This window comes from Vigna angularis, chromosome 8 (genome assembly GCF_016808095.1).
Source record: "Vigna angularis cultivar LongXiaoDou No.4 chromosome 8, ASM1680809v1, whole genome shotgun sequence".
Classification (NCBI taxonomy): Eukaryota; Viridiplantae; Streptophyta; class Magnoliopsida; order Fabales; family Fabaceae; genus Vigna; species Vigna angularis.
The window spans coordinates 31,618,853-31,679,800 of record NC_068977.1 but is presented as its reverse complement, the minus strand read 5'-3'; the positions used below and the strand labels follow the sequence as shown (position 1 = coordinate 31,679,800).

The window sequence follows — 60,948 nt, the reverse complement described above, 5'->3', positions numbered from 1 at the left end:
TGATTATGGTCCTCATTTGTAAGTAAATGTAATTATTTCTTATTGTTTTCTCTTCATTCCAATTATAAGAGAAAAATAAAAAAAAATCTAAGATGTTCTATAGTTTGAAGATAAAATTTGTTTGATCTACATTAATTCAAATGGCCAAATCAGGTAAGCAAGTAAACATGTAAGCTTCTGCATGTTTATAGGAGTACTGGGGATTGCTCATTAATTGAAGATTTAATTGTTTAATAATTATTGATATGTTTTTGGTGCATAATCTAACAATTGGTATAAGAGAATTGTTGGATTGAACTTTTATTACTAGAACAAAAACTATAGTTATTAGTTAGAACATAACTCTTTATATTTAAAAGTATAACAATCCACGATCAATTATAACTCTATTCACTTCGCTTTTATCTTTAAATAATTTTAACATTAATATTATAACATCTTATAAATTTTTTAGTAAATTTTTTAGTTTAATTTTAATAATTTATTATTGTAACTTTTTTTATCTAGACATGTATTTATTTTAATAAGTTGTTACAAAATCCGGATTTTTTTTGGTTAACATATATCAGAAATTTAACCTTAAATGAAAATGCATAATAAGATAGTAATATAATTTTGATGTCTTGAAAATGTTTATGTTAGAGTCTATAAAAAATTGCTAAAAGCTATGATATTTTGTTATTCAATTGCCTATGAGATTTTTCTGTTTTTCTATTAATTTATTTAATTATTTAAAAATATTATACTATCGGTGGCAATGGACCCTAATGTCTTATTTCTTCACCACTCAACACGATTTCCCTGACCCACCAAAAACTGTTCAAAAATCGTAACTCACACTTTTGTTTATTCCACGTGTCTCTATTTGGTTGGACCAGCCAAAGATGCGTAAAAGCGTGGCTTCGTTGAAAACTGAAACGCCATGTGCTGCTCCCACGTGTCCCACAACGCCCGTCGTTTCGCGCAACAACTCTTGTCGTTTAATTGTGGCGTTTCAATGGCAACACGTGCGAGCCATTGAAAAATTATACACGTGCGTGCACGTGGAAGAGCCAGCAGCATTGGACGGTGTTGGATGAGCTATGATTGGGGAGTTTGGGACCAACATACCGTGGCCAAACACAAAAATCTAATTATGTGATGCAATTTTGTTTCTTTTAGAAGTTATTGAAATTTAAAATTATATGTATTATCATTATTATTATTTCAAAATATCTAAATCAATAAATCATCAAAGTTCTTTTTTCTAGAGAAAATTGTATTCAAATTTGTTTTAAAACTATTATGTTTGATATAATTAATTTAGAAAATTAGTATGGAAAAAAACACTTCAAAAAGTCGTTAAAAGAAGTCAATAACATCAATAAAAACAAGCTATACTACATTGAAATTATTGGATTTGAGATATGTCCTAAATTATAAATCATACTAGTAATAATAAAGTTATAATTATTATTATTTGTTTTATCGTCATATTTATTGAATTTATGTAATAAGATCTTTGATTAATATTAAAGAGTTATTTTTATAATAGAGATTATAATAATGAGAAAAAGTTTTATATAATTTTAATTTCATTTTCTTTTATCATAAGATTATTGAAGAAAGGACATCATTAATTTAAATAAATCAATATGTATGTTTTAGTATTTATTAAACAAAGATTAAAATATTTCATTTTTAAAATTACACATTTAGTACATATAGATAATGTGATCATTTGAACTGATTTAAAGGAGAATTCTTAATAGCTAATAGTTAATATTATTTTTGTTAATGGAAAATTCTTTTGAAAAAGTATGTAATTTCTTTAGACTTTAGATTATCATAGAAATTATTTATTATACTTTGATATCACACATCTAACATTTTGTGATGTTAATTGAATGATTATTGGGTATGATTAAATTATTGTGAAATTAATGATTAATAAAAATAATTCATCAACTCTTAATAATGAGTTTCAGCTCTGTATAAATAAAGATTTTGGTCAGAATATAAATAAAAAAAGAAAAAAAAATCTTAAGTCATGCATCGTGTTTTAACTCATTAGAATTTGAAAGTTATAACATATTCTATAATTAACATAGAATTAAAAAGATGAAATGAAATATTATATTAATCTTCTATTAGTTCTGGAGTAAAAGATATTTCATATTATTCGTGATATTAAGGAGTGTTGTTAAACACTAATTTTTATCAATAAATTAATGAGTTAATTTTTATTGGTTTAATAGAGGATCACATATATCTTTGTTGGATGAAAAAACATAATTAATTAAATTAATTTTTTTTAATTAATTAATATATTTTTTCTCTAAGTGAAATATTGTTGTATTTTTTTCTAGAACCAAAAATACAATTAATAAAAGTTTAAGAATATATATAAATTGATTAAGTAAAACTTATCAATGATAAATCAAAATTTAAATATGATTTAATAAGATTTATTTTGTTACTGGAAATACAAAATTGGATTTGGTTTCTCTTATCATGTTATGAATGCGATTTTAACCTTTAGATACATTTTATCGAGACTTAATTATGATTTTGTTTGTTATGTTTTACAAATTTTGTAACCTTTTCTTAAAACAAACTGTGATTTTTGTTCTGTAGTGTTAATTAGTTTTAATTTTTGACTTTACTTTTATATAATTTGGATTTCTTAATCATTCATTATACGTGACTTTACTTATTTTTTTTTAATTTAAAAAATTATACTAAATCGTTATCTAATTATTCTTTTCATTCGCATGAAACAGTTATTGTGGTGGTGATATATTTTTTTTTCTCAATTTCACTGTGTCAAGTGTAAAATAATTCAAAAGATTTAAATCAAATTATAGAATCCATTTAATGGATATTTGTTGCTAGCACGTACTTACATGAGATCTGAAAGAGACATTGTGATATTCGAATATGACTATAATGGTGATAGATATGATCTTTCACGTGTTTTGTAAACTTCAAACACAAGACATTTTGACATTTTATTTATAAACCATCTTTTTGTGTCATACTACTTCATCCACTTGACAAACAAAATATCAATGATACATAAATTGATTATTGAAGAGAATAATTTATAATACGAGAGTGAATATAAACTTCATTTTAAAGTTAATTTTAAGGTTATGATTCAATTTTTAATATAATATTAAAGTTATTTAAATTACATTTATCATAACACTTGTTATCATCTTATTAAAAAATATATAATTTTATATTTAAAATATATATAAAAGATCTATCGAAGTTCATCGAGAAAAATACAAAAATCAATATAAATTAACAGGTCTTTCATTTTTATATAAAGTGTTCTATTTTGTCATTTTCATCTAATGTAAAACTTTAGATGAAAACTTGTACTTGAATCCTCAAAACAAAATATATATATATATATATATATATATATATATATATTAAAAACACAAATCTCAAGTTTTAATATTCTAATCCCAACAAATTCTTTCTGTTAGAAAAAAACACATTAAATGAGATACTAAAAATACTTCAAACCATATAAATACAATAAGCATACGTGTATATATATATATAATAATTATGTTATTACCGATAAAGGACATAAATATTTACCAACCTCCCAAACCCCAAGAAAAACACCAATGACCCCAATATTATATTTCAAAATGTCACATAAAACTCCCAAAAAAGTCTGTCACATGTCCTTCTTATCAACGTTTTCTCTTATATAATATTCCATCACATTAAGGAAAGAAACAATAATATTATATTGCTCTCCAAAATCATACCATGATTCTACACTCAACTCATAATGTAGATTTCCATGTGTCTCTTATAGCACCATAACTTCAACTTTGTAGTAGAAAAACTATTTTCTACACATACTAGTCACGGTTTTAGATCATAATTTGCACCTTTGAAAATAATGGTTAACACATAGTGTCCCACCACATGTAGTAGTTTTGCCAAACATATGAGACAGAATATCTTAATAAAATATAATTACATGTCACATTCTCTAAACAATAGAAGAGACAAAGTATAGACTCCCAAACAACCGATACTTTGATTAGATCTTGGATTTTCCATGTTTATTTCATCATTATTTTTTTTCTAATCCATACTCAAATCCAACAACAACCTTAAAAAAACCCCTCAATGAATTTAAGAAGCATTTTTCTTAAACTCAAGTCATGTTTCATTCCATTGTTAAAATATACATTAGTTAAACATTTAATGAAGTTCGTGTATATTCCACCCCCCACCTAGCACCTTGACCTAAACCTATATGGTGTGCATTTGTTATTTTACTTGATTTGGTCATGCACCAAACCAGTCCTTATAACTATACCCTTAATGTTCATTAAACAAATAGATTGGTCCATCTTCATGTTTGTCAAAGAGAAATACAAATCGGTGCATACACGTTGTGCAAATTTACTAATTACCAAAACAACATGGTACATGATTTTCGTAAAAATTATAGGTTTAATTTTATTTTTCTTTATCCTTTTCTTTTTCTAATCACACATTATATATCACTCTTTTTTTTTTTCTATTTAGGTCTAGCTTTGGATGTTAAAATCATAAATTATTTTCTTAGTGTAATCGCCATACATGGTGAAATTAAAACGAAAAGTTGTTCCCCAATGAAATGACACTTTGCAGGTTAGATTTCTTTGCTGAATCACCGTACTCTTTAGCTTTCTCCTTTTGGTAAACACGACGAGTATAGGTTACTTTGACTAAATAATGACAGCTTGACAAAATAATAAGTAAAACAAAACAAATAAAATAATATTTTGAAAAAACGAGCCGTAATAGTACAACTTAAATTAAATTTAATTTAACTCAGGTCTTATAGTGTGTTTTGATAAGAAATTTTAAGAGTAATAGTACAACTTAAATTAAATTTAATGAAACCACTAATGCATATTATGAAAGCAACGTGCACAATGCCTTATCACATGTTGTGTTTGACAAAAACAAAATGCTTGTGAGTTGTCTGTGTAACTTTTCATGGCTACACCTGGGGATGATAGTCGCATATATTTTTTCGAAACTTTATCTTTTGTGTTAATTATAATACAAATCATATAGGTGTATATACAATATACGTATCATTGTATACTTGAAATAAAAAGGGAATTTTTTTCGAGATAGAAAAGTTTTATTATAAATTCATTTTGAGCTTTTAAAACAAGACTTATCAAACATAATTTGTACACGCATTTTGAAAGTTAAACTCAAACAAGACTCAAAAGAACCAAAATTTAAGTCCGAGACCAACATTTAGTCAAACATGTTCTATTTGTTGCGAGGTAATTTTATTAGGGGTTAAAAGCTATTTACATGGTAAAAACAAATGGATTAGACAAGTTTAATTTAAGCATGAAATTTAAAATTCAAGTTCTACATTTGAATCAACTAGTATAAGTTAAGTAAAGTTGGCGTGAAATTATATATTTTTTAGTATATTTAATACTTTTACCTCACTTAAAAAATTAAAAATTAAGGTTAAGAGTAATTTAATACATATTTCTTAATTTTATAGACACTTCTAAATGATAAATTTGCTATAAGATTTCGAACTTCAAATAAAACAAATTTAAGATTGAAATATTAACGTCATTACTTAAAATATAATATATATTCTAAACACGAATTCTTATTCTTTTTAGACTTTGTTTTAAAAAATTGATGTGAAGGTAATCTAAATACATTTTTTTTAACAAGTTATGTCTTTTAAATATAAAATTTGACATAACTTCAAATACCAAAAATAGATAATACTTTAAAAGTATTTTGGATGAACTTAAAGTTGAAATATTAATATGATTTGTTGGGATGAAAGATAAATTCTAAAGATGAATAATTATTTTCTTTTAACTTTTATTTAAAAAGAGTTGAGACCAAAAATAATTTAAATATATCTTTTCTCTTCTAACATTACAATATATCTTTTAAATTTAAAAGTATGTTAGGACTCCAAACTTAAAAATAAATATTACTTTAAATATATTAAAACTAAACTTTGTATTAAAGTTGATGGTGAAGTATATATCAAGATATATGAATGAAATTAAAAAGAATCTAAATTTAATTTATGTTTAACATTAAAATTTAAAGCTACATTTATGTTAATTAAAAGTGTAAGCTTCACCCATTAGACTTTAAATTGGGTTAGTTATCAGTTGTTGTTAACTATCTCCCACACGTAAGTTTCTCTTTCTGTTAATTTTTTCCAAGTCTTATAATTCACATTGTTCTCTCTCTCTCTCTCTCTCTCTCTCTCTCTCTCTCTCTCTCTCTCTCTCTCTCTCTCTCTCTCTCTCTCTCTCTCTCTCTCTCTCTCTCTCTCTCTCTCTCTCTCTCTCTCTCTCTCTCTCTCTCTCTCTCTCTCTCTCTCTCTCTCTCTCTCTCTCTCTTTTACGTTTTATAATTAGTTCAATGTTGAGATGCAGCATCACATGTGGGAACATATCTATTTTTCATGGACAAAAATCGTATATTAATTATTATTTTTTGAGCAATAACTTGAATTTTAATTCATCCAATAAATTTTAATTTGCCTATATATTAATTTGTTGTTAATGAAAGATTTAAACCCATGACCTACTTCAATATTAATTTTGTTGTATCATTTATTATTATCCTAACCTTAAGGCTTCAACACGAGTAATTAACTCATATCAACAAAGGTTAAAAAATATAGAACTAGGATATGTAGGAACCTTAAAAATGGAGACAGCTAAAATAATCTTCTATCTTAATTAATGCTTTTTATTTTCAGTATTATATTAGTTCTAGTTAATGTTTAAAAAAAACATAAAAAAAATAAAAGACTCTACATATAGCAAAGTTTTTTTTGCAAAAGAATAGATAAAATAATATTTACAAGAACTGGAAAATTATATTTAAGCTGTAAAATAAGTATTTTGATATTTAAACATTTATTATGAAATAAACATATATTCTTAGTAATATCTTTAAAAAATCGACTAAAACTTCAGTGAAATACTCTCTTCTTATATTTTAAAAAGTAACCTCACATAATTTTATTTATTTCTCTTAATTTATTTCTATATATCAAGCATTTTATCAACATTTCAGCTCCATTATCGTTATTTTAGCTTAAACTTACGTACCACTTAAATTTATGCTGACGAAATATTGAATTAATGTAACAATTGAAGTAACGATTATACATTCACAATTCCAATAGACGGTAATGATTACTAAAACAATAAATATTTTTTTTAATTAAAATACAAATCTATTTGTTTAAAGTAATCAAAGGTTGATAGGAATGTTAAAAAAATTGTAAACAATAGCAGAAAAATGTCTTTATATGACTTGTGATTTTTAATGGTTATAATCAAATTAATGAACTTTATTCTATAAAATTGTGACTGATAATATTGTAAGAGTATTTACCCGTTAACGTGTATATTATTTATTCAATAATCAATAAGTCGAATTTTATAAAACTATATGAAAAATAATAATAAAGTGACGCAATTATAAAATTTGAATAGAAATATTTTCAGTGTCCATTTTTTTACAGTACTGGAATGAATAGATCGACATAATGTCATTTCATTTTCTAACTAGTTTGTGTGTCTCTGTCTGAGAGTATATGTTAGAAGCAATGCTTAACGTGTATGTACACGGAATGCAACACAACATAGTATGTGTGCGTATATATAAATATAAACATGGCAATAGTGTTTTCCAATATTAAATCAAAATACAATTTTCTACTTTTGTTTCCGCGGAAGGGTCTCTTTATCTGTCTCTGTTGCTCCCTTTGAAGCAAAAGCTTTGAGTCCCATTCTTTTGAATTTTGTTTCTGCGATCTTAAGTTTCATCTTCAGGGTGGTAGTGCTTCTGGGAACCTTTCAAAATCTCTGCTTTCTTTGGTTCTCAGTTGAATTGAGTGGCACTCTTGTGCTTTCAATTGAGTGCTTCGGCTTCCTGATTTGCCACCACTGTGCTGTTAATGGTAAAAAACTAATTAGCATGGAAATCTGGGCTTGGTTTTCTGTTTGTCCTTTTTCGTTGGAAGTGATAAGTTTAAGGTTGGGAAGCGTGAGGAAAAGAAAAAATGATTGCAACTTTGAAAATTGTTCTTAAAAAAATGTTTTTTTATTTGGGGGTATTTTTGATTATCCCAATTTGGAAAATCGGGTCAACCAAGCTCGACTTTGGTATTTGGGTGAATCTGGGAAAGGGTTTTTTTTTTATATCTTGTGTTTACGCATCAAATCAATGGAGCATTTCTCTAAATTGTTTCCGAAAGTTTTGAACTTTGAATTTTGAGATAGCTTATCCATTTTTGGAACATTACTAAATTACGGGGGCTTTTTGTTTTTTTTATTTATTTAAATTTAATTCTGAAACCATTAACAGACGCACTTTTTTTATGTTTTGGAACACGGAAGAGATGAAATGACGATGAATGAATGCCAATATTCCTCTGTATTTCACCAATTGTTGCTTGTTTAGTTGTTCGGTTTTCCCTGGAAACCCTTTACTCACAAGAGTTTCAGCTGTTTTCTTGTTGAAATGAGGAATCTAATAAAAGCTTTTAATTGATGCTACTTTACCTTTAAGAGTTGTCACCGTGTAAGCATGGTGCAACCTTTTGAAGCCTTTTCTCCTGTTGTCACAGTTAAACGTTGAATACGGACACCACTTGTCATATCTCACGCAGTTCTTGTGATGTTGTTACTTTTAGCTCTATTTCTTTCTCTAACTAAAGTCTCTACCTGTGAATTTTTTTCTGCAGAGAATACCGGAACTTTTGACTTGACTAGTCAACAGCCAGGGCAAAGGACAGGTTCGTTGGTTAGATTAATCTTTAGTGCTTATTTTTAGTTAAGGATGAAGATTATGAAGCTTTTGGCTTATTTAGGAAGTGGATAACGAAGAGGGAATCATTAATGCTTCTGTAAACAAACCAAAAAAGAGTATAAAAGTAAGGCTACTGACTAAAACATTGTCAATTTTAAAATGATGTGGACTGTCCCATTACATGTTAAATGTAATGGTGCTCGTGAGTAACCTACTACCACTTTTTTGATGGCTGACAACTTGCCATTTAATTAGTCAGGTTAATGTCTTTTTTAGTGTTAGTCTCTCAGCTTCCTTGTAAGTGTTTTCTAGAACTTTAATATAATGAACTGAATTTTTTGTCATTGGAATGTATCCCTTCCTCAGCACTTCTTTTTTAAGTTTCTGCTAATTGATGTCATGGACAAAAGAAACTCACTATAGTCACTTAAATAGAGATTTTTGGGGTGATTCACTTTATCTTATTTGTACCAGCATTGAGTAGATATAGTGAACCTTTGGAAATGGGCTGTGTGGTGTCAACTCCAAAGGACTCTGGTGGAAATAGAAGGAGGCCAGGGAGTATTGGTGAAGTTTCAGTATATGTTCCTGGTTTGAGGATTCCTAAACCTGTTGATTTTGCTCAATCACTCGGTGATTATTTGTCCAAGAATATAGTGGAACGCCTGTCTGCTCTTAGAACGCGTATAGTTGTAATGACTGGTCAAGAAGGTCCTACAATTACAAGAACAAAAAGAAAAACTCAGCATGGTCAGTACTTATTTTTAACAACAATAAAATTATTTTATGGTGAATAAGTTACTCTAAGAATTCATTGATGCATCGTCATGGTTTTGTTTCTTCCGCAGGAGGTTCAACACTGGCTGATCTTGTGCAGGCTCTTGAAGATTACTTGCCTGTTCTTCTAGGATTAGTTAAAGATGGTAAAGCTTGTGCTTGTTAGTCCATTTTTATATGATGTATGCTCTCTGAGAGACAAGTATTGATTATTGCTGCCTATGTTTGTGGTTCAGGAAGCCATTTACAGTACAAAGTACAATTTGTTTGGGTGAATCAAGAGGATGACAAAGAGGTATCCGTTTTTTATTTTTGAAGTCAATACTTGTTTCTGGATTTGATGTGGAACATACTTTTATATTGGACTTGCTCATGATTTATTGCATGATTGGCGATCTTTACAGGAGACGACCATGTCTAATGCTTGGTATGAGGTGTTGTCAGTTTTACATCTGATGGCAATGCTATCACTATCACAGGCTAACTTGTTACTGCTTCCAAGATCATCATCCAATGATGGTCATCAGCCCAAAGTATCAGAAGGTTGGTAGTAGAAATACTGTAAAAGATTTGGTCCCTGTCATTAAATTATTGCCTCTTCCTGAATCTCTTTTTGGTTAATATTTCAAACTGCAAAAGTGCATTGGAATAGATCAGATTAGACTTCTCACTGGAGACACTCCAAACATCAACAGTTCACTCTTCTGTTGGTAAATAGTTACTCACAAATGACATATTCTCGAAGTTTCCAAAAAATTCGTGTTTCTTCTTTGTGTGTGGTGGATGTGCTTTTGTATAAAAAGACATCAGTTATGTTGACCCTTCACTTGATATTTATTATTGGATTATATTTCTATTTGATTAATGGGCAAAAATTGGCTAAAAAAGTATTTAATTAAGAAAATAATTCCTAGCTTTGATCTCTTCCATAATTAGGACTTGACATGTATACAACACACGTGCTATGTTAGAAAGTTTATCTTAATACAAAGTATTCATAGTTGTTTCTTCATCTACTAGTATCATAACCAACTACCTAGCAAACGTAACCTTTTTATCTGATATATACTTAGCATATTTGTGTTTTCATTATTTCCCTTTTGGTATCTGCTAACAGAAAACAGACGAGCCTCTGTTGATATCTTCTTAAAGGCAGCTGGGTATCTGGATTGTGCAGTCAGACATGTTCTTCCACAGTTACCTGCAGAACTCAGGTTTTTACATATTTAATGCATAATGTGTGCGATGAATGGAATGTCTTACTTATTACTGTAATCTAAATGATTATCTTCTTTGTTTAATTGTTATTACTTTGGCTCTGATTTTAGGAGAAATTTACCCGTAGACCTAGCAGAAGGAGTTCTGCGAGCACTCTCCCTACAAGCATTAGGACAGGTATTAATGTTCCTTTCCTATGGACACACTATTTGAAGAGTCTATTCGTTACTTGTTAGTTAATGGCTAAACGTATTCTGTTTTATTAGCATTGTAAATTTATTGTGAACTTAATTTCTCACAAAGTTATGATATTCAATCAGTTGACTTAGCTTTGCCAGGGTATTTATGTATCCATTTTAATTGTATACTTGGTTTTGAAGTCCAGAGGATTGGATTACCTGGTAATATTGGTCATGATTTGGCACTAAAAATGTCTTCTATGGTGATAACAACTTTTGTTTTCACAACCCTGAAAAATGTTTTGGATAGACATCAACTTAACCTTCCAATCTCATATTTGTATTGATTTTAAGAAAATTCAGGGCTACTTTTATCTTTCTTGGTCAATCAGATTCTAGATGGGTTTCTGCTTTAAAAAAAAAAGAATTGTCTGAATAAGTAGTTTTAAAAATATCCCACTTTTTTCTTATAGGGTTGGATAGTAAGCAAACTTTTCATCGCATGCTGAATAACTGAATCTGATAACTTTGCATTTGACTTTCGAGTCTCTTATTACTTGTCTCTCTTCATAATAAAAGAAAGTAAAGAACTGATATGCATGGAATGTTAATGAGATGTTTTTTTTTCGTCCCATCATATGTGAATACCCATGGATTTTTGTTTCGAGTAATGTAGTAGTAGTAGTTATGATGTTTTGGGTCTCCTGTGTCACTTTTAGTAATTTGTATGAGGGTAAGTATATGTATGGTGAATGTTCCTGGGAGAAAAGTTGCTTGGGTAGTGATACTAATATTGAATGGAAGCTTGGAGAAGGAGAACGTTCAACATATAATACCTTTACTCTTCTTCAAATCCATTTTGTTAGATATTTGTTTATTTATTTCTTCCTCCTTTTCTTTTTTTCAGGGTGTAGATATACAACTTGGAATGGCCATTGATAGCACCAAAGCCACGCTTGCAGTAAAGCGCAGGCTTGCATGTGAGATGGTGAAATGTTGGCAACAGGTATGATAACTTGTGTTCTATGGGATCTAATCTTGATTGTTTGACTGTTTTTTCACTGGAAAATCACTCCTCTTTTTTGGGTTGTATCCTACATTTCTTACTGGATATCTTAACTTGTTTCTCTTGGATCTGTACTGTAATAAAGTTAACTTTTTTTGTCCCTATGACAAATCTGTTTCATACATGCTCTGTTTATGAGTGTTTGTGCTCTAATGTGTACATTAGTAAGTTAACACGGATGCATTTGATCAGTATTCATTGCTTTGATCACATTGTCTATTTCACAGGCTCAAGATAACATCATGAATCTTCCATTAACAAATGGTTGGGGTGAAAAACATTGTCTCTTTGTGAAATGGAAATATGTTGAAGCAAAGGTATGTCCTTCCCCATGCTATTTGCATATTATAATATTATAAAGGAGATCGATTTTCTGGTTTACTGATTACCGTATGAAAATAATGGAGGTGAAAGTAGGAAATAATGATTTTCCTCTACAACTTCAAGATGAAATGTGTAGTTTATGTTGAAATTTTAGAAGTTGAGGGGATTGAATCTTCATTTGTCTTAGACCAACTTTAGCTGGAACTGGCTAGAGGGACTTTTGTTTGATTGTTCTTATCAGATACGTGTTTTGGTAACAATGGGTGTATAGTATGGTGAAATATTTGCCAAGCTATTGCTAATCTTGTGATAGACGGTGATGATTAAATCTTTTACTAATGCTATCAACCCAAATACCTTTGATTTTCTTGAACCGCTATATTGTATCCTGCAGTACATCTTGCATTTCAGATAATCTGTTAAATATACTCAGTACCTAAGATTATTTCAATATATTTTTCAGCGCAAGTTTATGTATATGCATATGTATTGTTCACAAGTCTGCAGTATGGAAGACATACAAGTATTGATTTTCTTTGTCTACTATGAACTTTTTAGAATTCCCACCTTCAAAGTACATTTTTGGGGAACATAATGCATATTCAGATTTAAACATTAGTCTACGGAGGACTCATTTTGGAGTAAGAAAAATATAATTTTTTTGGAAAAAAAATGTGATTGCTTGGTTAATGTTTTAAGTCTGAATTAATGAAAAGTTACTAAAAGATTTAATGGTCTTTGTTTCTGGTTCTAGACTCTTGTGTAATCTTTCTTAGTACTGAAAAACAGTTTGATTTGGATATATAAGTTATCTGCATAGTAGCTGTGGTGTAGTTTGATGGCACAAGCACCATAGGTACTATGCCTTATATTGTTTCTTCTGCTTTTAGTATATTCATATATAATCTGGGAATGAGTATAGGGGGTGCGTTCTGAAAAAGCATGTGATATGAAGTTGTGATAATTTTGTTGTAATGATTACTAGGCTGCAGCATATTATTATCATGGTTTGATTCTTGATGAGGGAAATACAGAAAAATCTCATGGAATGGCTGTAGCTGCTTTACAAGCAGCAGATGAGTTTTTCAAAGAAAGTAAGAAGTTGTGTGAGGCATTCAACGCAGCGTCTCCATTGTCAAGGTTATCCCATGTCTTCCCTATTACACAATTTTATGTTATTTTCTTCTTTCAGAAAACAGGATTTTACCCTTCTTTCTTTATGACCTTGATGAACCAACAAGATGTAATGCACTTATTTTCTAAATAAAATATAATATCATTGTTAGTTGTTGTGGCTATCCCGTAGATGAACTGGAAGTGCTTACTTGGTATACATCTGCCAATTTCCATTAACCAAGCAGATGTGGCCATTTTGTCTTATTGCAAAAAATGTGCACTGGCAACAGTAAAAATACTAGAGTGCACGTAATGAGAATGTGGTCACGTATGTGTGGGTGATAAGCTTACAATATTTTAGCAATATCTTATGATAGGCTTATTTATTTTAGGTAAAAAAAGGCACTTTTAACCCCTTTAAAAATGACTAAATTTGGTTTAGTCCACCAACCTTTTTTTGATATTTTTGGTCCATAGAAATTTTAAAATTAAAAAAGTAGTTCCTATCACCACTTAGCAGTGATGTTATGTGTATATCTTGACATACTGCGTCACTTGCTATCTCAAAATGGTCACTGATATTGCATGTCTACGCACATGTCATGTTCCCATTTTAAGAAATTTTCAAATTTATGAGGAGAATAACATTTTATTTTTCAGAGAACAACCAAATTTGATCATATTTACATGAACTTAAAATATGTTGAAGTCACCAAAAGTTGTTGCTCTGAGTTGTATTGGACTTACTTTCCTTAATAAAAGTCTCAAATTCGATCTGGTGAATGAAAAATGGTTGAGATGGGAGAGGGGAGAGACCCTATTAAAAGTGGTCATCTAGACAAAGATTAGTCATTGACAAAATTGATGAATACTTCATAGTAATGACACGGTATAAAAAAATAAATGTGTTGACAGTCTTTATTTGAACAATCTTCAGAGAAATTTATTGTGGTTGTCGAAGTAGTAGCTCTTCATTTTCATGAAATTTAATGACATGCTTGATAGGAGAGTATTTTTAGCATATTCTTGCATGGTGTGGTGACATAATATGCCATTATGATCCTTCATTTCTTATTGTACTTCCACTTTCTTCCTTTTCTCCTTTTCCTTTGATTGATTGAGTGATTAGTTGAGTTTTTATTTTAAAATACTTTCAACTCTAAGCACAACCTTTATTATTTTTTTAAGAGCATTTACCAGCAATGTCTTATGTGTTCATCTCAGTTCATTGAGGTTATCATGACCATGGCTTTGGCATGCTTATCATTGTCCTTTTCTATTTCTCTTGGAGATTTATAACATCACTATTTGTTTTGCTGTGTATTTTATATGGTCAGTCTAACTGGGAGTCTTGGTTGCAGAAATCCACCCCCTTGGGGGACCATGAAGTATCTCTCTGAAAAAATTCCAAAGGATACTTCAAGCAAGGTTCGAATAAACCGAGATCTGTACTCTCATGAGAGGTAAACTTTCCAAAGTGGACGTGTAAACATGTTACTTAACTGTAATTGATTAATTATTTTTGGCTAATGAAAGTAAGTATCATGGCTAATAAACCATATTTTGTGCTATAGGATCATGGAGACAGCACCAACGTTGCCTGATTTTTCCTTGGCCTTGAAACCAGATGAATATCAACTTCCTCAAGTGGACTCCTCATGGAGAACAGAGAACATTAAAGTGGGACAAACTGATCCTAACCACCTTAAGGGTGACAAGTGACAAGATACAATGAATTTGCATACCTCAGAAATGTTGGTCTACTTGAAAAATGTCATCAGCCAAAGGGTGTTTTTCCAATTCTTGTTAATAGAAAAAACAGATTAGTTTATTTGAGTTTTTTTTTTAACTTCTGCATTCCCTTTTTCATTTTTTATATTAGTTTCCTCCTTTCGTTCTTAATATTTGAAAGATGCCCAACAACTGGAGGTGCAATGTAAATTGTCCTCCGAAGGAAAAGCAAGTGTCTCTTTGCCTATACATGAATAATAATAAAATTGCTATTTCATTTCATTGTAAAGGCAGTCAAATCACCCATTTTTATATTAAGTTTGTGTAAGGATTCGTGTGTAAAATTGACTTTTGCATTGGAGGGAGAATTATTTCATTAAAATATCTTCAAATTTTCTTTGCTATAGTATGTATTTTTAGTGCAAGAAAGTTGAATCATTTGCTGCCCTTAGGGACGTGTTAGGTTCATGTTTCCATTGCTTCTATCTTAAACAATGGAGTCACGTAAGATGTCATCGATGTGGTAAAATGCCATTAATGTCACCAAACGCCAAAATCAGAACAGTGACCACTTACCTCGATTTTACGTAACTTCTACAGTTGCACATTTATTTTTGAAATCAAAATCACAAGCTTAAAGCAAGGTTTTAAAAGATACACCATTACACAAACTTTTATATTGAAAAAATGAAGGTCTACACTGATACACCCAAAATACAACAGAATCATCATTAACATATGAAGAAGCCATTCGATCTTTAAGAGGTCCTTTTAAGAAGTAAGACACCTACACAGACGTTAATCACATCATTAGATAGAGTATAACCAAATAACAATTCACACAGCACCCTTTGATTAGGATCTAATCTTGTTTCAAAGTTTGAAAAGTAATAGATCCAAAGAAAGAAAAAAACTAAAATAACCAACCACCTGCAAGAAAAACAAAAGTACAAGAAAAGATAAAAAAAATTCATGTAAAAAAGTTATAAATGACTGAATAATAAAATACAGCACAATAGCTTAGTATTCCTATTTAACACAAAATAATGAACTTCATGAACATTTTCAAATTATTCTTATCATGTTGCAATTAGTTATGTGGGGATTGGTTTTATTACACTTTCCTTACAAAACAATATTGTAATTACTCCATTATTTTATTACATTATAATATCACCATATTATTCATTCTTAAAATAACTCCAATAACCACATTCATAATGTTAACAATGAATGTCTTTGTCTCTGGTGTGTGAATATATATCAGTTACAAAGCCTTGAGCCAACAATACATCTGTCATCATATATATCCTGACCTTTACTAGTGAAAAAAAAGGTTAAACTTGACAGTTTTGGATGTATTTGAATAAGTTTCTCATAAATACTTTCTAAGAAAGACATAAAATCAATTGAGCTTCTATACTAAAGTTAGCTTAATGAACCATGAACATTATAAGAATACCAAAATACTATTTGTAACTCAAAACTTTAAGATAATGAATGTGTCAGATTTTTTCTTATATATTGCTCTTTAGACTCATTTTTATTCAAAATAGAACCAAAATCACTCTTGGAATTGTAACAATAAAGAAATTTTCTAAACATGCAAATTATTCAATAATGATGTATACATTGACTTGTATAAGCCTTGGGGTCTTATATAGAATTCTTTGAATGACCAAAGAACAGAACAAATAAGTTGATGCTTGTAATCCAACTTTTCCATAGGTAATACCTAGGTGCCGGAGTCTCAAAAAGTTTATTTGAATTACAGCACATATCACTCTGAAGCAGTTCTTACATTTTTTTCCCTGATTTCTTACCGCCTTTCATTCTTGTTTGTTTTTCCAACAACTCATCTCTCTTAAGTTTTAAACGTCTTTCCTTCCTCAATGATTTCTCTCTCTCATAGGTCATGCTCTTTTCTATTTGCAAAGTTACCACAACAAGTAATTATCATAAAATATGCTAAGAAGTTTTAGTTTCTACACACTCAATGTTATAGTAACACAGTATGTCAATATATATTCAAAACTAATGCCATATTTATGTCCATGGACTAGTCCTCTAATCTGTCAAATTTTTATTAAATAACCACAAATTACCCTCAGAAAGGCTGGCAGCAGTTGAGGCCATATTAGCTACAGCAACAACAAGAACCATGACAAAGACAAAAGCCTTCTCACACAAGGTGCATAACACTTTGCAGTCACCTTTCTAAATTTTTTTCTAAATTCTGACCATTCAACTTTGATTCTTGTTTGTTTTTCCATTGCCAAACTATGCTCTTGTTGCAAATAAGGCGATTTTTCCATCAACTCATCCCTCTGGGTTTTAAGTGTCTTGCCCTCCTCAAAGATATTTCTCTTTCTCTGATGGATCATGCCCTTTTCTATTTCAGAAGCAGCGATGTTAGCTTCAATGGCCTTGATTTCCTCTTCTAGACTTTCTTTTCTTTTCTCCATCCAGGATAACTTTTGGTGCAGCTCATTTTCTAAGGCCATGACTTCCACATACTGGTTCTTGTTACTTTCCAAACCTGCTTCTAATTCATCAGCTCTCTGCAGTTCGGATGCTGTGGTCTCTATTTTCATACTTGCTTCAGTGTAATCTCTCCTCCAATGAGTGAACTTCCCTAAAGCTTCTGATATCAGTGCTTCCATTGCTATTGACATTCCATCATCTGCAGACAAAGTGGAGAGGTATGCTAAGCTGTTTTTCACAATACTGAATCGTTCAGGATGCAACAAAACCAAAGCATCATCTGAGATGAAGTCTTCTACTATTTTCAAAGCTTCCCTGGTCATTTTGCTCAGAACATTGGTTGCTGTTTTATGACGGGAATGTGAAACATGACTCTTAGCACCTAGAGAAGCATAAAATGTGTCCATTTCTTCATGATCCTCTTGAGTTTGTTCAATTTGATTCCTTACGGAGGGCTCATTTTTTGTTGGAAACACAGTGGAACTAGTTCCCAAGTGTAGATTGCTCCTTGAGCTTTTAATTCTACAGTCGACTAGTTTTCTGAACACTTCATTTTCATGGCAAGTGCTGCAGTGGGAGTCATGTACAGTTTCGGAAGGATAAGGATTATGGAGGGGAACTTCCTCCATTTCACTTGAGATTTCCTCTATTTGACCTGAGTATAATATATCATTGACAGAAGCAAGTGAAGAAACAACACAATGTGGTAGAAGTAGGACTGAAACTCAAAAAACTAGCTCAGCTGAAGGATAGAAATCATCTTACCTATGACATCAGACAGGTCACTTGAGATTTCCTCTACTTGACCTGAGTATAATATATCATTGACAGAAGCAAGTGAAGAAACGACACAATGTGGTAGAAGTAGGACTGAAACAGAAAATCTAGCTCAGCTAAGGATAGAAATCATCTTACCTATGACATCAGACAAGTCACTTTCGCTCAAGTTGGGGCTCAAAACATTATCCAAAGGTTCTTTCCACTCTGGATACATGAAAGGGCGACGCCATTGTCGGGTGCTAAGGTAAGCCAATTTGTCTAACATTCTGGTGTGCATAGAGACGACAGGGTCAAATGAATCTTGTTGTATATCAAGCTGATTTCTTGTACCATGGTCGGTAGGAAATGTAGTATTGGGAGGATAAGGATTTGAGAATCTAACATTCTCCATTGTTGTTGTACATGTTCGGTTTACATAAACTCCACTCGATTTGATTGATCCTGAACTACCTGAATTGGGTGGTATCACAAATAAAACCTCCCCATAACTCCACTCATTCTCTGAAACTAGTCCTCCACAATCCAATTTCATTGGATACGTAAAATTATTGAACATAAACATATGGTCAGTATCTAAAATGTAGTTGAAATCAAAGAGGAAAGGTATTTCAATATCATTGATTGTAACAAAAAAATTAAACTTCACAAAGAAAGGTCCTTCTATGTTATCCAAAACTCCTAAAATGGCACACACGGTGATAGAGGGGAAATCCCTCCGAAACCAGAAACATAGAGAGTTTCCCTTGGTAGAGTGGTCAAACCATTCCGGGACCCTTTCTCCCGGCAAAACATAGAATTTTCTTGTACTAGAATCAATTGCCTGTCAAGCATGTCATGATAGTAAATGGATGGTGAGTTCGGAAAACGTTTTAGCTAATAAGTAATGAATAATACAAGAGAAATCTACCCGGCTCAGTAAACTGTTTAAAGTTGAGGAATGTGCTTCCAGCGACTTGCAGTTATACGCCAAGAAATCATCTATGTTTGGTGGAAGCCCTCTAATTTCTCGAAGTTGCTTGCAATAACATAAGTCTAGTAGTTCTAAGAAGTGACATTCTTGAATGCACTCAGGAAGGATTGACAAATTTGAGTTTCGTAATCTCAATGTCTTCAAAAAGGGAAAGAAGTTTGGCAACATTTGAATGATGTTTGATAGTGCATTATTTTCAAGCCTTTTGCATCTATTAAGATGTATGCTTTGAAGGCCTTTAAGATTGTTGAATGAAAGAGGCAGATTTTCTATTGCAGTTCCCTCCAAGTCAACAAATTTTAGTTTCTCCATTGGGGCCAATATTTCTGGAAAAACAGCAAGACTTCTGCAGTCTCGAAGGCAAAGATATTCCAGAGACGTCAACTTTATGCCATGTGGAACAATCCTCAGCTTGGTACATCCTTTAGCACTAAACCTCAGCAACTTATCAAGAAATCCCACAGAATCATCAATCTGAATCAAATTCATGCAATCATCAACACACAATTCTGTCAAATTTGGGGAACCAGACACATCAGGTATTTCCCTTATGTTCTTACAACCTGTGAAGATCAGCTGACTCAAAACCTTTGATTTCTGCAAAATAAAGTCTAAATTAATAGTTACAAGAGTTAAGTGTAATATATAGGTTTACCCAAAAAAATGTCTAAGTTATAACATTAATATTTATATATACCTGAAGTGGCTTGTCCCACCGAAAGAAACTGTAAGATAAATTGAGAATAACAAGATTCTTTGAAGCAACATTAGATGGTAAAGAAGTAACAGGATATCCCATCCATTCCAACACTCTCAAACTGTTTGGAAAATGTTTGGGGCTACTTTGAAAGGGACCGTTCTTCTTTATAAGCATCCTTAGATTTTTCAATTTTCCGAACACCTCTCCATTCCATTGAACTTCTTCATCCTTTGGCATATCCAACAACATTGCTAGAATTTCATCATTTTCCTTTTCAACCAAAACATAATGAAAAACATCATGTCAAGAAATTAAAACATGAATAGAGGGAAAGTAACAAATTATAAATCGTTTTCTTGGACGTTAATCTTATTAATAAGGTCTAAGAACCATGAAATATAGTCAAGAACAACTAATTATTTGAAGAAAAAAGCGGAAAAACTTACCATGTTTTTCTCCAAAACACAAGAGATGTCTTGATAAAACCACAACCTCCTGCGTTTTTCAGGTAAGGTTGATTGCTGTCTAACTATTTCTTTTCCCATACATTGAATCAAGTCATGCATTGTCACAATTTCACCATCATGTTCACCAGACATCAAAATGTTAACGAGTGATTTATTTCGCAGAACACTAATTCCATATTCTGCATGAAAGCCACAAGCATTTAGCATATCTGTAACTTTTTTCACAGTGCATCCTTTGAAGAAGCAAGCTATGTCTAGAAAAATATCCTTCTCATTTTCCTCCAAGCCATCATAGCTTACTTGAAGAATTTCTTGAATACCTCTACTTGGAAATTTTTCATATGCATCCAATGCAGATTTCCATTCATCTAATGTTTTACCTAACAAGTTTGAGCCTATTGTTTCCAAAGCCAATGGAAGACCACCAGTATAGTATATTGCACGCTTTATGATTTCTGTGCAACTTGGATCAACTACTTTGTTTCTTAACGCATTCCACCGAAACAATTTCATAGCTTCCGTAACATTGAAAATATCAACCTCATACTGTTTTTCAACACCATGAATATCTAACAAATGTTTATCTCTTGTTGTGATGATGACCATGCTGCCTATACCAAACCAATCAAGTCCACCTGCAGTTGCTTGTAATTGTTCCCTTTTGTCAATGTCATCAAGAATAAGAAGGACACTCTTTTGATGGAGTCTTTCTTTTAATATTGGAATTCCTTGATTCACATCCCCCAACTTGATATTTCTCTCCCCTGCTAATTCTGAAAGCATTGTTTCTTGGATCTGCACAAGGCCATGCCTAGTTAATGACTTTTCTCTAACATTAGCAAGAAAACATGAATGTTCAAATTGATGAGCTATCAAGTTATATATTGCGCGTGCAAGAGTTGATTTTCCTATTCCTCCAATACCATGAATCCCAAGCATCTTGACTTTGGTATCAAATTCAGCATTCATTAGTGATAATACATATCTCATCCTTGCTTCCAATCCAACGGGATAATCAGCTATTTGCAAGAGAGGTCGATTAATCTTACAGGAGATCTTTTCCAGGATTCTTTTAATGATCACATGCTCATATTCTCCCCTGCAGTTGATTAAAGTGAAACTTAATGCATCAAATTCATGACAACTTTCCTATTTATGCATTACAAATACCAACTAATTCACTTCTGTCTATTTGTTGGGTAAAACAAGTGACTAAGGGCCACATACACACAAATTTGTGTTATCAGCGCTCTGTATTGATTACTTTTTCATACTTGATATTTAATGAGAAAAAGTTCTAACAGGTATGCGACAGTAAGATGAACTGAAAGCAACAAGGAGAGGTGTGTCACCCATGTTTGAAATGCCAGCCAGAAAAATCAGCTGCTTGATGCAAAGCCAACCTCCACTTTTGAACCTTCTCTTGGTCATTCTTGAATCTTTCTTGTTCATATTTTTCAAATGCTTCTGCATAACTCCCTGTTTGATGACGCACTTCTGATGGATCTACATCATAAAAAACTGGCCAAATCCATGTATTTTCTTTGGAAGTATGACAGGCAAGGATTTGGACCAGTTCATTTAAGCAAAATGTAGAGGATGCATAGTTTTTAGAGAAAATAACTATGGCTATCCTACATTTTCTTATTGCATTGAGAAGGGAAGGCGTAATCTCTTCCCCTTTGCTCAAAGCATCATCATCCATGAAGGTCAGGATTCCCCTTTGACACAAAGCACTATAGAGATGACCAGTAAAACCAGTTCTTGTATCTACACCACGAAAACTAAGAAAGACATCATAACTGTGTGTGTAGTTACGAAGAGAAGAAGATAGTTCCATTTGTACCATGACAATTGACAAAACAACTATGGAATGTGGTTATGTGAAGAGGTTGATAAACTAGTTATTAAGAGAAGGGTATTTTGCTATAGCTTAACCAATTCATGCCAGTTTCACTATCCATTTTCTTTGTAGTCATCGACCAGAAACAACAAGGAAACTGGCAAACCCGTCATTATTATGGTAACACTGTCTTGACAATGCTTTGTGCTACAAAGTTTTACCTATAAAGGGATTTTTATGGGATAAAATTTAGATTAGTCATTGTGCTTTTGGTACAAAACAAATTTTCAATCGGCTTTCACTGTCAAGTTGCTATAAACTACTGACAGAAGTATTTAAAGTTAGATATTATTTTCATAGTTTTATATTACTTTGAATTATTAAAATTATAAAAATATTTATTTAGTCGAGTTTAAATACATTAAAAATACTTGTAATTTATGTGCAAAAGTTACATTAAAAATAATCATGTAAAAGTATAATTAAGGATAAGTGGCATGTGTAAGGGGGAAAAATTCATCACTTATGGAAGAAGTTGACAACATAAGAAAATGGTAGCGGTAACGTGAAATTGGTACTAGGGTTTTAAAAGGGGTCCACTCTGCAGTAGCGAAGAATCTTCAACACGGAACAAGAAATGGGAAATTAGAGGAAAAGGGTTTGCAATTAAAGAACAAAGTCGATTCCTTGGAAGCAAAACAGAGCAATAACAGAATGGAGGGGGAACAAAGGGTTGCACAAGTCGAAGTGGCGAAGCAGAGATGCAAGTGCGTCATTGATGCCATTGACAAGTTACCTTGTTCCACCAACATCACTCACTCGTGTAAACGAACCCTCCTGAAATTGGCACGTGCCGATCTCTCTTTCCTCTCTCGCCCCTCGTCTTCTTCTTCTTCTGGGCCCCTCAGGTTTCTCTTCTTCAATATCATAACATTTTTGTATTTGATTCTATTCATGTTTGTAAATCAAGTTTTGATTGGTGGGTATTCCTGTTATGTGTTTTGAGTTGTTAGATATGACTAACTTTGACCAACTTCGTGGATTTGCAATTTTGAATCATCAAACAAAGTTGAGTCATCCTATAATTTCTAATGAAGCATCGACAAATGCTTACTGGCGCAATATTTTAAGATGTTGAATTTAAATGAACCCTACAGAAAAGAGATTGATTCAAGTTTTTTTGTGGAACTTACATAAATGCACCTGATGATAGTGTATTGAAAGGAGTGCATCAAGAAGTGTGTTGCTGGCATTTATCATAACACATTTACCGGCTGAACCTTTTACATTGTCTAGGACTGGACAGGATTTTTGTGACTTTACTATGATCAAGTGATTTTTATTTTATTTAATAGTTGTTCTTAATTTTTTACTCTAAATATAGAATAGCAAACGTGTAATCCTTTTTGTTTGTCATAGTTTCATCTTTAAATGAGGACTCTTGGTTAATACTTTCTGTATTATTTCACAATTTATGACAATTTCTGTGTATGTGATGAATATACCAGTGTCAACATTGGGCACCTTGAAACAGTTGTCCATATTCTCCAGCAGCCTTTCATAACTGGAGTTTCTCGAGTTTGCAAGTCAATCCCACTCTCACCTTCTGTTAGCAGTGAAGAAAGACGTGATTCTTCTCTTAAACACATTCATGTTGATGTGGTTTGTACCCTCAACAGGAAGCCTGTCTGGATTATAGTATCTGATAGAAATCCAGAGTATATTTCTTGGGATAGAAGCCGTAAAAGTAAGGGTTTAAAGCTACGGATTCAAGAAGTACTTGCTGCTGCGCAGTCTAACTTAACATTAAGACCTTCCTCAGTCATTCTTTTCTTTGCCAATGGGCTTGCAACCAACATTTACAACAAACTTCGAGATGAACTTGGGGCATATGAAATCGAGTTGGATTTCTCAGTTTTCAGTTCTGACGTGTTGGAAGAAACTGAAGGTGACTGGATAAATGTTATTGCAAGATCATTCAGAAATTCATGTGTCCTTGAAATTAACCCTGCTGTTGGCAAGGATGTTGTTCCAAATTCTGGGTGTATTATTCAAGGTTCGGCTGTAGACTCTTCCCAAATAGATCTTTCGGTAGGAAAAGCTGAAACTCAACCACAACAATTGGAAGAAAATGCCAGAACTGGGGACTACTCTCATCTTGAGCTTTTCGTAGATGAAGCCAAAACTCAACCACAGCCTATAGAAGAGAATGTTGGAATAAACTTGGGTGATACATTCTGTTCCATTCTTATGGGAATGAAACCAATTTCAATGGAGATTAAAAAATTTGAATCCGCAAAACCTGGGAATCTCTTAGGTGAGACCGACCTAGTAAATTTTGATACAACAGCTCTGATAGCTCTTGTTTCAGGAATTAGTAATGGTGGAACAAATAAACTTCTGGCCACTCCTGAGAGTGAAATGAGGCAGCGGTTTAAGGGAAACTTCGATTTTGTGATTGGTCAAGTAAGTAATCTTATTGAGATTACAACAACAACCATTACTTTGTGTAGTCTTTGCATTATAAATTACTTTTCAGCTTCAATTGAACTTATTAAAGTTCTCATTTTTTTTTGCTAGATAATGTCTGAAATTCAAAACCCAATCCATTTGAAATTTGGTAGAATCCTACATGGAAAGCATGGCCTAATTTGTGAGAGTGTTCTTTTGGAATTTAAGGAGTTGGTATCGATGTGTGGAGGACCCAATGAGAAACTGAGAGCTGCCAGGTTGATAGATTATCTCAGGTGACTTTAGTCTATGTTTACATAAAAAACAGAAAGAAAATTTGCAGCATAAATTTATTTTGACATAACTAGTTTGTTACTATGCCAAGTAATCTGTCTTAGGAAATCAATTGGAGGATGTTCTGCTATACTTATATAGTTTCATTGATGATTTCTTTTACGTAATCTTCTATGTATACAGTTCACACTTGAATCAAATGTTGATACTATTTTGTCACATTACCAGTGCCTAAAGTACCATCTGCGATAATTTGCACTGACAAGCTAAAGTATCATCTCAGGGTTGTTCCTGATACTCCCTCAGAGCGCATGATGGGCCTCCCAACAACAAGAAAGCTGGCATTGAAAAACAAAGTTGTCTTTGGCACTGGTGACCGTTGGCATGCCCCTACTTTAACTGCAAATATGGCATTTGTCAGAGCAGTTTCACAGACAGGGATGTCCCTTTCTACTATTGAACATAGACCAAGGGCCTTAACTGGTGATTAGTGGCATAAATTCCTGAAAACAAGTCTTGAGGCATTCATTCAGGCACCACTAAACCTGGTACTAAAATCTATTTTCAGTTAAATGCTCGACATGTCTTTCTTTTTTTTTTTAAAAGAAACAGAAGTGTTATTGCATCACTATTTTGGTAGTCATCTCGACCAAGTTGACACCACTATCAACAACAATCATCTGCAGCACTCCTAAAATAATATAAATATAAAGAAGAAAAAAAAACAGTACAAACAAGGGCGGGGAGAACCAAACCAAAACCCACTATGAAGAAGACTTATATACCAAGGAAGATTGTATCTTTCCCTTAAAAATACATCATTAAGAAATCAGGTATGTTATCCCACCAATGAAAATCCTGACATCTAGTAATCAGCAAGCCTATTGAACACTGATTACCCTCTCTAAACGTCTGCGAAATGTGTATAAACATGCTCCTTCCATTCTCCAAGCAATTTAACCATCTCTATCGTAACTTCCAAGAAATAATGCCCACTAATATTAGCCATCAACATTACTTGAGAGTCAGCATTTAATCATAACTGGGATCAACATTTGACACGAGAATTATAATAGCAATAATAACTCACATTCTACTTCTTGAATATTTTTCTTCATCTTGAAGCTTTTTCTTCTTGATTCTCCTTCTGGAGTCTTCTTCTTTTGAAATTTCTTGAATTTTTCTTTTTTAAATTTTCTTCTTGTTTTTTCTTGTTCTTGAATCTTTTCTTCTTGAATTTTCTTTTTTCTTGAATATTCTTGTTGAATCTTTCTTTCTTGAATCTTGTTTTTGAATTATTTTTCTTGAATCTTTAATCATCTTCTTGAATTCTTCCTCTAAAATTCTTTTAATTCTTCTTGAACACTTGTTCTTGGTCTTACTGCTGTTCTTTTTCTTGAATCTTTTTCTTTTTTAACTTCTTGAATTCTTGTTCTTTAATTTTCATTTTTGTTCTTTTTCTTCTTGAATCGTCTTGTTCTTGAATTTTGTTTCTTCTTCTTCTTGAATTTTACTTGTTCTTCTTCTTTAATATTCTTGTTCTTGAATTTTCTTCTTGATTCTGGTCTTCTTGAATCTTCTTTTTTCTTGAATTTTTTTTATTGAATCTGTTTATTCTTGAATTCTTCTTAAATCTTTCCTTTTTTGAAGCATCTTTTTGAATTCTTTTTCTTGAATCTTTAATCATCTTCTTGAATTGTTCCTGATAAATTCTTTTAATTCTTCTTGAATTTTTCTTGTTCTTTATCTTCTTGAATCTTTTCCTCTTGAATAATTTTCTTTTTGGATTCCTTTTCTTGTTGAATCTTTTCTTCTTGAATTTTTAATCAATCATCTTCTTGAGCTTTTTCTCTTAAATTATTTTAATTCTTTTTCTTGAATCATCTCTTTCTTGAGGTTTTCTTACGTGAATCTTTTTCTTTTTTAATTTCTTCTCCTTCAACTCTTGTTCTTGAATTTTTCTTCTTGGCTTTCTTGTTATTGAATCTTCTTGTTCTTGAATTTTCTTCTTCTTCTTGAATTTTCTCTTGCTTAATCTTGTGTTCTTGAATTCTTCTTTTTCTTGAATCTTCTTGTATCACTCACTGGCTCTTATTTCTTTTATATTAAAAAATGGCTAAACTAACTGTTATATATAGCCAATTTTGTCGAACCTAGATACATGATATTCAATTTATGTGATATTAATTATATTTAGACCTCTTCCAATCCCTGTGACAAGCATTGTTCCTGTGAGTTGGGTCATGATGTTGCACATTTTGCGTTCTTCTGCCTCAGCCTATTAACTCCTGCATTTGGTCCAGCAACATATTTTGTTGACAGGTGTTCAAAAGTTCCATTTTTCTTTCTTTTTGGTGAGTATTCCTACCACTGGTTGTTGAATGCATGTATATGAACAATGTAGGATTTTACAGCTTCAAACTTCTGAAAACTTTGCCATCTAAGGATTTATTACATATTCATATCATTAATGTGAGTTTATATAAAGTTTGGGTTAGAGTTGCCTCGTGAGAATCTTTAATAGCGTTTTCCTCCCACTAAGCCTCAGATTTTATATATAAACGGCAATAGCTCTGATTTTTTTATTCTTCCAAATTGAGATATGTTATTTTTAATATTTAACTTCACCAATTAGCTCACCGTTTAGTATATACATTGCAGCAACTAATCCTCTTGCATTTGTCACAATCCACACATTCTCAATGGTCATCGCATTTATTGAGTACACATAGGGGAACAAAGTGGATACATATTTTGTTCCCATTGTTCACATTGTTGTAGGAATGGGGGTAAAATATCACTCTTTACATTATATTTTTACCCTAAAATTTACAGCTGTAACTAGTAACCAGCCATCTTTCACCAGTGGTGTCTGTCTGCTTGAATTTTAGTGGATTTCAGAAAACATGAGAAGTGTAACAATAAAAGGTCCCCTGTATGTACTGTGAATTATATTTTATCAATTGATATCTTGGAATATAAATGTTTTTTTTATGACTTTTGCCTTCAATTAAGGCTTAAAACTACATTGTTTTCTTTGACTTGCTGTTTCCTTATCCAGACAATTTGGTGCCTGGTGGTTGTGCTGTTGGCATTCCTCTTCTCTATTTCATTATCTTGACCTTGGCTCATTGTGGGAGGAGGGTTTGGAGAAGATGGACAGAAAACCCAATCAAAAAGTGTTGCAGCTTCTGTATTTGGTATTCTTGATGGAAATCACAAATTGACCCAAGTGATGACTCTGGATTCACATACAAGTGAAGGGAGAGATTGAATTTAAAAATGTTAGTTTCAAGTACCTACCAGACCTGATGTTCAAACAAGGTGTGAATGTCTTCTATTTTATGCATTGTTAGATAGTTTGCTTTCTTTCATTAAATTTTGATTCTCCTATCCTCTCCTAGGTGTATTGGCACTTAGATTGGAAGGATCCAGAGTGGTTGGTGATTTGGCCACTCAAAAGAAAGAGATTGTAGTACTTTGCTCAGCTGGAAGGACCCAAAAGCACCAGATTTTGAGGATTTGCATTTCATTATGTCAGGATTTTTTGTTTTTGAACTTTGTGATAGTAGTTCTGGTTAATTCGTAATTTTGTAGGCTGAGTTTAAATTAACTTGTTTTGATGTTGTGGCCTTTTTGAGCATTCTTTATTGCTTATGAGTTCAACATCTGCAATGTTCTGACTATAGTAGAGTAGTTTTTGTGTGAAGATAGATAAATACATGTGTACATAAAAAAAAACTACATAAAATAGTTGATTTTGGGACATTTCTTTGGACTGCATAATAATTGTATTTTCTTGTTGTTTGATGAACAAACTTAACATTAAATTATCAGTGTGTTTTTTTAGTTACATTTGTTGAAATGTTACGACATATTTATATTAATAACATTTATAAAATGTTGCCTTTATAAAAAAAAATATTACTAAATTTTTTTAGTAATAATTTGAAAAAGTCTTTCTATTTAAAAAGAACATTACTAAAGATTTGTAATAACATTTTTACAATGTTACTTTTTTATAAAAGGAAATATTCCTAAAAAGATTAAATAATGTTTTAAAAATGTTACATTTTTATTGAATAAATATTATTAAAAAGTCAGAATTTGTAAATAAAATAGTGTTATCTACGAATTATTTATGTACAATATAAGTAAAATAAGGAAATATGAACACACAAAAGTCTTTGTTACTTTTTTTTCTATGTAAGTATTTTTCACTTTGTATATGAGATAGGACATTCCAAATGTCCTCTTTATTGAGTTATTTATTATTGTTGATAAAAAAAGAGTAAGAAGACATGCTCAATCCAAAATATAACATTCTTAACCAAGAGGTTAAAACATGGAAATCTCTTAAAAAATTTACAAGAAAACCTCATTTGCTAACCGGAGCAATGTAAGACCAGTTTATTATTCTTAAAAGCAAGAAGTTAAATTAAATGGAGAATGAATTTATAATTCGAAAAAGATTATAAATAGTTTTAAACTATTTGTTTTTCCATTTATTATAAATTTAATCTCTTTATTTAAAACAAAGATTCTTTCTATACATATTCTTTCTTGCTTGGTAACTTGCATGTTCACCATCTTTAACTAAAAACCTTAATATTGTATTTGGATTGGATAAAGGATTTAATGGAGTGGAAATGAGTGGATTTGAGGGAAAAAAGAGATGAAAGTGAGATGATTTGAATTAAGAAAAAGATGGTGAAAAATTAAAGCGAAAGAAAGTTTATGAGTGATGTAATTAGTTTAATAGATTAAAAAAAGGTTTTAGTTTATGAAATAGTAAGGCTACACTTTTATCCTTGTGTTTAAAATATAATTTAAAATAAAGTGAAGTTAGTGAATTATTATTTATATATTATATAGTAATTATAAAATCGATTATTATATATATATAAGAATCAAATATTAATTCTTATATAAAAATCAAGAATAGATTATTTCATGGTTAAGGGCTTCTATGTAAATGCACATGATGTAAGAAACTGGAAAATAGAGTAATAGAATAGATAAATGGATTGAAATAATGAGACGAGTTTCTTAATTTTAAAATAATCATATAATATAGATATAACTTACTAAAGCTTGGTTCATTATCTTAAACACTTTATCTCTCTAAAACCTCCGTTATCTACTCTTTCTTTGACTTCTCTCTAGATTTTCTTCTCACTGATCTGTCAGATTGACGATCAGGAGGTGCCCAAACATCCACGGCATTGAAGGCTTCGTAACTGATCGATCAATTTCTCGATTCTAGTTAGTAAGTTGTTCTTTCCATCTTTCCACTGTTTTCAAACCTAGACCAGGCAATCTCTACTGATTGCATGTGTTTTGGGTGTTCTCCTTTCCATTCTCTGTCAAATTTTAGCTCTAAGAGTTGTTCTTGATCACCAATTGGTGATTTGTAGGGTCCTGTTGAGTTTCCTTGCGGTGCAAGGTACTGTAGAGGTAATTCGGCGAGCTGGGCTGTGAATCTCTGGGGTAAGGGGAGTTAGATTTCTATTTGAATTGATAGTTTGATAGGTGTGTGTATTGATTTATGCATTTAGTTTTTGTTTGAGCTGGAATGTGGTAATTGTGTAAGTTGAATCATGTATGTTTTGAATGATTAATGTAAATCTGAGAAAGGTGGTTTGTGAGCTGATTTGGGATGAATTGTGCATCTGTTTAATTTGATACATAATAAGATTGTATTTTGTGATAATAGCTGCTGGATAGAAAGTTAGGGAATTGGAAGTGTTTTAGGACATTCTAGAGGAAGTGAGATGGTGAAATTGGGAATTAGAGGTCAATGACTCTTTTGGTCTGTTTAGGTAGTATAGGTAAGTCACTTATGACTTGTGTGAGTCTTCTAAATGGTCAGAAACATGTGCAAAGTGATAGAATTTGATTTGAGTCTTTAAGTGGTGAAATTAAGTGTTTTAGAATGGGAATTGGGTCATAATCACTTTAGATTAGTGGTAGGCATGTTTAGAATCACTTAGACAAGTACAATTAGGTATATAATACAATCTAGGAGTGTTAGAAGTTGAGGAAAATAGTTAGAATAGATATTTGGTGTTTGAGTTGCATAAATCTGCAGAATTACGTTCTGCAGATTATGCAGACTCGTTGTGCGAGTAGTTTCGCATAGCGAGTCGCTATGACAAGGTGCTCTTTGCCAAGGACATTCGCACAACGAGTTGGTGCGTTGTGCGAATGACGTGAGAGGTTGTTCTCTGTTTGATTATTCGAATAGCGAATTTGGGCGCGAATGGTTGGAGTAGGTTGCTCTCTGTCTAGTGATTCACATGGCAAATCAAGGCGCTATGCGCTTGATTGTGGTCTGGGGTTAAATTCTAATGTTATTCGAATGGCAAAAAGGATAGCATAGTGAGTGGTTTGGGAAGGTTGGTCTCTGTTTGGGGTTCTCGCATAGCGATCTGGGTCCGCTATGCGAGAGGTTGAGGTTTGGTATCTCTGCGAGTTGATTCACATAGCGAGACAAATCGCTATGCGAGTGACTCCTGGTCTCGCCTTACGAATTGGGTGCGCAGGGTGAATAGTGGTAAGCATATTTCTCTCTTTTGCTATTATATGGGATTGAATTCTATTAAATGTTGATATATCTTATGAAGTATATTTAAGGTGTATGGCAGTATATAAATATGTATGATTATGATTGAAATTACAAGTAAAAGTATGTGATTCAAGGGGATGAATGTAAGATTAGTATAGAATCTCTTGGTGAGATTCCAGGTTGTTTAGAGTAATTGTAGGGAGCTCAGTCTTGGGGGTTTTCCTGAAACTCCAATGGTCTTTCATTCTCAAGTAGAGAGGATTGAACCATGTGGTGAGGAGTAGTAGAATGTCTTAGTCTTGAGGGCTTCCAGTATACCTCAAGGCCCGGAACAGACTAACCTCGTGAGGATGGCAGGGTGAAACCCTTTGGCAATGACTTTGCAAAGTAGTAGAGGCCACCACGAGTGCATAACCCGCCATAGCTCGACAATTATTCTAAGTTCGAACGAGTCAAGCCTAGAATTTAACATGTTAGGATGTGTGATCTAGTATGATGTGTTTGATTGAGCTTTACATGTCTTATGTTATTATAATTATATGATCTTTGTTTACCTAGCTCACCCTTACGCTTGTGTTTGTATGTTGTACGTGTGATGTTTTTCTTTTGCAATGACCATCCATTTGGATGTGAGCAGAGGTGGATGAGGTTCCTCTGGAGCAGGCATTGGAGGGCGATGACGCTGCTATTTATTTTAGTTAGTATCTTCTAGTTGTTTTGTATAGTTTTGAAATACTCTATTGTAGATAAAGTTTTAAATTTTATAGCAATTTTGGATGACTGTAAGATTAACTCCTTATCTGCAAGTCTTTAACTGTTCTATCATATTATGATGTTGACTACTATTTATATAGTTTATACTATATATTTTGGGATGTTACACATGAGCTTTGTTCACTCCTTTTCTCAAATTTGTGCTCTTAAATCCATTCACACACATGGAAACAAATGAAAAATTCACTTCCTCTTCCATAATGAATGAATTTGAGGAAAAAGAAAGGTAAAAACGAGGTTCTTTGGATTATAGGAAAGATAATAAGAATTGAGAGAAAATGAGAGAAAAATTTGTGAGTGATGTGATTGGTTTGATAGATTAAAAAAATATTTTAATTAGTAAAATTATGTTTAAAAAACAATTTAAAATAAAATGTTGTTAGTTTTATTTATTTATTATTATTATAATAGAATTGATTATTATATATATAAGACTCAAATAGTCCATTTTTATATAAGAATCGCGAATTGATTATTTCATAGTTAAGGGCTTCTTTGTAAATGTACATGAGCTGATGGTATACCCCCTAACCATAGTCATGCATCTATAAGAAGAGTTGAAGTCATCTATGAAGATGGTATAAACTCTACCTTTCGTACCACCTTTAGAGTCATCGTGGAACATAGTTTGGAGTAGTATAGGTTTCTTTAGGTCATGTATTTTGGCCAAGTAGTGTAGGTTTCTTTAGGCTATGTATTTCGACCAAGTAGGTAGGTTTGTTTAAGGCTTGTATTAAGGCCTAATTAGTATAGGATTTTTCCTTAAGCTAAACATCTAAATCATGTGGAAAGTATGTGTCACGTGTCATGCTTCCATTGGAGATAATTTAGCTTTAGTAGTTGTCACATGACACTCTAGGAATGGAGAGGATTGTACTTGATGAGTGGTCACATGTCCTCCCCTCATTGGAGAGGATTTGTGGACACTTGTCCACTCCTTAGAAGACCTCATTTTTTGCCAATGAGTGCAGGGGGGGGGGGGGAATCATGCTTTTAGGGTTTTTAGGAGACACCCTTAGCCTATAAATAGAGGTGTTTCCTCTCATGTAATCATCTTTGATGCTGAGTAAAGTTATGCTGCCCATTTTTGGCCCTATTACTCATCTTAAGATCAATACTAGAGAAATCCATGAGGCCTCTCTAGTCACCTTCTTCTTTGAGTTGACCTAACCTCTCTTAAATCCTTCAAACACCACACCACCACCATATGACAATGAGCTTCTAGTCTCACAAACACCATAGCTTCCACATTTCGAGCCCCTATCCTTGATGATCCATCACGTTTTCCCATCACATATCTCCAAGGAAACACTCTTCCATGCACATTTCCAAGTTTTGGCCCAACCTAGCTAAGGATGTTGCTATCATAAGCTAAGTTGTCTTTCTAGTCTCATCTCTCCTCATCCCATCAAAGGCCCTCCATCCAGTCACACCAATGGAAACAAATGAAAAACTCACTCACTTCTCCATCAAAGTAACTCACTTCTCCATCAAAGTAAATAGTGTGTAAGTGGAAACAAGCATAATATAAGACAATAATTTTATTAGTGTTTCTATTTATATATTATCCAACTCACTCATTTTTACCTAATGTATGACTTCAATACATGCACATTCTGTGAATGCATGTGAGATCTGAGCTGAATAAATATATCCCAATTAGTCTAAATTTGTAGTAATTTACTCTGTATGTGAATCATTTTTTTCAGAAGTAAGTTTGGACTTACCTAACATTTTAGAGTTTTGGAGAAATTTTTTGAAGAGCACAAGATCTAAACCAAGGGAAATTGTTAAGCTTATTTTGAGTTAAAAGATACGTGGAAGATGGAAAAAATGGAATGTTTTGTTGAATAGAACCTTAGGTTAGATACATGTTAATGAACTAGTGTGGTGTTGATTGATTTTGACTGAGAAACTAATATGAGAAATTGTATGGGCAAAGATGTTGTGATGAATGAAATTCAAAATTATATATATGGCTGGAAGAAAATTTTGAAGTACGTATAAGATATGCACGAATATTTGGGATTTGAGATTAATTATGTTGTGTTTAAACAAGTAGAGATATGTTTCGATGTACATTAGCCAGGAGAGTTAAGTTATTCTTTTGTCACTACTATAACACCAAATTGAATTCCTATATGTATTCTTAAAAAGCAAAAATCTCATGAACTCTAATTGCAATACTTCTTTTCTTTTGTTCCATTTACACAGATCTCAACAATAAGGGTAACCAAAATCGGTTAGTGTGATATTGCAAGCCACAACATAATTTAACTTAAACCAATTGTGCCCTTATTTAGTTTGACTCAATTGAATTTGAATACAACTTCACAATATTATACAACTCCAACTTAATAGATGTGACCATAAATTGTACGTTGTTACCGTCTATCAAAGGTCAAAATCCAGAAACCTATGCTCTTTAGCAACCGGTATAGATTCTGAGTCAGAACTGCTGATATCAAGATCTGATTTTCTCTTGCTGCATGGATCAGTGAATCTAACATCCTCCATGTTATTTGCCTGTTTGACTATGTGGATTCCGATTTTTGCACGGTTAATAGAGGTATATTTTCCCTCTGGAAATGTAACCTTCGCATGGTTCCATTCACTATCAAAAGGCACCTCATACAGACTTTTTCTGAAACTTGTCTTTCGCAGATCAAACAGATATTTATGATGATTCCCTGTCAAGTAATAGTGATCATAGAAGGTATATTGTTTTCCATTGATGAAAACCCTGGGACGAAAATAATGGTGCTGCATAGGTGCAACAAGAACACACTGAACTTTGTCAGGGAACTTATTACGAAACCAGAAAGAAATTGAAGTTCCCCGATTCTGGTGATTGAACCACTTTGGAATACTAAATCCTGGCAAACAAAACACAGTGTTTCCAGCCTCGTGCAGTTCCTGTTGGTCATATTAAGTATTCATTAGTTTACCAAAGTTAAGTATACTATGTATTACTAAATCAAATACATTTCAAACATCACAAAACCTGATTTAGGAGCATGCGTTTACTCGAGGAAGCCAAGGATTTACAGTTTATTGCAAAGAAACGCTTTAAGTTTGGTGGAATGCCTCTAATTTCCCGAAGATGCTTGCAATCACTCACATCAAGATACGATAAAAATTGGCATTGTTTCAGACATTCAGGAAGGATGGTGAAATTATTCTTAGGTAGCCATAAATTCTTCAGACGAGCAAACCTTGTGAAATCTATCGAAAAGAAATCATCATAGAGGTTGCAATCTGAGGCAGTAAGCCATTCTACCTTTGAAGGTACTACTCCTGGCCCCATTTGTTCTTCACCATCTTCCTGTTTTAGCCATTGCAACCCTTTCAATCCTCTAGCGTAGATATCAGCCAGTTTTGGCATCATGATAATGCTACTGGGCACCTTAACAATTGCACTATTTGAAAAAAACATTTCTAATGACGGAAGCCCGGTAAGATTTTGAAATGAAAGTGGCAATTCTGCTATGGGACAGCCCTCCAAATTAAGTTCCCTTATGTTTTCCATCTTAACTAATACTTCTGGAAAACCCTTCAGACTGTCACAACCTGAAAGATCAAGTTTTTCAAGAGAGGTCAACTTGATAGGCGGGAAACTCCTAAGCTTTTCGCAGCTAAAAGCACTCAATGTTTTAAGTTTATCCAGAAAACCAACTGAGTTGTGAACTGTAATTAGATTCACACAATATTTAAATGAAAGTTCTTCCAAATTTTGGAGAACAGACATGTCAGGTATCTGTGTTAAACATTTGCACCAATCAAAATTCAATACTCTAAGATTCATGAAATCCTGCAAAAAATAAAAGGAAAGAAAAGGCAGAAGGAAATGAATAGTCATAAAGTGAATGTATTAAATTACATGACAAGAAAAGTATACTATTTAAACTTGCCTTTGAAAACTCAAGGGATGAAATGGAGCTACGGGATAACTTGCATAGGGCAAGTTTTTTCGGATGAAAATCAGATGGTAAACAATGTGAAGGATATCCCCACCATTCCAACACTCTCAAACTATTTGGAAGGTGTTTGGGACCTTCGGAAAAATTACCATTTCTAAGAATAAGTGTTCTGAGGTTTTTCATAGTCTTGAATGCTTTTGTATTGAATTCTACTATTACTTCTTTGTCAAATTTTGGAAGATCCAGACATATGATTTCAATTTCACTAGTTCCCTGCCAGTACAAGTATACAGAAGACTTCAACACATATCTAAAGAAATTTACATATTATAAAGAAGAAAGAAACAACTGTGATTTGAACATATTATGGTAAAAAAGGATTAGTATAATAGATCTGAAGCTAATCACTCACCTTGTCATCTTCCAAAACTTGAATTATATCTTCCGGTAACCATAATCTACTGCGCTTCCCTGGATCTTTTGGTGATTCTTGCCTGACATTTTCTTTACCCATGTCCTGGATCAAGCTATGCAATGCAATTCTAGTTTCTAGAGTATACTGACTCAACTTTATAAGAGATTTGTCAACCAACACCCCAATATGATATTTCATGCAATCGCCATAATGAGCAAGAAGTAAATCTTCAACCTTTGACAAGGGATATCTATTTAACCAACAAATATCAAGAAAAACACTCTTCTCTTCTTCCTCCAAAGAATCAAAGCTCACTTTAAGTATCTCTAGGATTTGATTATTAGGAATTCTTTTATACTGTTTGATAGCAGATTTCCATTCTTCTATACTTTTTCCAAACAAGTTGGAACCTATCACTTCCAAAGCCAATGGAAGGCCATAAGCATAAATCACTACATCATTCAAGACCTCCTTATAACTTGCATCAATTTTTTTTGTTTTAAAAGCTTTCCATGAAAGCAAGTCAAGAGCATTGTTCTTGTCCAATAACTTCACCTCATACGTTCTTATAACCCCATAAGATGACAATAATTGTTTGTCCCGAGTAGTGATGATGACTCTGCTGCCAGGACCAAACAAACAAGGTCTTCCAACAATAGCCTGCAATTGCTCGTATTTGTCAACATCATCCAGAATCAAGATAACCTTCTTTCTTTGAAACCTATGGTGTATCACTGAAGCTCCTTGTTCTACACTTGCAAAGTTTGCTTCCTTCTCTCCAAGCATTTCCCGAAGAAGGATGCTTTGGAGGTGTTGTAACCCATGCTTGTTTGATTTTTCTCTCACGTTTTGAAGAAAACACGAACAATCAAAATGGTGAACAATCAAATTATAAACTGCTAAAGCAAGTGTTGATTTTCCTATCCCACCGGTTCCATAGATTCCTATCATGTGGACATCATCAGATCTAACATCCAAAAGCTTCCTTACTGCCAGTGCTTGTGACTCTAGTCCAACTGGGTAATCCGCAACAGGTAAAGGAGCGTGATTAATCTTGCTGGATACCAACTCAACTATCTTTCCAATAAACTCATGTTCATATCCATCTCTGTTTCAAACAAAAATTCTTGATGAAAAACTAATAGTTTGTGTCCATGCCTTGACACAAATGTTGTAATGGATAACAAACATTTATTTTTTCTTTAGATAGAGTCAAAATTAATAAAAAAAAAATTGAGGTAAAAGATCGGTAATGTGGGGTACCCATGTTTCAAATGAAAGCCAGACAAGTTAGCTACTTGATGCAAAGCCTTCTTCCAATTCTCCAGCTTCTCCATGCTATGGTTGAACCTTTGCTCATGCTTAGCTAATGCTTCTCCATAACTACCTTTCTGGTGTCTAACATCAGAAGGATCTACCTTAAAGAAAACTGGCAAAACCAACATATATTTTTTGTTAAAGCACTCAAGGATGTAGTCAAGTTCATTTAAGCAAAATGAGGAAGAAGCATAGTTTATAGAGAGCACAGTGATGGCAATCCTGGACTCTTCAATTGCCTTCACAAGTGCTGGTGTTATTTCCTCCCCTCTCTGAAGCTCTTCATCGTCAATGAAGGTGTAGATTCCCCTGTCATGAAGGGCTTTGTAGAGGTGGCCAGTAAAACCATGGCGTGTGTCTTCCCCTCTGAAGCTGAGGAAAACATCATAGGTGAAGGAAGAGGAACGTGATCCCATGGCCATGAGAACTGTGAAGAAAGTACACTATGATAGTATGATTATGGTGGATGGAGTGTTAGGTCTCCAGAACTTGTAGACTTTCCAACGAAGCTTTGTGTTCGTTCTTATGGCCATGCATGAAATAAAGTAATGCATTAAGTTTGATGGTGCAATAAAAAACAACTAAATATTTTGGTCAACCTGTCAAATGCCGTCCCGCAGGCCATTTTTGTCTAAAAAATACCAACAGTGAGTGAAGCACTCTCACTTTCTGAAATCAAACCAAGTGATTTGTTGATCCTATTCACTAGTATCCACTGAAACCTTCCACGAAGATTTATAAAATAATCAACCTTGCCCTTCTAACATGCATTATAACATTATGTATCTATGTTTGTACTATAAAGTAGAATCTTCAACTTAGATAACACTCTCTTCACTCTCTCAAGCAGACATTCTCAACACTAAAAAATATCTATCTCAAGCATTATAATCAACCTTGCCCTTCTAACATGCATTATAACATTATGTATCTATGTTTGTACTATAAAGTAGAATCTTGAACCAATGGAGGTATCTTATGTGTATATAAACCTATGTCCATCTCTTATTTTATCCGATGTGGGACTTTGTTTGTACCCAACATCTTACTCGATAGACCCAACCGTGGTATCAGAGCCGATGATTTGTCTTGGTGACCGGCTCAGACGAGTATAATGATCCCTATACCGAAAGTCTTCCTGGCAAAGGGTATCCAGATAAGCAAGTTCCGTTAAGATACGGCGGTTGGAAAGGGTTACTCGTGGTTGTGGTTGGTTGGGAATGCTTCCGCTGGAGGAGGAGTGTACCTATGTGGAAGGGACTCACCCTTGAGGGGGAGATTGTTGGGAATCCAAGTGTGAGTCTAAGTCCCACATTGGATAAAAATGAGAAAGTAGAGCAGTATATAAAGGTGAAAGACCCATTAATCCATTGCCTTAAGGTTTTGGGTAAAGAGTGGTGTCGATCTCTTATATAGTTGGCTCAGATCTTATTGATATTACATTTTACATTTAAAATATATTTCATATATTTAAAAATACTTTACAATATCAATGATATAAAAACAAAACGTTTATTATGTGTTATGCAAGACTTTAAAATATTAATTATTTCGTTAAACCGGTAGCAATTTGTCCATATAATACATTAATATGGCCTGCCATAATTGACAGATCACCTTGTTTCTTTAGGATGTAAAGTAACAACTTTTCAGGATGGGCTAGAGTGTATTACAAGGTATAAATCGACTGTGTACAGCTACAACGTCACATTCTTTAGCATATGTAAATTTTATATTTGAGCGAAGACAAAATTTAGCATAGCATATGATTAGCATAATCAATATTGTCATTACAAGATTCAACTCTTATCAATGTTCAATGATAACTATGTTAAGAAGTTTCTACATTCTATGGGGCACTGATTTCCGCAATAACTTTCTCTTTTTTCGAAAAAAATAAAGAAAGAAACTGTAGGTATTATCTTTGCATGTGGATAACACAACGCAGACACTTTCCTTCCTTCATGAGATTGAAAGCTTTGTTGATGTCATCAAATGGCAAATTGTGTGTTATGTAGTCATCAATCTTGATTTCCTGCACATTAATCATAATATTAGTAGTTTAGTACATATACTTTTTGCTAAAAAACACTTTTTATAGGAATGCATCTCCAATATCAAACTAAAGAACAACAAAATAATCCATGGGGATAAAAGTATATAAAGCAAGAATCTAGATCTAATAGAACTTGAGGTTGCATTCTCAATTCCTTTCTCTATGGACACTCCAGAAAATCTCAGTTACAGACTTTATAATAAAAAGTAAGATTAGGTTGCAAATACCAGATATACATCACATCCCATGCTAAACGTTGTAAACTAAGACTTCTTTTTTATAACAATGATAAGAGGAAATCGTCCTCAACTTTATCGTGAATAAACAATACCAGTGAAGCAGATGGAAGTAAGAAATTGGCATACAGAAGCTAGATTAACACTTTTAAAAGAATAAAATAAGAAAGAACGATGAAATTAGCTTAGGCAGATAATTTGAATTGTAAAAGTTTTCTCACATTAGCTCCTCAAAGAGCTTGTTTTTAACTAGTAGGCAAGCTAATTATAACTTATAGAAAAGTTTACTTCATTTTACTTTCTAAATTTTTCTCCTATAAGTTCTTATGAAAAAATTTATCCAAATAGACCGTTGAATCATTTACAGACAAAAGCACATACAAGCAGAGCAAGAGTGAGAGAGAGAATTTTCTCAGGGTCATGCTGCAACAACTGTTTACCTATGAAAAAATACATTTTTTTGAACCATTAGACTTATCTTCGTATCTGTGTTATGTCAGCTAAAAACGTATTTTCTGCACAAGTCATCATGAAACTTAATGGTTCTTCACATTTATTGTCTTATCTCCTAAAGTGATGTTCGTGTAACATCACCCAGTTTCGATCTTCTCAGCAGAGTTACTCTAATCACTAGCCAAAAAACATAACTACTTGTGCTATATAAAATGGCATTTTTAAATAGTCATTGAGAACCATTTATGCAGAAGGTAACAGCCTAAATTGGTCGGCTTACTAGGATTCAGTTTGATAAGAATACATATCCATCATGAAAGTACAGATAGTCATGTTTCAACTTAGAGTAAAAATATATAAAATAATCATGCTTGGAGGAAAAGAAAAGGAAATATTCACGGTACTGTTATCGTTACCTTGTTGACATACTTCTCTACTAACGAAGGAAGATCAGATTTTGGTTTCCATCCTCCAAATAGAGATCCTTTCAATGTTCTTCCCATTAGTAGTAGTCCATAATGAGCTGACATCTCAGGCTTCGCCTTTGGCACCCCAAGTGTTACAGTCAAACCCCACCCCTACACAACCGAGGAAAGACAGAATGAATTCAGTTATAATGAATAGAAGCTTTTAAATGCCAAAACACTAATTTTGGGTATATAGAGCATTACGTCACAGCATGACTGCAATGCAGTGGTTATCATATCAGTATCACCAACACATTCAAAAGAGAAATCTGCTCCGCCGTCAGTAATCCGCTTAATAACCTGGAAATTTTCAGCATATATTAATGACTGTTTGACATCATAACCTTTTTGTCGACATACTTATAGTTTTTTGTGCTGAGGAGAAATCATATTTAACCAAAATAAGATTAACGATAAATTTGTATGGATCAGATCACGTGTAATATTTGATCTTGTACCATACTTTGGTTATTCATCAGTAAAAGTTATATACAATATTCTCCATAAGATGAAGTATGAAAAGTTAAATCAGATGATTTTGTGATGAGAAAATCAACTCACCTGAGCAATAGGTTCTTCACAGGAATTCGGGTCAACAACTTCTGTAACCCCAAAAGCCTTAGCTGTGGTAAAAACCCAGATGACAACAATAAATAAATCGAGGGAATAATTAAAAATAAATTAAGGAGTAGTTTGGGGGACTGAATATGGTACCATTTTCACACTTCTGTGGGTTGTTGTCAACACCAATTATTCTAGATGCACCTCTTAGTTTTGCAGCTTGAGCAACCTAATTGAAAGGAATGTTAGCTACAATTTAGAAAATATTATCACTCGTCAGTTGCGAAGCTAAGATACTATTTCTTAGTGCCTTTACTTACGGATAGGCCTACAGTTCCAAGACCAAAAATCACCACAGTTGATCCTTTTGACACATCGGCAACATTCCATGCTGCACCCAGACCTAATGTTGCAATGTAATAACTCCCATAATCAACCATAAATGAATAATATATCAATGACATTAACAACACTAAATTACGTGAGGTATAAGAAAGAGGAGAAAAATAAGTCCAGCATTGTATTATGCTCTTCAAACTCATCCAATGTCACTTAGAACTAACAGTTGTATCCAGTGATCCAATCTTTACCCAGGCCACTCACAATGGCTCTAGCATCACCAAATCTAATATTAAAACATTTTAACACCATCTGATGTTTCCTTACCAATCATTTCTGGATCTGCTTTAGTTAATAATCCGGGAATCCAGTGGAGTTTTGGATCACATTTATTATCAAACTAGTTTCATGTTTTCCAGAAGTCCAAAAGCAGCAACAAATCATCAGTTAATATCTCTAAACATGCAAATAATGGGATTAAAAGTCTTTTTTTCAACAAATTATTGGGATCGAACAAACTAGTTCATGATATCTTTGTCTACATACAATATTGTCGTCAACAAGATAGTAAAAGCAAACAATGCAAAACAAAAATAGGTGAGGACATTTTTGCATAGTAAACCTATGCGAGAAGCATCTATGAAACAGGTGATGGAACATTTATATGCCTAAAATCAATTTAAGCTGTAAAGAAGAGTAGACCTTTGACAATCAATCAGTGTCAGACAAATATGAAATTGGAATTGTCAAAAATACAAAACAACTGTTGGAAGTCACCACTTTCTAATAACAACATAAAACTAATTTAAGAGAAAATAGGCCAATTCACTTGGTGATCTGCAGCTGAGAGGATCACTAATCATAAGATTACAATTATATATTGCCTTTATTTATTTGCCGAGGTCCTACAGTTCCTTTAACATTCAAGCTGCTGAATACAGAGACAGAGTCATGTCTCCTCTAGCCATCCATTGGAAATAACAAGAAAAAACAAATCAGACAGCCTAATGGCTATCACTCTGTTACTACCTCAAGTAATTTAAGTACATGAGTTTAATATTTCAATGCTGATCTAAACCTCCTTTGATCTATTCCCAATTTTGTAGAACTAATAATAAACACTTGAAAAATTTACCTGCAGCAACCCCACAGCTCAGAAGACAAATTTTCTCAAGAGGTGCATGAGGGCTGACTTTCACTGCACATCCAGAATGGATTACTGTATATTCACTGAAACTTGAAACAGCACAATAATGATAAACAGGCTTCCCTTTTATTGAGAAGCGTGTCTTCTGATCACTGTGCATTAAACCCCTTCTTTCCAATCCTAAAACTTGACAAACGTTACTTTTTCCAGATGTACACTGTCTGCATGTCATGCATTCTCCAATGAATACTGTTAGCACATGGTCACCCTCTTTGAATTCAGTCACTCCTAGTCCCACACTCTCAACAATCCTGCAAAACTACACTAAATATTCAACATCTATTCAGAAATTACTCATGCCATGATTTAAGTCATGTACACAGTGCAACTATATCACATTGCCATGCACAGTGTAACACTTTCTGACATCAGTTATATTCTCTGTGTCTGTGCCAATGCTGCTGCACGCTGGTAGTTGATCATGTCACACAAGGAACTTGGTACATCAGTATTTGATGCGGTGCAATTCTTATACTAGCTAATTGGTAACTCGAAAAGAAATTCTTCTTAAGAAATTCAAAGAAAAAATCCTAAGAATCAGTAGTATCAGTGACTGATGTTGTCTATAGTTCAAAGATAGAAATTAAGAGTGGATTACCCTGATGCTTCATGGCCAAATATGCGAGGAAATATGGCCTGCACAAAAAAACACCTTGCGTTAAATGTTTAACTGCAGAGTCAAAAATCTTCAACAGAAAGTTCAATAATCTTGACTACAAAGAAATATTCATCAGCAAACTAATCAATCACTCCACCAACCATCATTAGGCTTAAATAAGTTTCAGGTTCTCAATATATAACAATTTTTTGTTCTGAGTATCCAAAATTTCTTTTCTACAAATTAAGTACCTAATCGATTAAAATTTTTGGTTTAAGATCCTGAAAAAATATTTATTTGCATTTCATTCTTACTACTAAGTTTACTCTTTCAACCAATTCCTGAAATATTTTAGATTTCTCTTTTGAGCTCTCTACTTATTTTTTATCATAATAACAACATAATGCATATCATTATTCAACAATTCAAATCGTGTGACACTTGTTTTAACTTAACAAAAACGTGGTAAAATGAAGGTAATGTCAAAGACTTAACAAAAATTATATAATTTAGCAGATACCCAATTTGAAGAAGAATATATTAAGTATTCAGAACGAAAATAGGTCATATATCAAAAGACTTAAAACTTATTTAAGTAATATCTTTTATAAAAGAAGAGGCATAATCTTGAGGAACACAATATTCAATTCAAGATTTGTCAGCAAAACTTTAACGAATGGTGCTAAACATCAAACGTTGAAGGGTACACATTACCTCTTATGTTATTCAATTACATCTTACAAAGAGAGGTTTCTGGACCCTTGTTGCTCAAGATATGATTCCATTAATTTTCATCAGTTTAATTTTAATACATAATTATTTATCAGAAAAATGGACTTTTACCCTCTCAACCAGTTAGAAATAACCTTAATTACTATTTATAATATTACAGAAGTCAATAATTTTAAATGATATGCCAATCCAAGATTTGATGATGATGTAAAAACACTTTGCAGTGTCAGTGCATTTCAATTAAATTCTAGATTTGACATTCCAAAAGATCCCTAAAAGGTTCTATGAAACAAAATTCTTCTGACAGACAATGATAACAAGGCTTACATGAGATTCCCAAGCAGAGAGATCACTACGGCAGAGAGAGGTGGAGACAACCTTAATCCTAATTTCCATTGGTTGGGGAGGGCTCACCTCCACTTCCTCCATCACCAGTGGCTCCCCAGCTCCCCATGCCACTGCAGCTGTTCCATCATGCCATCATTAACAAAAGCCCAACATCCCATGTTCATCATAAACAATGGACAGACACACATATCAAAGGAAAAGGGTGGCTGAGTTTACCTTTGCAGGTGATGACTTGAGAGGTTGAGGGTGCCATGTTGGTGACTGAAGAAGAATTAGAAAAGCGAAAAAGAAAAAGGTATAAGAAAACTTGAAATAGCTGTTGTTATTGGTGGTGGTGGTGATGGTGGTAGGTAGAGACTGTTGAGAAAGAATTAGATGGTGTTTGGTAGGATTAAGAATGTAGTTACAGTTTGCCACTAGAGACATTAGTTTTAAGGTACAGGATCTTAATCTATATAACATAAAAAATTTCTTAGAAATAAGCTGTTTTTATAAATCATATTTAAAAAACAAATCAGTAATAGTATCTAGCAAAACCAACAAAGATTGAAAATCTTGAGTGAAAAAGCGAGAGGAAGAAAAAATTAGTATGGCAATAATGAACAAGAAGAAAAGCAAAACAGACGAACAAAACAACCGTTGAACTGAGAAAATAAATGAGGAAAATTGTAGCTAACAAATCGACTCACAGAATCAGAAAATAATCTTAAATATATTCTCTGTTCTACGAATTATCATGTTACTTTTGTTCTTAATAAATTTGTGACTTTCTTTACATTTAATAAATTGTTTTTTTGAGACACCGTCTGTAAGGACCTAGTATTTTATTTTATGTTATATTTTTATTTTAATATTATTTTAGAAGGGGTGGGGGAAACAACTAGGAAGTCACGGGACTTGGTTTTATTTGGAAGTGGGGAACAAAGAAGTCCGTGACTTCTCTCTTGTTTTGACACCATGCAAACTTGGAAGATAAAAAGGAGGTACTGGGTTCTCAAATGGGGAAGAGTCTTTGCTACCTTGCTGCCATTTTTGTGAGAAAAGGAGAAGTTCAAAGCTTGGTGGAATTGCTTGGAGCTGCAAGTTTTGGAAGAGTTAGACTCAAAGAATTCACAAAGGAAGTCTTCAAGAGGTAAGGAGTGCTAGATTTTGTTTTGATTAGTTAACCTTACTGTTTTTGTAGAAATCTAAAAGCTTTAGAGTTAAAAATGGAGGTTTTCTGGTTTTCTGGAAAACCTGCGATTCTGCAGAATCTGCAGAATCGCGTTCGTCCAATTTGGTTTCAAATTGGACGTTCGTCCAAAACTTGACAAATGGAACGTTCGTCCACGTTGTTTTGAGCGCTCGTCTCTTTTTCTCTGTCGAGCGTTCGTTTCTGAACGTTCGTTCGTCTTAGTAACGAGCGCTCGTCCAAACAGTGTTGTCGAGCGTTCGTCCTTAAGTTACATGTTGAACGTTCGTTCTTAAATATTCTGAACGTTCGTCCTAACAGTATATGACCAAATATAGGTGGGTTTCTGAGCGTTCGTTCATATATAGTGGATTAACGAGCGTTGGTGATAAGGAATTGAGTAGAGAGCGTCTGTGTACGTCTGTGAACGTTCGCCATTTTCCAGGTAAGGGAAGCTTATTTAATTTAACTGGTATGATGTATGCTATGTGAACGTTCGTTATTTATTTGTAAGAAAATAAGGCATGATGTATGAATGAATGAACGTTCGTCATTTTACTGTTGGATGCTTCTATGATTGGCTATGTGAACGTTCGTTATTTGATGGTATGTGTATAATGCATGATATTTGATTTATTGAACTGCATGAACGTTCGTTTTCTCGGTGAAATGAGATGTATAAATTTACATGACATGGATTGTATAAAATGTGGAAGTTGATGTTGATATGAACGTGTGAAATCTATGAGTATGAATGACAAAAGATGAACTGGAATACAAAAGAAATTGACTAAGAAACTTTCCCTATGAACATATACGTTCGTTGCTGAACGGTCCTTGACCGTTCGGTTTTCCTGATAAAGTAGTAGAAGTGGGATTCGTTCATTTGGAAGGATCCCTTGTTGAGGACGAGCGTCCTCGTATCTAAAGGCTATTCTTGAGCGTTCGGCCAAGCACTGTGTTTGGTATTCTTTGATAAAATCCCTTCTGTTGTATGCACATATGTAATAGTGTGTTTTACTGTTCGTACTTCTTCGAAATCAAAGTCTATTATTTTAAGGTTATTAACGTTCGGTCTCACACCAGCGTTCGTCCTAAAGTGCGTTCGGTTCTATACTGAACGTCCGTCCTAATTGGTATTTAATCTTATACTGAACGTTCGTTCTGTTTAGTGTTCGTTCATAATGAGTGCTCCCTCAAAATGGTGTTCGGTCTTATACCGAACGCTCGCTCAAATTGGGGCTCGGTCTCACACTGAGCGTTCGTCCTAATGATGCTCGGTTTTGAACTAAGCGTTCGTTCTAAAATGGGGCTCGGTCTTATACTGAGCGCTCGCTCAAAATGATGCTCTGTCTATGTGAGCGTTCGTCCTGAATGACGCTCTGTTTTATTTTGAGCGCTCGTACTCTTTTTCTGTGAAATAGCGTTCGTCCAATGAACAGTACCTTACTCAGAACTTAACAGTAAACTCTGCCGTTCGTCCTTTGATTTGAACGAACGTCTTTTGGTCTCACTTGCGGCGTTCGTCCTTGGTCCTTGGGGGCAGAACGTTCGGTTTTGGTGGTTTCACTTACAAATAATGAAAGAAATGATGGAATGATATATGGTGATTGATGAACAGTGTGTGAGATGAAATGAAAGTATGAATGTATTATGAACAGTAAATGATGAATAGTAAAATGACAAATAGTGAATGATGAAGAGTATTTGAGACGAATGGAAAGTTATGATTTTTAAGAGCGTTCCAAGGAGGAACGACTCAGAGTTTGATTATTGAGAATTGTAAAGTATGAATGTGGTAAGCTTATCCGGTAGTTCATCCTGATGTTCCGTGAGTACTCGTCCTCACGTAGAGGGGGTATGTCATGTGTGGGAACGGCAGGAGGTCCTAGTCCTGGTGATTATTTGGACAGATAGGACTAACCTCGGGTGGCAGCTGATGAGAGTTCCAGTTACTACATCACCCGGGTGCACGAACACCGAAGCTACACAGAGTTCATACAGTCCGGACAGTCAGTCGTGTTGAGTTTTATTTAATGAGTACGTTGAAGTGGGTTGTTATGTAATGAATGTGTATGTTGAGATATGCATGTATGTTTAATTGTTTACCTAAAATTGTATGTTGATGCATGAGTTAAATTACGTAAGCTTACCCTTTCGTTTTCCTTGTGTTGTCCATTGTATTTGTACGTCCGTCTTGTCATTGCAATGATCATCCGTGTGGATGTGAGCAGAGGGAGATGAGCGTTTGGAAGATGCGTTAAACGAAGAGAACTTGGTTGATGCCGAAGTGAAGATCGAGCAGTGAGACCGCTCGACCAGCATTGTATTTTTGTTGAACTGAGTGGTCGTTCGACCATCTCTTGTTTTCTTTTAAGATTATTTCGACCGTTCGGTAATTGTTCTGTGTAAACCGTTCGGTCAGGTTTTTATTTGTGCGTTCGACTTCAGATTGTGATTCGTGTTGTAAGGAGTACGGCTTGGCTTTTGTTTTTAGTGAAAGACTGTACTGAATTATTATTAAATGTGATTTTTCTGAATCTATAGTGCTGACTGTATTTTTGGGATGTCACATTAGTGGTATCAGAGCAGTTTTGTTCTTTTAAGGACGTTGTAGGTTGTGAGTACACCATGCTTGTTTTGTTGTGTGCTCAATGTTCGTTTTTTAAGTAAATTAAACTCTTTGGACTCAACTAACGATCGTTTTCTCTGCCTGAGAGAACAAATGGTACCAAGACCATTTCCTCAACCTATCAATCTTGAGACACTTGAACAGCAGAGCGCTGCTTTGGTACATCTGAACACAGTCACATTGCAAAGTTTGGAGGTCGCACGGGCAAACTTTGAAGCTACCCAAAGACAGCTGATGGAGATCATAGGAATCACTAGGGACATTATCAGAACGTTTATTTCCTCTGGAAATCAATGAACCGAGTTGAGTTTAGAGTGTTTTCGCCAACATCATCCAGCTAAATTCACTGAGAAGTGTCTCCCTGATGAGGTGGATAGGACTCAATTATTAGAGAAGAGTGTAACGGGATTGGAATAGCACAAGGAGCAACAACAACAGACAATAAGAGGAGCCACATCTTCAAGGAACAAATCCAAGAAAGACACCTTATGATCGTTCCGTACCATCTTCTGTTTCAGGTAGGTGTCAATCAAAATTTTTGGTGACTGTCAGTCGGTCGGGACAGAAAGAGACCGTAAAATGTTTTGAGTGTGGGGGACAACACTTTTGCTCAACGTGTTCCCAGTTGTTAGGAGTAAAGTCGATCAGGTATTCATTGTGGGAGGAACGGACACTTAAAACGTAAGTGTAATATGAGAAAATGAACGGCCAGACAGATAGAACAACTCGAAAGCATGAGGGCATGGAAGTCATGTCGGGAATGGATTGGTTGACTATCAACCGTATTCTTCTTTGAGTGGTCGAAAGTAGTTGGTGTTTTCTGACCCAGATGGTTTGGAGCTGATCGCGAACAAGGAAGTCTTGACGGATGTTAGTAATGGAGCCGTGTATTTTGTAGTATTAATTCAACAGAAATTGTGATATGCGAGTTCGGGTATCTCAAATTCAATTATGCTACTTTATTGGTTATATTCTCTGACGCGGTTAGTGGTAGAATGTGTGTAGATACTTGAAGGATATAATTTTACGCACTCTTGTTTCATATTTGGAACATTATAAGAATGTGTTAGCTTAAGAGTATAAAGATGAGAGTTATATTCAAAGAAAGAAAATCTTATTTTCGGAAATAAGACAAATACCATATATTTCATTAATTTAGGCCTTTAAGGCCATGGAGGCTACACATATTTTTCAAACCTCATAAGTTATAACCAGATACCATGATGTTCGTGTGAAAATGGTACCACACACGTTAAGCGAACAAACATAAAAGGTAAAGCAGATAAATATTACAGTCCATAAAATACGTAAATAAAGCAAATAAACAAAAGCAAATAAAAGATGTTCGGGGTTCGATCAATGTTGATCGTTAATATTACAGACCATCAAAAATAAAATTTCAGTGGAAAAATTCTCGAGCCGGTTGTGGTGGTCTAAGGGAGAGCTCCGTCGAGGGAGCTCTGGTTCGGAATGCGAGAGGCATGGGTTGAGGGATTTGTCGTTCGTCCTTGTCATCGTCGATGAGGATCGGAACGGGGAACAAGTTCAACAACCTCGGCGCCTTCATAATTACCCAGCCATATTCTTCAAATAATATTTTGTGTCAAAAATAGAAGGGGAAAAATAAAATAAAATAAAATAAATAAAAAAAAAAAAAATGAAAATAGTGGTAATTAGGGTTCTTACCATACATGTACAGCGGCAACTGAGAAAATACGGTGCCAGTGGGGTCTAATTCCGCTTGCCAGCGCTTGACCCGGTTACCATGATTGTTGAACCAGCAGTGTACATTATATTCACTGACTTCTCCGAAGGCCCTGAGTCGAGATGCAATCTCGACGACTTGGGCTCTGCTGGGATGTGTGACCTCGTGGTTGAAGATATTGGTCATCATTTTGACCTGATCATCAGTAGGTTTCCACCGCTGACTAGTGTACATCTCCATCTCCATATCACTCATCTTCCTCTCAGAGTATTTCTAAAGCATAAAAAAAAAAAAATAAAAAAAAAAAAAAAAAAAAAATAATAATAATAATAATAATAAAAAATAAAATAAAAAGAGCAAAATCAGAACAGAATATTCAGTGTTTTCTTTATTTGTTTTGTTCTCTTTTAGGTTCTTTTGTCCAGCCAATCATTGTTGTTTTAGTGTCCAGTATCAGATCTGTTTCACGGTCCTCGCAAAGGTTCCTAAACGGATCTATGTCAATTTGTCCATGTTCGGTTCATACAAATAAATTTCTCTTTTTAAAGTTTTCTGTTTTTATGGGGTACGTGGCGTTGTTCTACCCGATTGTCTCTGCCATACCCTCAATCGAGGGGAGATTAACGTCTGGTTTCCAGCCGATATACCCCTTATCTTTGTTAAGACTGTGTGTTCTTAGTTTTAGTTAATAAAAGGAAAATAGAAGAAGAAGAAAGCAAATGCAGGAGCAGAAGTAAAATAACAAAACGGAAAATAAAGAAGAAAGCAGAATAAAATTGCGGGAAATAAAAGCTCAGAAAAGAAAAAGAAAAGTACATGAAAGGAAGCAGAAAGAAGAAAGGGAGGAAAAGAAGCGAGAAGTAAAGAAAGAGGAGAAGTTGGGTAAAGGAAAGGAAGAGATAAGAGAAAAGAAATACTTACTCGAGGCGAAGCAAAGCCTTGGAACTTGCAGATTTGAAACTTGCCGGAAAACTCTCCGATCTACCACACTCAGTCGTTCAGATCTCGCAAAGTTTTCACTCTCAGGACTCTCTGTGCTCAGATCTCTCTCTCTCTCACGTGCTCTGAAAATCTCAGCGTTTCGAAGTGTCGCCTAACGCGGCTAACGCCTTACTTATAGCCAAAGAACCTCACTGTGCTCACAGTTCCGGTCATGTATACCGGAACCTTCAATAGTAGCGGTTAAAAAAAAAAATATATATATATATATATTTAGTATGCGATTTTACCACATTTTGGGAGTATGAAATATTCAAATTATAGAGGATCTCTTGCTATGAGGTTGAGTGTAAATACGCCCTGATTTTGGTGTGAGTTATGTGATGTGCATGATGATCCAAAATTATCTCCTCGTATGAGTGGTTGAAGTTGCCCTGATAAGCTCTTTGAGTGGTGGGAACTACCAGGATGGGTTTATTATGTGAGTAGTGGGAGGCAACTCTACACATCAGACAGGATGTGCTTAGACTTCGACAATCTCTTGTATAAAGTGATGAGAATAACGCTCGAAATGCAACCTGTTAGAATTGAAGATGGCAACACCAAGTACTACAAGAGGAAAGCAGTCAGATTGGTGAAAGTCGTCTGGGACGAGAAGACGGGCGACTCTACTTGGGAAGTGGAAGATGCCATGAAGAATTTGTATTCCCATCTATACAAGACTCAGTCTTAATTTTCGAGGACGAAAATTTTTGTTGTTGGGGAGAATGTAAGGACCTAGTATTTTATTTTATGTTATATTTTTATTTTAATATTATTTTAGAAGGGGTGGGGGAAACAACTAGGAAGTCACGGGACTTGGTTTTATTTGGAAGTGGGGAACAAAGAAGTCCGTGACTTCTCTCTTGTTTTGACACCATGCAAACTTGGAAGATAAAAAGGAGGTACTGGGTTCTCAAATGGGGAAGAGTCTTTGCTACCTTGCTGCCATTTTTGTGAGAAAAGGAGAAGTTCAAAGCTTGGTGGAATTGCTTGGAGCTGCAAGTTTTGGAAGAGTTAGACTCAAAGAATTCACAAAGGAAGTCTTCAAGAGGTAAGGAGTGCTAGATTTTGTTTTGATTAGTTAACCTTACTGTTTTTGTAGAAATCTAAAAGCTTTAGAGTTAAAAATGGAGGTTTTCTGGTTTTCTGGAAAACCTGCGATTCTGCAGAATCTGCAGAATCGCGTTCGTCCAAAACTTGACAAATGGAACGTTCGTCCACGTTGTTTTGAGCGCTCGTCTCTTTTTCTCTGTCGAGCGTTCGTTTCTGAACGTTCGTTCGTCTTAGTAACGAGCGCTCGTCCAAACAGTGTTGTCGAGCGTTCGTCCTTAAGTTACATGTTGAACGTTCGTTCTTAAATATTCTGAACGTTCGTCCTAACAGTATATGACCAAATATAGGTGGGTTTCTGAGCGTTCGTTCATATATAGTGGATTAACGAGCGTTGGTGATAAGGAATTGAGTAGAGAGCGTCTGTGTACGTCTGTGAACGTTCGCCATTTTCCAGGTAAGGGAAGCTTATTTAATTTAACTGGTATGATGTATGCTATGTGAACGTTCGTTATTTATTTGTAAGAAAATAAGGCATGATGTATGAATGAATGAACGTTCGTCATTTTACTGTTGGATGCTTCTATGATTGGCTATGTGAACGTTCGTTATTTGATGGTATGTGTATAATGCATGATATTTGATTTATTGAACTGCATGAACGTTCGTTTTCTCGGTGAAATGAGATGTATAAATTTACATGACATGGATTGTATAAAATGTGGAAGTTGATGTTGATATGAACGTGTGAAATCTATGAGTATGAATGACAAAAGATGAACTGGAATACAAAAGAAATTGACTAAGAAACTTTCCCTATGAACATATACGTTCGTTGCTGAACGGTCCTTGACCGTTCGGTTTTCCTGATAAAGTAGTAGAAGTGGGATTCGTTCATTTGGAAGGATCCCTTGTTGAGGACGAGCGTCCTCGTATCTAAAGGCTATTCTTGAGCGTTCGGCCAAGCACTGTGTTTGGTATTCTTTGATAAAATCCCTTCTGTTGTATGCACATATGTAATAGTGTGTTTTACTGTTCGTACTTCTTCGAAATCAAAGTCTATTATTTTAAGGTTATTAACGTTCGGTCTCACACCAGCGTTCGTCCTAAAGTGCGTTCGTCCTAAAGTGCGTTCGGTTCTATACTGAACGTCCGTCCTAATTGGTATTTAATCTTATACTGAACGTTCGTTCTGTTTAGTGTTCGTTCATAATGAGTGCTCCCTCAAAATGGTGTTCGGTCTTATACCGAACGCTCGCTCAAATTGGGGCTCGGTCTCACACTGAGCGTTCGTCCTAATGATGCTCGGTTTTGAACTAAGCGTTCGTTCTAAAATGGGGCTCGGTCTTATACTGAGCGCTCGCTCAAAATGATGCTCTGTCTATGTGAGCGTTCGTCCTGAATGACGCTCTGTTTTATTTTGAGCGCTCGTACTCTTTTTCTGTGAAATAGCGTTCGTCCAATGAACAGTACCTTACTCAGAACTTAACAGTAAACTCTGCCGTTCGTCCTTTGATTTGAACGAACGTCTTTTGGTCTCACTTGCGGCGTTCGTCCTTGGTCCTTGGGGGCAGAACGTTCGGTTTTGGTGGTTTCACTTACAAATAATGAAAGAAATGATGGAATGATATATGGTGATTGATGAACAGTGTGTGAGATGAAATGAAAGTATGAATGTATTATGAACAGTAAATGATGAATAGTAAAATGACAAATAGTGAATGATGAAGAGTATTTGAGACGAATGGAAAGTTATGATTTTTAAGAGCGTTCCAAGGAGGAACGACTCAGAGTTTGATTATTGAGAATTGTAAAGTATGAATGTGGTAAGCTTATCCGGTAGTTCATCCTGATGTTCCGTGAGTACTCGTCCTCACGTAGAGGGGGTATGTCATGTGTGGGAACGGCAGGAGGTCCTAGTCCTGGTGATTATTTGGACAGATAGGACTAACCTCGGGTGGCAGCTGATGAGAGTTCCAGTTACTACATCACCCGGGTGCACGAACACCGAAGCTACACAGAGTTCATACAGTCCGGACAGTCAGTCGTGTTGAGTTTTATTTAATGAGTACGTTGAAGTGGGTTGTTATGTAATGAATGTGTATGTTGAGATATGCATGTATGTTTAATTGTTTACCTAAAATTGTATGTTGATGCATGAGTTAAATTACGTAAGCTTACCCTTTCGTTTTCCTTGTGTTGTCCATTGTATTTGTACGTCCGTCTTGTCATTGCAATGATCATCCGTGTGGATGTGAGCAGAGGGAGATGAGCGTTTGGAAGATGCGTTAAACGAAGAGAACTTGGTTGATGCCGAAGTGAAGATCGAGCAGTGAGACCGCTCGACCAGCATTGTATTTTTGTTGAACTGAGTGGTCGTTCGACCATCTCTTGTTTTCTTTTAAGATTATTTCGACCGTTCGGTAATTGTTCTGTGTAAACCGTTCGGTCAGGTTTTTATTTGTGCGTTCGACTTCAGATTGTGATTCGTGTTGTAAGGAGTACGGCTTGGCTTTTGTTTTTAGTGAAAGACTGTACTGAATTATTATTAAATGTGATTTTTCTGAATCTATAGTGCTGACTGTATTTTTGGGATGTCACACCGTCTAAATCACTTAATTTGCACAAATGAAAATTTAATAAAAAACTTTTTTTAAAAACCAAAAACAAAGTCCAGAAGTCTACCAGGGAACCAAAAACATGGGAAAAAAAATGGTAACCAATAAATCATCGAAAAAAAGCTTTATGAAACTAGAATGAGACTCCAAGAAGAAATTGAACGAACATGACTTGGAGTTAAGTTGAACTAATTAAGAAAATTAAATTAAATTAAATTTTAATTTAAAGCAAGATTATAAAAATGAGTTACTTAATTTATTATTAACATAATTGCTTAAATATGATATTAAAAGAGTCAAACAATTGTTTTAATAAAAAATAAAAAATTTAAAATAAGTATCTTAAATTTACAATACTATAAACATCGTTTATCTAAAACATATTCCTAATCTTTAAACCCGATTATTCAAATTAGAATTCCAATTTTAAGTAATCGAAATTTCTCCCATAATTAAATTACTCTCTTAATTTCTTTAAAATTTTATATTTAAATAATATCTTTTATAATAAAACATTTTAATTCTTTTTAAAAACAAAATAAACTTTTTAAATTTGTTACAACCATTGGGAAGAAAAGTTAGGACTAAACTTATCTTGGTAACCTTATATTGTATCGTTACAGCTTCCTACTCAATTTTTTATAACGTCAATTAAATAAATAGTTTTGCATAAAACATTTATTTTCTTTAGATGGTGTTCACAACTGATTAGCATTTCCTATTATCAAAAACGAAAAATAAATTTGTGCATGCTTTAACAGAAAATATACATTCTTTCAATTTTTTTATGTTCCTTTTTAATTACCTTCAAAAAAAATATGGACACTGATTTTAATATTTTAAAATAAATTAACAAATTTAATATTACATTGATTTAAATAACCAAACAGAATACAAATTCCATTTTCCAGATAAAAGACAACAAAATACTCATTGGTTAACAAAGAAAATATAGTGATAAAAAAACTCACAATTCTCATTCTTAATGCACTTTATGGACATTATGCTATCAGCATTCCACAAGACAATCAAAAATTAATCTCAACAATTATTTCTTCACTAGAACATAAAGAACAACACGATTGCTGCAATAATCAGGGTGCCACAGTGTTTGATCCACACGGCCAATAGTGAAATTGTTCATTGCAGCTTCTAAGAAGTACTCAAGAATGACATCTGAAATCAGAAAACACTATTCAGCACAGGGCATGGATTGTGGTCCCGGAAAAGAAGAAAAAGGAATAGAATTCTTTACCATTTCTGAGTTCTCCAGCCAAAAATATTGTTGTATTTGGTCCAGAGAGCTGCATAAGAGTCTCTAGCAGATCCACAACTGCCCCCTCACTGTACACCACATCAGATCCTAGCACTGATAACAGGAAATCAAGTATTGAATCAACAATCTATTCATATAAATAGTTGAAAATTTAACAGCTTTTTATGGAACTCTCATTCAATTCTCATTAGCCAAGAGCACCAAAATGACAATTTTAGTAAATATAGTATTAACAAGAGCCTCAGCATGCTAGAATGTAAAAAAAGTACACTTCTGATATGAATTGATGCGAAAATTTTCACGAGACCATGGTGGCATAAGTTGTAACACTTCATCTAAATTCTAATTTTGCAAAACAGGTTGTATTTGCAATGATCTCACAACGAATATTAGATTAAAAACATCAAAGAAAGTAATAAAAGAAAATGCTAGCAAAGTAGACAAAGGTAACTCCAATAGGCATTCGGATCAACAGAAGAAAAAAAATGCAACTAACTACAAATCTATTATTAAAACAATGACTGTAATCACAATTTATAGGAACGCAAATCACTGTCACATTTCATAAGTTTTGCGGAGCCCGTGGTTGAATCTTGTTTGTTTCTCCTTGTTAGCTCTAAGCAGTGGGAAGGGGTTGAGGGAGAGAACTTTTACCGAAATCAGGTGTGGGATCAATGAGTTCTGAGTCAGGATCTTCTCCCCATGTGAGTTCAGTTGCTGTTATAGAACCGCGTAGAGAAACATGTTTCATATTGGTCTCAATGTTCTTTCTCAGTAGCCTCAGCCTATCTGGCAGATCAGTAACAACGACTTCACCACCCAAGAGGGCTGCAATACAACTAAGGAAGAAAAATAAGAAAGGTGTATCATGGATTGAGGAAGAACAACCTAAAAAATAATTGTTCTCCGTTTGCTAGACAACCAAGGGCTAGTAGGGTTAAACTTCTAAATAAACAGTTACAGAAAAGGAAAAGAAGACAAAGTAAGGAGTGAAATGAATCAAACTCCTCCCATAAGATGAAATCAACTTATACACCACAACAAATAAGGTAAGGCTTATGACAAAGTTAAGGTAGAAAAGTATATTTAAACTAGTAGGAGAAATTTGATTCAATTTTATCTTTCATCTTATTTCTTCTACTGTAATGGCCAATTGAAAAGTTTATCCAAATTGTCGCTTCATTGTAAAGAAAAACAATGCCAAAGCTCAAACCTCTATTTTCCTAGTTCATCATGTGGAAGAAACCAAAAACTAATCAAGAAATTGCTGACAAACCAAAGCCATATGTCATGAACAGATAAAGAAGAAGAAAGAGATTTCAATTGAGCTTACCCGACCAATCCACAACCAGATCCCAACTCAACAATCTTCTTTCCCTGAAGGACAAGCATCCCTGAGTCAACAGAATGCTCCAGAAACTTCCCCAATACAACTCCACTGTCCCACATCACCGCTCCCGTCACTCCAGGTTTTCCCTAAAATCAACATTCGAAAATACCATAAATGTGAGCTGAATTAACAATAGTTAATTCACCACATGATGGAAATTTCAACATTAAATCTTAAAACAATAAACCAACAATTAGAAACGGCACAAGCTAAAGCAGAAGCTGTTTGAGCAATAATGTGAAGTTAACTTGCTCATTTTCTCCAAATTAAAAGCTTCAATAACAACGTAATCAATGGATGGCACTGCAAGACTCTAACTTTAACCAACAACAATCAGCAGCATTTATGAAAAGGGCAATCATGTCCGGGCTAAAAAACAACCAGGTCATCAAGTTATAACCCAAACCATGATCAAAATATGGATGATTACCAAATGTGAAGTTAAGTGGTTTTCTTTTTCTAAAAATCTGAGCTTCAATAGTACAAATCATCAACCATGGTTGTCATAAGCTTCCACCTTTAAGAAATAACAATCAGTACCATAGTATTTTATGAAAAGGGAAATCACATTCGGGCTCAACAAAGCAACTGGGTCATCAAGTTAGAACACAAACCAGGATCAAAATCAAAGCTTTTTTTTACCAATAATCTTTTTAACTAAAACTGAGAGGAGGGTAAGAGAGAAGGATACCAAGGAAGAAGGGGATTGAAGAATAGAGAGAGAGTGGCCACAAGTGTCGAGGGAGAGTTGCAGAGAAGATTGAGAGACAAAAGCGTTGGGTTTGGAAAGCGTGGGTTGCTGAATACCCCAAAGAAGCATGGTCTCCTCCGCAGCGGATTCCTCTCCACCAACCATCAACCGAACTTCACCACCGTACGATCCCAACTTCACCATTGGTGCCACTGCTTCCTCTTCCTCTTCCTTTTCCATGGTGTCCTCGCTCTCTCTGCTTCGGTTTCAGTTGGGTTTGTTTTATTATGGCCTTTTTTGTTTTGGACACTGAAACAAACAATGCTATTGGGCTATCACTTTTTGCGCCCCGTGGTTTCTTCCTACACCTCTATAGGGTGTGTAAAAGACAAAACTACCCCCATTGCCCACACAGCGAGATTTTCCTCCCCCACTCTAATTTTTTCTTCCTCCACCCGCACAAATATATTTTATAGAAAAATACCATTTTAAAATTATCTGAAATATATTTATCATTTTAAAGTATTACTCATCCTAAAAAACAAAGATGGTGAGAGTTGTTGGGAATGTTTAATCTATAATTAAATGGTGAGGTTGCTTTAAAAAATTTGTTTGATAAAAAACTTATTAATACTATTCTCGATTTGACTGAGAAAGTTTATTTTTGAGATGAAAATAATAATAAATATGCATATTAAAGAAAATAAATAAACAAAAGAAATTTCAATTTATACTTTGCAACACTTTCAGAGCTTTTGTAACTACTTTTCATTTCTAACTTTCACTTATTGCTTTTATGGTTTCAACGGTCAACACGCGTGGGTATAGAATAAAAACCTAATGTTAACTACTTTGAGTTCATTCATTTGTTTGCTTACCTAATTTACTTTACTCATTTAGGAATTCAAACTTACAAAGTTTTAAATTTGATCAAAAGAAAAAAAAAATGAGAAAACTTTCAAAAGGAAAAATATATTAAAAATACCTCAATAATATAAAATATAATATTAATATATATATATATATATATACACACACATATATAAATATATATAAATAATAATTTTTCATTTTAAAATAATTATAAAAAAATGTATTTAGTTCTAAAATCTAGTCAAATTATAATAAACAAATGAATAATTTATTTATTTTCTATATTATTTATAAGAGGACAAAGAGCTGTTTTGTAAGCCACATATAATCAAGAATAAAAATGACCAAACTTATAGATTTTATGAAAGGTTGACACAAAAATGATTTCTAGTTTATTGATCATTTTGTCTGATTGAAAAGTAGTAGGACAACTCACTCTTTGATTTTACATTTCCTGGAGTCAACATGTGATTAAATAAAGAAACATTATTTCTTTTTTCCTCCCACATTATAATCTTGACTCTAATGGATTATTTTATGAAAATGACTATTTGAATTATATATGTATTGTCTAAGTTCTTAAGTGAGAATTTTACAAAAGTCTACGAGAACAATTAATTGTGATGGTGAGGCTTTGTTCATTTCTCTCCATTAAGTATAAACTTAATATCATTATAAAAAAAATAAAAATAGTATTATTGACATTCATTTGATTCACTTAACCAAGATAAAATAGTTTTAAACGAATGAATTTTTATAATTTTTTTACAAAAATTAAATATAAAAAGGAATAATATCAATTGAATGTAAAAAAATATGTTTGTCAAAAGTATATTTTTTTAAAGAAAGTAATGACCAGTAGAATCATAAATAGACTCAAAGTCCTTATTGCATTGTTGAAACCTGATTTTCCAGAGTTTTCTTTTCAAAATTCATCCCTCAGCAAAATTTTGGGACTAGTATATTATAAAATAATCAATCACCTTCATAATTTTTTTTTTATGAAAATCGTATAATAAGAAAATAATTTTTAATTAGAAAATAAAAATGTATAATTTAAATAAAAACACATAATAAATTTAACATTATTAGAACTACATCCAAAAATACTAACACAATTATTATTACTAAAAATGTAAATTTTCTAATAAAATCTTCTCATACAAATTTTTTTATATAAAATTACAAACTTTATTACACAATTTTTCTATAAATTTTTTTTTCAAACCTCAACAACCCAATTCCATTTTAAAGCAAATATCCAACATGTTGATAACACTCTCATCCCACCACAACAATGTTCATCTCAACTAGTATTATTCAATGTAG

At 33.6% G+C, this 60,948-nt stretch overlaps 5 protein-coding genes and 1 pseudogene across 8 annotated transcripts; 2 read left to right on the top strand and 4 right to left on the bottom strand.

The window, feature by feature from the left end:
- Positions 1 to 7,711: 7,711 nt before the first annotated feature.
- Positions 7,712 to 15,534, top strand: LOC108346021 (uncharacterized). The gene is made up of 13 exons (XM_017584939.2): positions 7,712 to 7,990; positions 8,777 to 8,827; positions 9,316 to 9,591; positions 9,690 to 9,764; positions 9,855 to 9,913; positions 10,023 to 10,161; positions 10,736 to 10,832; positions 10,947 to 11,013; positions 11,923 to 12,021; positions 12,309 to 12,398; positions 13,391 to 13,545; positions 14,883 to 14,984; positions 15,096 to 15,534. The coding sequence occupies exons 3-13, from the start codon at positions 9,345 to 9,347 to the stop codon at positions 15,241 to 15,243; spliced, it is 1,278 nt and encodes a 425-aa protein (XP_017440428.1). The 5' UTR covers positions 7,712 to 7,990; positions 8,777 to 8,827; positions 9,316 to 9,344; the 3' UTR covers positions 15,244 to 15,534.
- A 1,859-nt stretch (positions 15,535 to 17,393) lies between these two features.
- LOC108344061 (disease resistance protein Roq1) lies at positions 17,394 to 22,587 on the bottom strand. Its single transcript, XM_017582529.2, has 7 exons — positions 22,006 to 22,587; positions 20,633 to 21,752; positions 20,184 to 20,456; positions 19,424 to 20,083; positions 18,652 to 19,336; positions 18,502 to 18,543; positions 17,394 to 18,391 (listed from the first exon to the last, which is right to left on the bottom strand). The coding sequence occupies exons 1-7, from the start codon at positions 22,500 to 22,502 to the stop codon at positions 17,394 to 17,396; spliced, it is 4,275 nt and encodes a 1,424-aa protein (XP_017438018.2). The 5' UTR covers positions 22,503 to 22,587.
- Positions 22,588 to 22,999: 412 nt separating this feature from the next.
- Positions 23,000 to 29,009, top strand: LOC108346131 (uncharacterized). Of its 3 annotated transcripts, none has more exons than XM_017585136.2 (6): positions 23,001 to 23,404; positions 24,005 to 24,962; positions 25,077 to 25,225; positions 25,525 to 25,789; positions 28,303 to 28,565; positions 28,646 to 29,009. In XM_017585136.2, the coding sequence occupies exons 1-4, from the start codon at positions 23,211 to 23,213 to the stop codon at positions 25,730 to 25,732; spliced, it is 1,509 nt and encodes a 502-aa protein (XP_017440625.1). In that variant the 5' UTR covers positions 23,001 to 23,210; the 3' UTR covers positions 25,733 to 25,789; positions 28,303 to 28,565; positions 28,646 to 29,009. The 3 variants fall into 3 exon arrangements, with proteins under 3 accessions (XP_052723044.1, XP_017440625.1, XP_017440624.1); XM_017585135.2 differs by having other exon boundaries at positions 25,077 to 25,243; XM_052867084.1 differs by lacking the exons at positions 28,303 to 28,565; positions 28,646 to 29,009 and having other exon boundaries at positions 23,000 to 23,404; positions 25,077 to 25,243; positions 25,470 to 25,596.
- A 5,807-nt stretch (positions 29,010 to 34,816) lies between these two features.
- On the bottom strand, positions 34,817 to 38,657 carry LOC108346072 (TMV resistance protein N-like; annotated as a pseudogene).
- Positions 38,658 to 39,963: 1,306 nt separating this feature from the next.
- Positions 39,964 to 45,809, bottom strand: LOC108346073 (alcohol dehydrogenase-like 6). 2 transcript variants are annotated; one of them, XM_017585020.2, is made up of 10 exons: positions 45,449 to 45,809; positions 45,212 to 45,348; positions 44,153 to 44,190; positions 43,483 to 43,805; positions 42,329 to 42,411; positions 42,162 to 42,237; positions 42,009 to 42,070; positions 41,652 to 41,747; positions 41,397 to 41,558; positions 39,964 to 40,270 (listed from the first exon to the last, which is right to left on the bottom strand). In XM_017585020.2, exons 1-10 carry the CDS (start codon positions 45,483 to 45,485, stop codon positions 40,154 to 40,156), a joined length of 1,131 nt encoding a protein of 376 aa, XP_017440509.1. In that variant the 5' UTR covers positions 45,486 to 45,809; the 3' UTR covers positions 39,964 to 40,153. The 2 variants fall into 2 exon arrangements, with proteins under 2 accessions (XP_017440509.1, XP_052723542.1); XM_052867582.1 differs by lacking the exon at positions 45,449 to 45,809 and having other exon boundaries at positions 43,483 to 43,813; positions 45,212 to 45,313.
- Positions 45,810 to 56,292: 10,483 nt separating this feature from the next.
- LOC108344850 (uncharacterized) lies at positions 56,293 to 59,011 on the bottom strand. Its single transcript, XM_017583365.2, has 5 exons — positions 58,747 to 59,011; positions 57,999 to 58,141; positions 57,320 to 57,504; positions 56,645 to 56,758; positions 56,293 to 56,565 (listed from the first exon to the last, which is right to left on the bottom strand). Exons 1-5 carry the CDS (start codon positions 58,984 to 58,986, stop codon positions 56,438 to 56,440), a joined length of 810 nt encoding a protein of 269 aa, XP_017438854.1. The 5' UTR covers positions 58,987 to 59,011; the 3' UTR covers positions 56,293 to 56,437.
- Between the last annotated feature and the right edge of the window lie 1,937 nt (positions 59,012 to 60,948).

Excerpts from the sequence above, each read along its gene's own strand:
- LOC108344850 (XM_017583365.2), bottom strand. The coding sequence starts at position 58,986 with ATGGAAAAGGAAGAGGAAGAGGAAGCAGTGGCACCAATGGTGAAGTTG. Across the intron at positions 57,505-57,998 it reads TCTGGTTGTGGATTGGTCGG|TTGTATTGCAGCCCTCTTGG; the intron begins GTAAGCTCAATT and ends TTTCTTCCTTAG. Across the intron at positions 56,759-57,319 it reads TGATCCCACACCTGATTTCG|TGCTAGGATCTGATGTGGTG; the intron begins GTAAAAGTTCTC and ends TCCTGTTATCAG.
- LOC108346021 (XM_017584939.2), top strand. The coding sequence starts at position 9,345 with ATGGGCTGTGTGGTGTCAACTCCAAAGGACTCTGGTGGAAATAGAAGG. Across the intron at positions 9,592-9,689 it reads AAAAAGAAAAACTCAGCATG|GAGGTTCAACACTGGCTGAT; the intron begins GTCAGTACTTAT and ends TTTCTTCCGCAG. Across the intron at positions 12,022-12,308 it reads TGGTGAAATGTTGGCAACAG|GCTCAAGATAACATCATGAA; the intron begins GTATGATAACTT and ends TCTATTTCACAG.
- LOC108346073 (XM_017585020.2), bottom strand. The coding sequence starts at position 45,485 with ATGGCACCCTCAACCTCTCAAGTCATCACCTGCAAAG. Across the intron at positions 45,349-45,448 it reads TCAAGTCATCACCTGCAAAG|CTGCAGTGGCATGGGGAGCT; the intron begins GTAAACTCAGCC and ends ATGATGGAACAG. Across the intron at positions 43,806-44,152 it reads TTTGGCCATGAAGCATCAGG|GATTGTTGAGAGTGTGGGAC; the intron begins GTAATCCACTCT and ends GTAGTTTTGCAG.
- LOC108346131 (XM_017585135.2), top strand. The coding sequence starts at position 23,211 with ATGGAGGGGGAACAAAGGGTTGCACAAGTCGAAGTGGCGAAGCAGAGA. Across the intron at positions 23,405-24,004 it reads TCTTCTTCTGGGCCCCTCAG|TGTCAACATTGGGCACCTTG; the intron begins GTTTCTCTTCTT and ends TGAATATACCAG. Across the intron at positions 24,963-25,076 it reads TCGATTTTGTGATTGGTCAA|ATAATGTCTGAAATTCAAAA; the intron begins GTAAGTAATCTT and ends TTTTTTTGCTAG.
- LOC108344061 (XM_017582529.2), bottom strand. The coding sequence starts at position 22,502 with ATGGTACAAATGGAACTATCTTCTTCTCTTCGTAACTACACACACAGT. Across the intron at positions 21,753-22,005 it reads GGCTGGCATTTCAAACATGG|GGGAGAATATGAGCATGTGA; the intron begins GTGACACACCTC and ends AATCAACTGCAG. Across the intron at positions 19,337-19,423 it reads TAAACAGTTTACTGAGCCGG|GCAATTGATTCTAGTACAAG; the intron begins GTAGATTTCTCT and ends CATGCTTGACAG.